The sequence below is a fragment of the Miscanthus floridulus genome, chromosome 17, assembly GCF_019320115.1.
Source record: "Miscanthus floridulus cultivar M001 chromosome 17, ASM1932011v1, whole genome shotgun sequence".
Lineage (NCBI taxonomy): Eukaryota > Viridiplantae > Streptophyta > Magnoliopsida > Poales > Poaceae > Miscanthus > Miscanthus floridulus.
The window spans coordinates 80,285,857-80,356,738 of NC_089596.1; the positions used below are offsets into that span (position 1 = coordinate 80,285,857).

At 47.5% G+C, this 70,882-nt stretch overlaps 3 protein-coding genes across 5 annotated transcripts; 1 reads left to right on the forward strand and 2 right to left on the reverse strand.

Moving 5' to 3' along the window:
• Positions 1 to 18,714: 18,714 nt before the first annotated feature.
• LOC136517615 (MLO-like protein 1) lies at positions 18,715 to 29,391 on the forward strand. 3 transcript variants are annotated; one of them, XM_066511238.1, is made up of 14 exons: positions 18,722 to 18,951; positions 19,087 to 19,144; positions 19,257 to 19,501; positions 19,699 to 19,815; positions 19,934 to 19,988; positions 20,201 to 20,292; positions 20,449 to 20,523; positions 20,603 to 20,691; positions 20,773 to 20,822; positions 28,217 to 28,257; positions 28,344 to 28,553; positions 28,659 to 28,726; positions 28,845 to 28,905; positions 29,009 to 29,391. In XM_066511238.1, the coding sequence occupies exons 1-14, from the start codon at positions 18,829 to 18,831 to the stop codon at positions 29,153 to 29,155; spliced, it is 1,431 nt and encodes a 476-aa protein (XP_066367335.1). In that variant the 5' UTR covers positions 18,722 to 18,828; the 3' UTR covers positions 29,156 to 29,391. The 3 variants fall into 3 exon arrangements, 2 of the variants coding, with proteins under 2 accessions (XP_066367334.1, XP_066367335.1); XM_066511237.1 differs by lacking the exons at positions 28,217 to 28,257; positions 28,344 to 28,553; positions 28,659 to 28,726; positions 28,845 to 28,905; positions 29,009 to 29,391 and adding exons at positions 23,368 to 23,651; positions 23,748 to 24,187 and having other exon boundaries at positions 18,715 to 18,951; XR_010774314.1 differs by lacking the exons at positions 18,722 to 18,951; positions 19,087 to 19,144; positions 19,257 to 19,501; ... (9 more) ...; positions 28,845 to 28,905; positions 29,009 to 29,391 and adding exons at positions 20,835 to 23,184; positions 23,368 to 23,503.
• A 2,237-nt stretch (positions 29,392 to 31,628) lies between these two features.
• On the reverse strand, positions 31,629 to 37,822 carry LOC136517617 (guanosine nucleotide diphosphate dissociation inhibitor 2-like). Its single transcript, XM_066511243.1, has 13 exons — positions 37,210 to 37,822; positions 35,243 to 35,305; positions 35,021 to 35,104; positions 34,548 to 34,655; positions 34,268 to 34,440; positions 33,741 to 33,852; positions 33,563 to 33,643; positions 33,411 to 33,473; positions 33,228 to 33,329; positions 32,901 to 33,025; positions 32,564 to 32,774; positions 32,399 to 32,473; positions 31,629 to 32,002 (listed from the first exon to the last, which is right to left on the reverse strand). The coding sequence occupies exons 1-13, from the start codon at positions 37,294 to 37,296 to the stop codon at positions 31,949 to 31,951; spliced, it is 1,338 nt and encodes a 445-aa protein (XP_066367340.1). The 5' UTR covers positions 37,297 to 37,822; the 3' UTR covers positions 31,629 to 31,948.
• Positions 37,823 to 58,965: 21,143 nt separating this feature from the next.
• Positions 58,966 to 69,184, reverse strand: LOC136516226 (guanosine nucleotide diphosphate dissociation inhibitor 2-like). The gene is made up of 13 exons (XM_066509585.1): positions 68,691 to 69,184; positions 67,975 to 68,037; positions 67,705 to 67,788; positions 67,245 to 67,352; positions 66,953 to 67,125; positions 66,285 to 66,396; positions 66,040 to 66,120; positions 65,877 to 65,939; positions 65,675 to 65,776; positions 60,150 to 60,274; positions 59,838 to 60,048; positions 59,682 to 59,756; positions 58,966 to 59,366 (listed from the first exon to the last, which is right to left on the reverse strand). Exons 1-13 carry the CDS (start codon positions 68,775 to 68,777, stop codon positions 59,313 to 59,315), a joined length of 1,338 nt encoding a protein of 445 aa, XP_066365682.1. The 5' UTR covers positions 68,778 to 69,184; the 3' UTR covers positions 58,966 to 59,312.
• Between the last annotated feature and the right edge of the window lie 1,698 nt (positions 69,185 to 70,882).

Consider the following 70,882-nt stretch of genomic DNA (forward strand, 5'->3'; position numbering starts at 1 on the left):
CTACTGGGCTACAGTCTCTGGCACCTCAGGACATCGATGCGTCTGACTGGGTGCTGTAGGTGTACTGTGCCTGATCATCTATGTCATGTTATAGGCAGGAAACTCTGTGGTGGCACCACTGTACTCAGCAAGCATCTCTGGTGGCTTCACTATGACTGCCCTATGGATAAGCCATGTGATCTAGTGAGCATAAGGTAGCTGCCTATGTCCTCTGAAGCCCTCAGCTATAGTGTGCTCCATCTCTGATAGAATAAGATCCCAAATATCAAAGACTGTCTGCTGCATCAGAGAGTTGATCAGCCACAACTATATACGTGTCAAGCCCTCTCTGTATCCCATCCTAGGAAGCAGTGTCCTCCTCATAATAGCCTCAAGTATGCGAGCAGTGGGATTTAGGTCACTGGGGTTCCTGCGTGATCCCTCTCCAAAGGGCTCAGTGAAGTAGTGGCGAACCAAGTCCGTAGGGGGCACATTGCCACCATGAGGGTGTATGGGGGGTGCTGTCTGGCCATAGCACACCTTGTGAAGTCTGACTGGCTGCTCTTGAAGCCTCAGTATCTCCCTGACCCTATGGCTTGTCAGGCGGTAGTCTCTTCCTCCGAATGCGAAGTGAATATATCTATGCTGTGGGTCAATCCAGAGGGAAGCATAGAACTACCGAACCCAAGATGGAACATATAGTCTGGTTCATCCAATCAAACCTGATAGCCCTGGCAGATATGTAAGGTAGGGGCGAATGTGCTCTCCAGCTGCTGCAACTATAGAATCAATGTGGCACACCCTCTGAGATATGAAAACTGCCCCACTGTTGAGATAGGCATTGTAGAAATCCTCTTGTAGTGGAGTGTAGAAGCCCTCTGAAGCTCTCTCATCCCTCCTGGGCACTGTTCGCCTAAACAGCAGTTTAACCCGTTTAAACACCGTGTAAACGCTACACGGTTGTGCGCCGTTTCCGTTTAATCACCCGTTTACTCCGTTTAATTGGTCGTTTAGCCCGTTTAATGGGACATTTTGTCTGAATAATGGCTAAACGGTAGGTGACCGACTGTTTACCGTTTAGCGTTTAGAAAAACACTGCTCCTGGGTGGAAACCATACCTCAATATCAACAAATCTCAGCTGTTGAACCTGCTTGGCCGTGGCGACCCTCAAGTCAAGATGGGTCACTAGAGGCGGACCCTGTGGTCTAGGCGATGGACGAGAACCCCTCCGCTGTGTGTCAGGCCTCAGTGAAACTGGGACACGAGTATGACCAGAGCGGCGTAACTATGGCTGTGGTGCTGCCTCTGTCTCCTCGGCCTACTAGCCCTCCTGAGTCTGCTCTGTCGGCTCTGCTGGTGGGGGCTGCTGCTGTGGCTCCTGCTGTGACTCCCCCTAAGGCTGAGGCTCCTCAATAGCAAGACGTCGTCCTTGCATCATGATAGTCCTAGGTGGACCACCATGAAGACGCTCAATACGCTCAAGTCTACCCTGTGCTTCTGGTGACAGATGATCTGCAATAACAACTCCACTGCGAGTACCTCCTCTCTCGGCATGCTCTGCGGCCTCTACAACTGCAGCTACTCTGGCTGTCTCTGCATCAGGGTACTTCCGCTTCATTGATGCAACCTTCTTCGTTACCTTGCCTTTAGGATCTACAGGCAAGCGAGGTGGACGCCTTGAATCCTCATCTCCTGGACCACCTCTGACATTCTTCGTGCGAGCCATCTGATAAATGTGAAGAGAATCAACTACCACTAACAAGAAACAAATGCCTCTGACACTCGTGAGCTTGGCCCCGAGTTAACTGACAACTGCCACACGATCTCAATGGCATCGACTCGCTGCACGATGGAATAGATAGGATATACAAATAAACATAATTTATCTAATAGATGCGAAACCCTAGGAAGCAAGCAATTTAGATGCGAAATTGAAACGATGGGCTTTCTACCTGACAAACTAGCAACCCGAGGAGATAAGGGACGACGCGTGGGGAATCACCGAATCACGAGGCTAGGGTTGCAGTGGTGGATCGGTGGCACTGGCGATTGAAATCACCGGCAAGGCTCCAATGTAGGGCACTGCAGGCTTGCTTGGTGGTGGAGCTAGGGCACTGCTTCGCTGGAAGCTCATCGACGGCGGTGGCTATGCTGCGGTGGTGCTCGGGAGCGCAAAGCATGGCTTGGCAGGGAGGCGCGTAGGAGAGGTGGCTAGGGCACAGGCGAGCTCGCGGCGACGTGTTGAGCAGTGGTGTCACACGAGGCAGCGGTGGCGCGCGGACTACAGCGGCGCGCGGGCGAGCGGCGGCGGCGCCCGTGCTAGTGGTGGCAGCGTGCGTGCAAGCGACAGTGGCGCGTGGATCTAGCAATTTTGGTGTGGCTGCGGCATGACTTCGGAGGCGGCGATGTCAGCGCTGGAGGCAAGCTCGGCAGGTTGGAAGCAATGGGTGAGCGGCTAATGAAGATTAGGTTAATGGCGGTGATCAGCATATAAGGTGCCCCCCCCCGTCGTAACAGAAAAGGAAACAGGACAGAGACAGAATCACGCACATTTCCTATTGACCGGACGCTCTGGTGGTAGCGACCGGACGCTACCACCCAGCGTTCGGTCGATTCCAGAGAGGTCCAAATCCTCTGGAATCATGACCGGACGCGTCCGGTGGACACCGACCGGACGTGGCTAGAGTCTGGTCACCTAACCTTGACATCTTCATCATCGACCGGACGCTGAAGCTCCTTCTAACCGGACACTGGAAAAACACTATTTCAGCGTCCGGTCACTCCTTCGGCAGTAGGTTCACCTCCTGTGAACTGACCGGACGCTGGACATCAGAGTCCGGTGTAGCGTCCGGTCACTCCTTCTTCAGCAAATCTTCAAAGTCATTCACGCTGCCTGTTCCCAATCAAGTCCCAACTCCAATAAGATCCAAATAAACACCAATTGGGACTGATGTGAGTGACCTCTCTCAAACCCTCAAGTTTTTCAAAATATTTTGCCTTAGGCTATAATTCTTTTTAAGAAATTAGGCAATAAGAGGGCAATGTAAGATAAACGACAAAACAACATTCATGCATATGCAATACTTGAATGTAAATCTAGTTGCTTGTCAAGTTTGATCCAAGGTTAAGCTTCTTCACACGCTTTTTGGCGGTTATCTTGACCATGTTAGACAAGCCCTATATGCATTATAAAGCATTAAACATGTTGTATAATACAATGCAATGCAAGGGACAACACTAGCTCAATTTTTAGTGAAGTTGATAAAATCAAGCACATTGAGTTCATTTCACAATCTACAAAATGTTGCCTCATCTAGCGGTTTAGTGAAGATATCCGCCAATTGATCCTCGGTCCTTACACCTTCTAGTGATATATCATTTTTAGCAACATGATCTCTAAGAAAGTGATGGCGGATATCTATGTGCTTGGTGCGAGAGTGTTGTACTGGATTATTTGCAAGTTTCACCACACTTTCATTATCGCACAAAAGAGGTACTTTATCTAGAACTACACCATAGTCTAGCAAAGTTTGTTTCATGTAAAGTATTTGTGCACAACAAGCACCCACGGCAATGTATTCCACTTCGGTGGTGGACAAAGCCACACTATTTTGTTTCTTGGAGGACCAAGACACAAGTGATCTACCAAGAAAATGGCACCCTCCGGATGTGCTTTTTCTATCAACTTTGCACCCGGCATAATCTGAATCGGAATAGCCAATTAATTCAAATCTAGCTCCTTTGGGATACCAAAGGTCAATGCTTGGTGTGTGCTTAAGATACCTAAGGATTCTTTTTACGGCAATTAAATGAGTTTCCTTAGGATTAGCTTGAAACCTAGCACACATACACACACTAAACATGATGTCGGGCCTAGATGCGGTCAAATATAACAAGCTACCAATCATAGAGCGGTAGAGAGTTTGATCAACCGGGTTACCTCCCTCATCTAGGTCGAGATGTCCATTGGTTGGTATTGGAGTCTTGATTGGCTTACATTCATCCATCTTGAATCTCTTGAGAAGATCATTAGTATATTTCTCTTGGGAGATGAAAATCCCTTCTCTCATTTACTTGACTTGAAGACTAAGAAAGAATGTAAGCTCTCCAATCATTGACATCTCAAACTCCTTCGACATCAATTCACCAAATTTTTTGCATGAATCTTCATTTGATGATTCAAAGATAATATCATCAACATACACTTGACAAATAAAGATATGCCCATCAAGCTTCTTGGTAAATAGTGTGGTGTCGACCTTCCCAATGCTAGAGCCCTTCTCAATGAGGAAGTCCCGAAGGCGCTCATACCAAGCTCTTGGGGCTTGCCTAAGCCCATATAGTGCCTTGGACAACCTATAAACATGATTAGGATATCTAGGGTCTTCAAACCCGGGAGGTTGATCAACATAGACTAGTTCATTTATAAAGCCATTTAAAAATGCACTTTTCACATCCATTTGATAAAGTTTTATTTTATGATGTGATGCATATGCAAGAAGGATACGGATGGCTTCTAATCTTGCAACCGGTGCAAAGGTCTCTCCAAAATCCAAACCTTCAACTTGAGAGAACCCCTTTGCAACAAGTCTTGCCTTGTTCCTCACAACAACACCTTGATCATCTTGCTTGTTTTGGAACACCCACTTTGTTCCAATGACTCTTGCACCTTTTGGCCGCTCTTCAAGAGTCCAAACTTCATTGCGAGTGAAGTTGTTCAACTCTTCATGCATGGCATTTATCCAATCCGGATGTTGAAGAGCTTCTTCTACCTTAGTAGGCTCAAAGCAAGAGACAAAAGAGTGATGAGCAATAAATGAAGTGAGTTTTTGAGATCGAGTCATTACACCCTTTGATGGACTCCCTATGATGAGATCTTGTGGATGATCTTGAAGTAGGGGTGTATTTCTTCTATTGACCACTTGAGGGGGAGGTTGTGGAGCATCAACATCTTGTGCTTGTACCACCATTTGTTCATGGGAGATATGAGTATCTTCATTTTCTACTCTCCCATCTTTTTCATCATCTTGTGGCACACTTGATGAAGAAAGTGGATCAATCACTTGTACATCATCATCATCATCTTTAGGCTTGATGTCTCCAACTAGAATGTTCTTCATAGCCTCCCTCAATGGTTCATCACCTACATCATCAAGATTCTCATGTGCTCCTTGGGAGCCGTTAGATTCATCAAATTCCACATCATATGTTTCTTCAACCAAGCCGGTGGCATGATTAAATACTCTATATGCTTTGGACTTTGATGAGTAACCAACAAGAAAACCAATATCACAACGTCTTTGGAACTTCCCTAGGTGTTGCCGCTTCTTGTAGATGTAGCGTTTGCAACCAAACACCCTAAAGAAGGAGACATCCGGCTTCTTCCCATTGAGCAACTCATAAGGTGTCTTGCCAAGGAACCTTTGAAGGAATAGGCGGTTTGATGCATAGCATGCGGTGTTGATTGCTTCCGCCCATAGAGCTTTGGGGGTGTTGTACTCATCAAGCATTGTTCTTGCAAGAGTGATCAATGTCCGGTTCTTCCTCTCAACTACACCATTTTGTTGAGGAGTATATGTTGCGGAGACTTCATGTTTGATTCCAACTTCATCACAATAAGCTTCTATGTTTGTGTTGTCAAACTCTTTCCCATTGTCACTTCTTATCTTCTTGAGCTTCACTTCAAATTCATTTTGTGCTCTCTTGGCAAACTTCTTGAAGCAAGATGCAACTTCGGATTTGTCATGAAGAAAGAATACCCATGTATACCTTGAATAATCATCAACAATCATAAGACAATAAAGATTTCCTCCCAAACTCTTGTATGTTGTTGGTCCAAATAAATCCATGTGAAGGAGTTCTAGCACTCTTGTGGTTGACATGAAAGCTTTTATTGGATGGGTATTTGCAACTTGCTTGCCGGCTTGACATGCACTACAAAGCTTGTCCTTCTCAAACTTCACATCCTTCAACCCTCTCACCAAATCATTCTTCATAAGCTTCTTGAGTGAGCTTATTCCAACATGAGCAAGTCTTCTATGCCATAGCCACCCAAGTGTTGTTTTGGTGAATAGGCATGTCTTCAAGTTTGCATCTTCGGAGGTGAAGTCCACTAGATATAGATTGTTGTATCTAAATCCTTTGACTATCACATGATCATCATCCATCTTGGATACAACAACCTCCTTCTCGGTAAACAAGCATTGGAAACCAAGATCACACAATTGTCCAACGGATAGCAAGTTAAAACTCAATGAAGCAACATATAGCACATTGGAGATGGAATGATCATTTGATATTGCCACTTTGCCCAATCCTTTGACCTTGCCCTTTGAGTTATCTCCAAATGTGATTCTTTCTTGCCCATCTACTTCTTCATCAAGTGAGGTGAACATACGAGGATCATCGGTCATATGTTGTGTGCAACCACTATCAATAACCCAATGACTTCCACCAGTCTTATAGTTCACCTACACATAAGAGATCAAGCTTTAGGAACCCAAACTTGTTGAGGGCCCTTCACCTTCTCAATAAGTGACTTTGCAACCCAAATTTTCTTAGGCCTATTCTTATTTGGAGGTCCTAGGAACATCACTTTCATCTTTCCACTAGAATCCTTTCTAAGCATGTAGTGAGCATTGAAAACAAAGGGTCTAGCATGCTTGGGCAAGGGTTGTGGTGGTGGAGTTTGGCACTCATGAGCAAAGTGGCCTTCTTGTCCACACTCAAAGCATCTCTTTGGCTTTGGCTTTGGCTTTGATTGTTGTGGTTGAGCTTGAGCCTTCTTCTCTTTGTTTGCCATGTACCCAATGCCACTTCTATCCATCTTCATGCTGGTGTTCATTAGGAGCTCACTTTGAAGATATTTGCCTCTAGTGAACTTGCTCAATCCAATCTTGAGATGCTCTTTTTCCAACTTGAGTTTCTTGTTCTCTTCCTTGAGTGCATCACTACTTTTATCTTCCTTGAGTGCAACCTTGTTTCTTTCTTCCTTGAGTTTCTTGTTTTCTTCTTTTAGCTTCTCATTCTCAAGAATCAAGTTGCCATCATGATCAAGAGTTTCTAGCACAATAGTGTTATGGGTTTTGAACTCTTCAAACTCTTTCTTTAGCTTTTCATTCTCATGCTTGAGCTTGACATACTCATCATAGTCATTGCACTCAACCACTTGCTTGCCTTTGCCACTAGATCCTTGCTCAATGCTCTCATCAATTAGATCATCACATGATGTAGCTATATCAATCTTAACAACATCATTAGTGGCATCATGTGGCTCATTGGGTAAAAATTCTTGAGCAATAACAAGGGTATCATGATTAACCTTAAGAGTAGTGTATTCATCTTTTAGCTTGTTATGGCTAGTGATGAGCTCTTTGTGCACCCACTCAAGTTTATCATGTTTATCTTTGAGCTCTTTCTTAGAAGATTTGAGCTCCTTGAGTTTGGATGACATAGCATCGTTTGCTTCTCTAAGCTCAACACTAGTCTTTTCGGCTATCTCATATTTAGCTAAAAGAGAATCATTCTTAATCTCAAGCTTTTCATTTTTAGCTCTAGTCTTTATAATGATCTTAGTGTATTTCTTTAGTAATTTAGCAAGATCGTCATAAGTAGGTGACTCATATTCATCATCGCTATCACTATCACTATCATTATTATGAGCATGATCATCACCACTACTATCATCATCATGTGATACCTTTTGTTCACCCTTGGCCATAAGCATAGGTGTGTAGAGGATGATGGCGGTGGTGGTGGTGAAGATGATAAGTCAATAGCAATGGCGGCCACCTTCTCGTTTGTAAGGAAAATGGACCCTTGGCCCATTTACTTTGGATTTTGGTGTTTGATGACCAACACAACCAAATTGGACTAATGAATTTGCAAGTGTTTGTTTTGTAGTCCAACAGGGTGTAAGACGTGACTTGGATGAAGGCAACGTGATGATCCGATGATCAACACCTTAAGCAAGACCTTAGGAGCACAAGAAAAGACCCAAGATATCAAGCAAAGTCCAAGCATGAAGATAGGAACCAAGCCGTACACAAGATCACAAAGAAACAAGCTCGCAGAGGCGACCGGATGCAAGGACCGAACGCTGGAAGCGCGACCGGACGCTGGACCGATGGCTCGACAGACAGGCGATCGGACACGAGGACCGGACGCTGGCGGCAACCGACCGAACGCAGGAACGCAGCGTCCGATCGAGTACAGAAAGGTTCTAGAGCGGCATATCTACGACCGGACGCATCCGGTGGCAGGCGACCGGATGCTGGCCAACGTCCAATTAGTGTATTGCCGGCTCAACGGTCGGGACAACCGGACGCGTTCGGTCAGGACGATTCAGCGTCCGGTCAGTAGCAGTTTCGCGGGAATCCGACCCCAACGGCTACTTTCTCAGTGGGGCTTATAAATACAACCCCTAACCGGCCATTTGAGAGGTGTGGAGCTGAGGAAACATACCAAGGGTGTTGATACACTATTTTAGTGATCTCCTCATGCATAGTGCTTAGTGTTTTATTAGGTGATTAGCATAAGTGCTTTGCGAAGTGCTTAGGTTGATTAGACCACCGCTTATACGCTTGCTCTAGGTTTATGCCTAGTGTTTAGTGAGGTTTGCATGCCTCTTGCCACCCCATGCTTGCGAGCACAAGTATTGTACATCAGAGGGGCTTGAAGTCTTGCGAGATCACACCAACCGCATTTGTGATGTGGCCGCCACCGTGTACCGGAGGGAACAAGGCCCACGGCGTTTCGACCGGAAGCTTGATAGTGAAGACGGCGGGGAGCATCCAGGAGAGGCTTGCCGAGAGGCACATCAGAGACCCACTTGCATGTGGGGAAGGCCCAAGGCTATCCATGGAGTTACCCGACCAGGAGCTTGGCCCTTGCGAGGGATTCCTTGCGAGGGGCTCCAACGAGGACTAGGGGGAAGCTTGCGCGCTTCTCGATACCTCGGTAAAAATACCAAAGTCGTCGACGGGAGTTTGCATATCTCTACCTTGCTTTTTAGCTTCCGCATTTACTTTAATTGTATTACTCCTTTTTGCGGTAGAGATAGCAACACACTAGCAAAACCATAGTTGCACATTTAGATAGTTTATCTTTTGCATAGGTTTTGCTAAGGCTAGAAAAAGAGGCCATAGTTTTAGAGTTAGAATTTTTAAGTTGCCTAATTCACCCCCCCTCTTAGGCGTTACGGTCCCTTCAATTGGTATCAGAGCCAGTTGGCTCATATTTGGACCCTTGGCTTAACCACCGTTGAGCCGACGCGATTGTAGAGTGGTTGGGATGGATACCGCTAGGCCTCCACAATTTGACGGCACTAACTTCCCATACTATAAAGCTAGAATGGCTTGTCACCTTGAGGCAGTTGATTTTGGTGTATGGAGAGTCACTCGTGACGGGATGAAACCCATCAAGAATCCCGAAAAACCCACAAAGAGTGATGAAAAAGAAATGCACTTCAATGCTAGAGCTAAAAATTGCTTATTTGAATCACTTAGTATGGATGTTTTTAACCAAGTATTCACTTTAAATATGGCACATGAAATTTGGTTAAAACTCCAAGAGCTCCATGATGGCACAAGCAATGTCCGTGAGCAAAAACATTATCTAGCAAAGCAAAACTATGATTCCTTTACTATGAATGATGATGAGCTTGTTCGTGATATGTATTATCATTTGAATCTAATTATTAATGAGCTCCATTCTATAGGATTATTAAAGCTAGATGATGCAGACATCGTGAGGAAGATCATCTCCGTTCTACCACAAAAGAAATATACAAGCATCATCACCATCCTTCACAACATGGAGAACTTGAGCACCATGACCCCGGGCATTGTCATTGGCAAGCTAGTGGCATTTGAAATGTCACGTAAGATGGGTCAAGGAGAAGCATCTTCATCAAGCAAAGGCAAAGCTCTCGCTTGTAGCGAGAAGAAAAAGATGAAGGGCAAGAAAGTTGAGTCAAGCTCAAGCTCAAGCTCCTCAAGTGAAGAAGAAGAAGATGAGGATGATGATGATGATGAACAAGAATCAAGTGATGATGATCAATCTTCCTCGTCCACCTCCGACCTTGATGAAGAATCAATCAAACTTATCAAAAAGGTGGAGAAGATGATCATAAGGCTCAATGTCAAGGGTGTGCCCAACCGGCCATTTGAGAGGTGTGGAGCTGAGGAAACATACCAAGAGTGTTGATACACTATTTTAGTGATCTCCACATGCATAGTGCTTAGTGTTTTATTAGGTGATTAGCATAAGTGCTTTGCGAAGTGCTTAGGTTGATTAGACCACCGCTTATGCGCTTGCTCTAGGTTTATGCCTAGTGTTTAGTGAGGTTTGCATACCTCTTGCCACCCCGTGCTTGCGAGCACAAGTGTTGTACATCAAAGGGGCTTGAAGTCTTGCGAGATCACACCAACCGCGTTTGTGGTGTGGCCACCACCGTGTACCAGAGGGAACAAGGCCCGCGGCGTTTTGGCCGGAAGCTTGATAGTGAAGACAGCGGGGAGCATCCGGGAGAGGCTTGCCAAGAGGCACATCGGAGACCCACTTGCACGTGGGGAAGGCCCGAGGCTATCCACGGAGTTACCCGACCAGGAGCTTGGTCCTTGCGAGGGGCTCCAATGAGGACTAGGGGGAAGCTTGCGCGCTTCTCGATACCTCGGTAAAAATACCGAAGTCATCGATGGGAGTTTGCATATCTCTACCTTGCTTTTTAGCTTCTGCATTTACTTTAATTGTATTACTCCTTTTTGTGGTAGAGATAGCAACACACTAGCAAAACCATAGTTGCACATTTAGATAGTTTATCTTTTGCATAGGTTTTGCTAAGGCTAGAAAAAGAGGCCATAGTTTTAGAGTTAGAATTTTTAAGTTGCCTAATTCACCCCCCCCCCCCTCTTAGGCGTCACGGTCCCTTCATCGTTGTCACTTTCATCATCGAATGATCCACTAGATGAATCAATGTCCGTGAGCCAATCACCGACGATGTAAGCCTTTCCACTCTTCTTCTTCTTGTGGAAATCCTTCTTCTTGCCATCTCTCTTCTTGTATGGCTTGTTCTTTTTCTTCTCATCTTCATCTTCATTGCTTGAGTCATCTTTCTTGCCCTTGTTCTTGTTCTTGAACTTGTCTTTCTTGGGCTTTGTGCATTGGTGAGCTAGATGACCAAGTTCTCCACAATTGTAGCAATCCATCTCGGAGATTGGCTTCCTTCTAGAGCTTGTGAAGAACTTCTTCTTCTTGCCATCAAACTTGATGCCACTCTTGTTGAGCTTATTTAGCATCTTGGCGGTCTTCTTCACCATGAGAGCAAGACTTTCATCATCAACTTCATCTTCACTTGAGCTCTCATACTCAAGTCTTGCTTTGCCCTTCTCTTGGCTAGCCTTGAATGCTAAATCTTTTTCTTTCTTCTTTGTAGAGGATGAGCCATCTTGAGGTGTGATGTGCATATACATCTCATGAGCATTGATCTTCCCTAAGATTTGTGTCGGTGTAGCGGTGGAAAGATCACCTTGGTGTAGCACGGTCACAATATGCCCATATTTGTCAATGGGGAGGACACTCAAGATTTTTCTTACAACATCGGATGGTTGCATTTGAGTAAGTCCAAGCCCATTGACTTCATCTACAAGAACATTCAAACATGAATACATTTCATCAGCACATTCTTTAGGAAGCATTTCAAAAGAGTTGAGCTTTTTCATGACAAGATGATAGCGTTCCTCATGCTCACTCTTAGTTCCCTCATGGAGCGCACAAACGTCCAACCATAGTGCATGGGCGTCTTTGTGGTTCCTCACCCGATTAAACACATCTTTGCAAAGGCCTCTAAAGATGGTGTTTCGAGCCTTTGCATTCAACTTCTCATAATTAACCTCATCGCCTTGTAGGTTAGTAGCATCCCGAGGTTTTGGGAAGCCTTGTGAGGCGACTCTAAGTATACCAACATCTAGAGCCTCTAGATACGCCTCCATGCGGATTTTCCAATAAGGAAAGTCATCTCCCTCAAAGATAGGAGAAGGTCCATCCCCGTGAGACATCTTGCTCTAGGCGGTTAAGCCTAAATACGTGAGCACGAGGCTCTGATACCAATTGAAAGGATCAAGATGCCCAAGAGGGGGGTGAATTGGGACCTATGGTTAGCCCAATTAACCCCTTGTGCCTAGAAAGTGTTCCTAATTGTTCTACCGCATAAAAGACTTGCAACCTAAGTTCCAATCCTACTCTAGCATGGCAATTCTAAGAATGTAAGGACATGAATTGAATTGCTCAAAGTAAATGCTCAAAGTAAATGCTCAAAGTAAATAGAGAGGAAGGAACACGGCGATGTTTTGCCGAGGTATCGGAGAGTCGCCACTCCCCACTAGTCCTCGTTGGAGCACCCACTCAAGGGTGTATCACCGGCAGTTTGCTTACCGTCGGCCATGGTTTTTGAAAAAGGGGGGACGGTTTAGATCTGGAGAGGAAGAAGATGCACAGTGACAAAAGCGGAGGTAGGAACAGATGTGATCCCTCGGTTATCCTTCAAGGATGTATTTATAGCCGGAGTGGGATGCTAATGGATCTTTTGAACCGGGAAAAAAATAAATTCATTTTGTGGAAGACGGAAGGCCATCTAGAACATCGAGGAAGCCACGTGTGGTCTAACGAAAGGGCAACGGTTGCAGAAGCAGCGGATGTGAAAGTTTTATTCATCAAGATTATTTACAACTTCATTCAAATCCGAGACGCGGACGTGAAATGTTATCCACTGCAATTCTATGTTTTTACGTGCATCCAGAAATAGGCACTAGAATTGATTGACTAAACTTCAATTGGTTAGCTGATAGACCAAGATCAATCAAAGGAGAACCAATCACTGGTGCAACAGTCAACAACAATAGGAATTTTGTGCATAGCAAGGTATAATATCAACCAGACCAAGGGAATGACAGGAGATCGGCTATGAGCACGAGTTGGAAGGGGAAGGTGGATCAAAAGGTTAAAGGGATGATCGCCATCAAGTGACCAAACATCATGATCTTCGGTATGCCCTTGGTCAAGAAAGGCCAACGGAATAGGTTTACAAGGAGGCCAAAGAAGTTAGCATGGGATCAGAACGGATGGTTGGAAGTACGACGCATGCAACGATCATGAGAAGTAATTTTGGAATAAAATCATTTTATCCCAAAATTAAGGGGCATGTGTTGACACCAAAATTTGGTTCGAAATGAAGGGACCCCGAGGTCTAAATTCGTCAAGCGAAAGCCGAGATATTTAGCAAGGATCGGCTAACCAAGTTGCCATCAAATGAATAAGATGACATCATCATTCCAAGGGAATGGGCCCCATTTGCAAGGACGGCAAGGCATAAAGCAAGAAGATATGTCGGACTTCATAGAAGGGAAAGATTGAGGTCCAAGTTATCGTAATTGAGGAAGCTTTATTTTCTTTTCCAAGTTTGAGGTTAGTCTTGTTTGACCAGGACTCATAGTCAACCCTCGGGTATAAATATTGAACCCTGACTATTATAATAGACATCTTTCATCGATCAACCAAACAAGTACCTTTTACTTTTTGGCTTATGCCACCCCTTAGGAGTAGGAGTAGAGTAGATTTCGACGAGTTCTTTGGGCAAGTAGGGCTGCATCGGACGACCTGACCTCCGGCTTGTTTGTGAGTATCCATCACGACTTGTATTGTTACTTGTAAGCAGACAACTGATCTCTTGTAAGTCGTGGTATAAGTTAGTTATCGATCTATATTGTTGTTTGTAAGGCTGCAACAGATGACTGATCTCTTACAAATCACGGTATAGATTAGTTATCGATTTGTATCAACTTTTACAAGGCTGCAACAGAGGACTGATCTCTTGTAAACGTTGGCATTAATCAAAGTTATCGATATTGTGTTAAATAGTTTACTGTTTAATATAATATCACCAATTGTTCGATCTAGATTGAGATTTATTAGTCCTATTATTTTGATCTATCGTATGCTAGACACCTTTATGGTTGAATTCGATTCTTGACGTTAGATCCTGTTTTGATGACTAATCTATCTCAATCCTGATCGTGCATGGCGAGTGTTTGAGGTCATGTTCTATTAAGAGATAGATTCATTGATCACCAGTATCCGGTATGACTCCGCTATCAATGCTGCATCTGCCGACTTGATCTGTTGATAGCGTGTCAGATTGGACATTGTCGGTTAATAGATCTATCTAATAAGAAGAGCATGGCGTCAACCACCTGCTATGTCTCCATCGGCTATTTAGCCAATGGCCTGAGCTTCCACACGTATAATATGCTCTCACAACTCCTTTGTGCTATAAGTAGATCTATCGACTGCTAGTCTCTGATCTAGGATCCTACTATCAATGCTGCATCAGACGACTTGACCTATTGATGGTACAATAGATTGAATCTAGTTGTTTGTAGATTTATTTATATCCGACGGATGAGTGATCGTATGCTATACGATAAGATCACTGAAATCGGTTGTTTTAGCCGATAACCTGTTTTGTTGAGGATGTACTGGCTATTTACATGCTTTTATTCATTTTTATCTCGGTTAAAAGCTAGTATGTTTCTCACATGAATGCTTACACGCTTATCCTTATATCTTTCGCATGTTTTCATGATCATCGACTAGTTAAGATCAATATTCTTGAGTAACTGATAATTACCGATATGCTTATTTTGCTTACCATGCATCGTGAACATGCTGGATATCGACTCTCTAGTCGATAGCCTTATTTCATCGGCTACTTAGCCGCATATTTGGAACTGTCTGGATAAACACCGGTATGTTCCACCTTAAATTACTGATTAATTTTCTCTCCTTATCAATTACAGGGTCCAATTGACTGGCATGCCCTCAGTCATGACCATCTGGTCCGGTGTCCTCCTAAGTCCGGGGAGAGCTTGGGATCTACTCCACGCGGTTTCTCTCGGCTTGCTGTGTGTCCCGGCGGCTGTCACTTTTCGCCGTCGACATTAGAATATCTAGTGATGCTCCGACATGGTGGGGTTCAGACCCAAACCAAGTTGGACCTACCGGCGAGGACCTTGAGGTTGAAAACTCTAGTTTGGTTTTGGCTAATTGATGAAACCTATTGGACTAACTCTATGTCTAAGTGTGATTATGAGATAGGTTGGTCCAAGTCCAAGTGATGGAGCTAGATGACACTCAAGTGATGGAGATGCCAAAAGATTAGATTAAGTGCTCAAACTTGGAAAAGAAGAAAGAGGAAAACAAAAAACGTATGGAGATCAAGACAAAGGTATAAATAGGGATTTTATTTTGCCGGTCAAGACACAATACAATGCGCGATCGGATTTAGGATAGATGACCGTACTATTAAGAGGGGAGCTCTTATCGGACAATTCGGTCATCTAGTACCACTAGGTGTTGGATAACTATGCATTGCATTTAGGCCTAATGCACAACGGAGAGCAAGTGAAAATGTTTATGAAAAAACTATTTGGAAATGCTAACTTGGCTGTAAATATGTTTGTGAGATATTTAAGAGTTAGCATCGCTTGCAACGGCATGTTCGGGCTCTTGGTGCTGCCCCTAGGTGGCACCGGACTGCCTGTCTAGTGGGTCTGAACAGGGTCCATGAGACGCCACGGCACGCGCCCGCGTCTACTTAGCACCTTGATGTAAGGTGCACACCGGATAGGGCATCGGACAGGCTATCTGGTGCACCGCCCTATTTTTCTAGAGAGTACTAGTAGCATTTTGTGAACTCGGCGAAAATGGTCACCGGACAGGACACCGGATAGGTTGTCCGATGCACCGTCGTATTTTCCAGAGAGAGAGAAAAACGTGATCGTCGCGTCTGTGGGTCACCGGACAGGCTGTCCGTTGCACCGAACATGGTGTCCGGTGCCACTGACACCGACAACAGTCGACTTTTCAACCGTTGAAACTAGTCATTGGAGGGCACCGGACAGGCTGTCCGGTGCCACCGCTGTTGTCCGGTGCCCGCGTAGTTTTCAATTCCAAGGGGTAACGACTCTATTTCATGGTGGGGGTTATAAATACCCCCTTGGCCAGCCATGGCCACTCTCTTGGACCCCCAAACTATTGAGAAAACCTATTGTGGGCAAAAGAACACAATCCACTCCATTGCATCACTTGAGATCACAGTGTAGAGTGAGATTGAGAGCCTCTAGTGCATTGCATTGAGTTCTTGCATCATGTGGCACTAGGAAGGGCGAGTTGAGCTAGTGGTGCTCTTGTTACTCTTGGTGATTGCCGTCACCTAGCCAGCCCGGAGCTTGGAGGATCATTGAGCGGCAGTGGTGATTGTTTCTGGCTCCGATCGATCGATTGTGAGGGGTTCTTGCGCCTATTCCCCGCGAGAGCCGCGAAAGGCAACTCTAGTGGATTGCTCGTGACTTGTGTACCCTCACATTGTGTTGTTGGTTCTTATGGCGCCCAAGTGTTGGGTTAGGTGTGTGAAGCCTATTAGCGCGTGAGCCACCAAGTGAGTATGTCGTCACAATGTGGACTAAGTTGTTGGCAAGCAATAGAACCATGGGATAAATCATTGTGTCATCTTGGTATTCATTTGATTGGTTTATCTCTTGCCCGGTTCGGTATATCACCCTCCACTTCATTTGTATTACATTCATTGATACACATCTCTTGTGTAGTAGTAGCTTATCTTACTAGTTCAGTAGCTAGAAGTAATTTATTGTATCTTGTTTCTTGTTAGCTCACTAGTGGTAGAAGCAGTGACATAGCAAGTTTGTTCGTGTGATTGACATAGAGATCATATACACGCATTTGGTAGGTGGCTTGCATAGCACTTTGTAGAGCTAGAGCAAAACTGCTTTATCGCCTTATTGTTGTCTAACAATTTGCTCTACTGTTTTTATAGAATTTTTATTAGACTATTCTCCTCCCCTCTAGCCATTTTTCAGAGGTCCACTCCAAGGAGCCCCGGTGGGGGACACGACGCCTTAGACTCGTTGTCTACCGGCGCGGTCTCCATGAGGGGGGTGGAGTTCGCTGTAGCAATCGACGATGTAGGCCAAGCTCCCAAAGTTAAGAACTTGGCCCGGATGAAGGCACCAGCGGCGACGATGACCTCGCCGGAGAAGCGTACGTCGCCTTCTGGGGCAGCACTGTCTGCTGTGGCGACGAGACGGGTGGCTCTGACCACCGTAGAGTTGTAATCACACTCGACGCACTCCCCTACCAGGCGCGCCAGCTGTCACGGGTTTGTTGCCGTGGCACTCATCGTGGTTGTTCGTCGGATGTCAGAAGTGTGGGTCTTTGGTGGCTTGGGTACTCAAAAACATAAGGGAGACACAATGGTTTATCCTGGTTCGGGCTATCGAGGCCCTACATCCAGCAGTGAGGTTTTCTTCGTGTTCAGGAGCACCCAAATCGGGGGGTTACAATGGAGGAGAATGGGGATTTGGTAGAGGATCGCTCGGTGCTATCCTACAGCTCATCAGCGATGAGGTTTCTTCCCGGCGAGTGAGGAACCGGCCTCTCTCTAGCCGGGTGGTCACGGGAAACACTCTATTGTTCCTCTGAGATGGGATCTCTCTCTAGTGTCCAATCGGGTTCTTAGCTTTGTTCTGTTGCCCTCTCGGCCTCCTTCCCTCTCTATGGGAGCCGGCCCTCTCTTTATATTCTCAGGAAGGTCGGGTACAAGTCAGTTTGGGATTTCGACTATGGTCTTCATGCACCGGGTGCAGGAGGTGCTGCCGTGGCGTGGATGGACCTCGGCTTCGTCGTGTAGGGAGGAGCTGCTGGCGCCACCTGACCCTGCTGCCATCGCCCGGAACTTGATCGTCAGGGGCTGTGTGCCACAGTCCTGTAGGAGTGAAGTTTATGTTAGGGAGGGACATATGTTTGAGTTTTTGTTTTCTCTTATTTTGGTTTTCCAAGAAATCGGAAACCTCCTAACTAACGGCTTCGGTATTTTAAGTTGTAAATTTTAAATTCGTCTAGTTCATCTTCGCTCTAGGCAACATTTGTGGCCCTTTCAGTTCTGATCTTCCAAATTACGCACACTAAGCCCCATCAACACCTTTAGAAAGGCACACCTGATCCCATGAAACAAGACATTGAGGCTTCTGGCATTTGTCAGTGCATGTCCAAAGAAAGGAACGACGCTTACCGTCAATGATCTCTCTAACATCTTGCGAAGAAACATGGAGAGCATATATGGCGAATCGGTAGACTTCCCAGGGCAGCATTAACAAGCACAACTTGACCACCATAGCTGAGAAGACGGGATTTCCAGCCAGAGAGTTACCGATCAAAAGAGCAAATGAGAGGTTGAAAATCAGAGGACCCAAATAAAGTCGAGGAAAAGAGGAAATAGAACAGCCCAGGAACCAGGCCATGGCACTGGCATTGACATCAATGTTTCAAGGGGATGAAAGTGGATTTATGAAAGTTGATGGAGAGGTCCATGACCCATCTGTTTTTATTAGTAAAAAGATAAACAAATCTAATTATATTTTTAGTTTTGGATAGAATTTTGTTTCTCGAGTTATGTGGCCATGCTACGAAGCTGCATCCACCACCGTTTAAAGCTCCGAGACAACGGCTCCCCAACAGTGAGCTGCCGTCCACCGGCCTCATATTCCCGGGGCCTACCTGAAAGCTCTTCGCTCCTGGGGCAGTGGGCCCCACTGTCGCCTCGCCACGGCAGACGGCACCACGTGCGCCCGGTGGCGTTTCGACGGCATAAAACGAAACCAAGGAAACGGCAGAAGCGCCGAGCGCGCGCTCCTGGAGACCTGGACTGTCAACCAATCAGCCAGTCTGAGAAGGAGATAGGGAGCAGGGTCGAGAACAAGTGGACGGGCGGACGGACAATGGCGGTGGCCGACGAGGCGGCGGCGCTGCAGTTCACACCGACGTGGATCGTGGCGGCGGTCTGCACCATCCTCGTGCTCATCTCCCTCGCCGCCGAGCGGGGCCTCCATCACCTCGGCAAGGTACGTAGCCACGTAGGCGGAGCTGGAGCTGTTGCTTGCTTTTCAGCTGCTAGCTGCTACGAGCTATGACGGTGATGCTGATGATCTGATGAGAGCTTCACTAACTCTGGTGTTCTTGGGCCGGCATGCATGCAGACGCTCATGAAGAACCATCAGTGGCCGCTCTACGAGGCGCTCCTCAAGGTCAAAGAAGGTAACTAACTACTACTAGAAAAAAAAAGTTTTTTATTTGTTCTTCTACTCAGAGACGTACGTGCGTCTTCAGTGATTTCAGCTCTTCTGTGTGTTGGTGTGTATTGTTGCAGAGCTGATGCTTCTGGGGTTCATCTCCCTGCTGCTCACGGTGTTGCAGGGGACGATCCAGAGGACATGCATTCCTCCCAGCTGGACAGACTACATGCTGCCGTGCCAAAGACCGGGACACGACGACGAGGCTCCTGCGGCGGCCGCCATGGCGGCGCGTCTTGTCGCCGCCGATATCCTCGGTAGGATCAGTAGGGCACGGACGCTCAGCGAGGCTGGAGCCGAGGCCGGGCTGTGCGAAATGGAGGTGAACTGACTGAATAATCATGCGACTCGGATATATAACAGTCGCTGTTCATAGATTTTATAATCTGTGAAAAACATTGGTTGTCAATGTCTTATTCATAATATACATAGATATTATATAGAATCAAACCAACAACATGGCGTCTTGATGTTTCCTTCTTTTTGAATATATCTTATGGTATGCGTTTGTCTTGACAGGGGAAAGTTCCACTGCTGTCCGGAGAAGCCTTGCATCAGCTGCACATCTTCATATTTGTTCTGGCTGTCTCGCATGTATTTTTCTGTGCTACAACTATGTTTTTAGGAGGTGCAAAGGTAATTAATTAAGCTGCTTATGACATAAGCCTGCAGAGTTGCATGCAGTTAATAAACTGTGGAACTCTTGTTGCTTCTTCTGCCGGCTGCTTCTTACTGTTCTTTTTTTTTTACTCAGATACACAAATGGAAAAAGTGGGAGGAGGAAATTCAGAAAAACGCTGCAGGAAACGGTATCACGACCCAGCTTTGCTGTTGTTGCTCATATTTTAGTGCAATGAGACACATTTGTTTGAACATCTTTTTTTTTATTCTGAGGAAACTGGAAACATGTAAATCTTTGTGAAAACAAAAGCTATATATGTTTATGATCTGGTTATTTTCTTCACAACAAAAAGCTATGTTTGTTGATAGGATTGATAAAATCCGATATGTGAAACTGCAGGATGTAAGAAGGTGTTACCTATGCATCAAGTTTCATTTATCAGAGAACATTACGAGGTTATTGGCACAGATTCTAAGATGTTGTGTTGGCTGGTAAGGTGTACTACATTCATGTGTTCTACTGTCATATATTACCTGTATATTGAAAAATAATATTTACTCCCTCCAAAGAAAAAACTGACGTTTTAACCCTCACATAATAGTCTATTGGTGAATTAATAGCCTTTCCTCTTGCTTTTTCCCATTCAGCTATCATTTCGTAAGCAGTTTTATGGTTCAGTAGCTAAATCAGACTACGCTGCAATGCGTCTTGGTTTTATCATGGTAAGCACCATTGGATGTCAAGACAATGTTCTGTTATATTCTTTATACGTAAACATGCATGCATTCTTTTGGATTGCAGACTCACTGTCGCGGAAACCCGAAATTTGATTTCCACAAGTACATGGTGAGGGTTTTAGAGTCTGATTTTAAAAAAATAGTCGGTACAAGGTAATAATTCAATTTCAAATTTTGAGGGAAATTTGCTTCATGAATAATAAACTTAACCATGCTGTTTTTGTCGCCTTTTAGCTGGTGCTTGTGGATCTTCGTGGTGATATTTCTGTTGCTCAATGTCAATGGTAAGCCATTATTTCAACCTTTGTAAAAAAAATACTTTCATAGTTTTTCTCTGTTAGTGTAAATTCTTCCCCGGAACTAGTTTGTCCTTTGAAGATGGAACCGTTACGCTCCTCTCCTCCACCCCCACCCCCGCCCCCGCCCCCGTACGCCGCCCACCAGCCCAGATCCGCCGCCGCCGGCCGCGGCCCCCGGTCCCCGTGTGTTCCTACGCGCTCCCCTCCCCGCGGCCGTCCTCCACATCCCGCTAGCGCCGCCCGCGGTGGCTCATGGCCACAGATCGAACAACCCTACTGCCGCTGCTCGTCCCGTACGCCGTCTCCCCACCATCCGGGCCCCGGGGCGTCCGCCGCTACTTCCGCTGCGGCGCACGGGGAGTCCTCTGCCCCCTTTCCGAGGCAACTTCTCCGCCTCGGCGCCACCTCCGCCGGGTCCGCTGCTGCTGCGGCCGGGTCGGAAAGGACGGAAGGCACGTCGTCCCGACGCGTTAGGTTCGCCGCTACCCTCTTCTGCCGTCCGGGGAGGCGTTACTACCCCACCAACGATGCGCCTGCAAGATCCTGCCTCAGATCCGCGTCGGGGAGGCGCGGCCCTCTTTCCGCCGACCTGTCATCTCCAACTATCCTGTCTCCGCCCGGCTTTGGGGGTGCTTCGCCTTCCCGAGGGGGGAGACCCAGACCCGTCTCCGGGGCGTGGCAGGGGGCCGGTGCGGCGCATTCAAGCGAAGGTGAGGACGGCTGGTCTATGGTGCGCCCGAGATACTGGTGGCGTCTCCCCGGGTTCAAGACCAAGGCGCATTCAACACCCTCAACCACCCAGGTCATTTCAGCGCGTCATCATCTCAGTGGGGAGCTGCTGCGGCGCTTGCGAGGTAAATGCTTCCGCTGCCTCGTCCCTGGCCATGCCGCGGCGACCTGCAGGGACCCGGTGCGCTGTTTCTCGTGCGGCCGCTGGGGACATAAAAGCAAGGTGTGCGCTACAAGATCTTCAATCGCCAGGCAGCAACCAACACCGCCCAAGGCTACTCCTCCTCCCGTCGACGAAACAAACTTCCCACCTCTGCTTGCGAGCGGCATGGCCAGGCCCGGGGACCCCTCCGTCCGTCCCCTGGACACTTGTGCAGTGGCTCTCTCCGTGGACTCAATGGACCAGGAGCTCGACCGCCTCTCCATGCATGGCATGGTGGCCTGGCTGGGGGGGAGCCGCCCGGTGGTTGAGCCGGAGATCATCAAGCGGGCCATCTGCCACCAGTTCCCGGTTCGTCCGGAAGATGTCTCCGTCGTCAGGCACGCGCCCGAGGACTTCTTCGTCGACTTCAAGCACCGGCACCACCGCGACAAGGCGGTGTCGCGGGGGACCTTCCCCTATCGCAACCTCGACATCCACACAAGACCATGGCAGCTGGTGACACACGGAGAAATCTGCGACCTCAAGTTCCGCGTCCGCCTATGCCTCGAGGGCATCCCCCTCCACGCCTGGAGCGAGAGCATTGCCAAGAGGGCGGTCGCCAGAGCTTGCGACATCGACTACGTTGAGAAGACCTCGCTGGACCGTGCCGACACCAGGGCACTCTGCGTCTAGGCGTGGACGCACAACCCGTCCGACATCCCAAAGGTAACCTGGCTGACTTTGTCATGCAGAAAGACGAAGGCCCACTGTTCGCAGGATACCCGCAGCCGCCGGGGACTCACCTTCAGGGTGCTGGTGCACCTTGACTTGGTGGAGGACCCTCCGGGCAGAGACGGCCAGGCCGCTGCCCCCCGAGTCTTCACGTGGGACTACGGGGTCGTGGATGGAGAAAGGATGCCGCGCGACCGCCACGACCCTCCACCGGCTGACACCCGGGGCGGCAACCGCGACGACGACAGCGACCATCGTGGGCGCCGTGAACGCCATGGGGACAGGTGGTACTCGCGGCTCACCCACAGCCTGTCAAGGGCACCAAAGGACCGCGAGCGGGAGCGCTCCGCGTCCAGGCACGGTGGCCGCCGACACCAAAGTCCGGAACATGGGGGTCGCCAACGACCACTGCACAGCGACGCGGACGACCGCGGGGATCGCCAGACGTCCACAGGCGGTGACGCGGCTCGCAAGGGTGCACGACAACCGACCCAAGGCGACGCTGCAAATGCTGGCACGGGGGCTCGGCACCACCTCGTCATCCACCCGGCTGATGCCCTCCGCAGAGCCAGGGGACGAAGCAGGGAAAGGGCGACCCACCGTAGGCCGCACAGGCGCGCGCGCTCGGAGCCGAGGAACACGACGTCGTGCTCAAAATCACCATCGCCGCGCCTGCGCTGCAAGTCACCGGACTTCAACGGAGGCAACGGCAACAACCACCACCCGTCGCCGAGCCCTCCCAAGGTGCGTGTAGAACAGAGTCAATGCGACGACTCGCCCGTCATCCTTTTGGTCTCTGCCCCTCCAACCTGCGAACCGAACGACCCTCCAGTTGCCGCTGCACACGGCACATACGAACCAACTAACGACTCCTCTTCGGGGCACCTAACCAGAAACGTATCTCCTACTTGTATGAATGAACTGCAGGTTCCCCCGCCGACGACCGCGACGTCGTGACAGAGCAGCGTGCACGCCTCGCGGCTGACCGACGCTTCCGCATGGGCCAGGTCTACGCCAGGAGGCCAGGCCCTCTCCGCACGCCCCGCGCCCACACACAGCAGGCCAGAAACGCCCAAGTGGTGCGTTTCCGCCCTGGCGCGGTCTACTCCAGGCGCCGTGTCCGCGGGTTGTCCGGCAACAGCACCAGCCGCACACACATGGCAAATGAACCTCAACAACTGCGGCCGGAACAGAATGCCAACGCCGAGGAGGTAAACAATGCCGGCCAAACGACGAACGCCAATGATGCTCTGGTATCTGATTTCCTACAGGGAATTTCACAATCCCTGCCTCCACCCATCTTGCAGGTCCAGCCGCGTCAGCACAGCATGCCAAGTCGACGCAAGAAGCCCACGCTACCGGCGCAAAGAAGCGTCCGCATAGCCGCCATGAATTGGCCAAGGGGTGACACCCAAGCGAGGGCCAGGCTTGTGCTGATGAAAAGACTGGGCATCCTCGATAGGGAAGGACTCAGCCATGACGACGCGTTGCTGCGCTACTTCGGCTTGTACAAGGGACCACTTAATGACGACGCCGTGAAGGCAATGACGGCTCTGTGTGGCCTCGACGCCGACGAGGCGCTGCCGCATGCCTAGATGACTGCTGTCGCAAAGGGGTCGCCCGTTGTAATAATGGTAGTAATCGTTTGCCACTGCGGAAGCTCTTCGAGCTCCACATCTTTTGTGTACCGCTTGGGTTCGGCGACAGCCAGAGGCCTACAGTCGCCATCCCACCCAACTGCAACAAACCGTCACCTGGTAGCGTGCAGGGAGCAAGTGCTCTGTATCGTCGTGCCGACAGCCAGCGGCTTTCAGTTGTATCGGCCACTACGTGTTGATGCTTTCGTAATCTGGGTGTGCTTTCGCCACTGTGGCCTTACCTTGTTGCCTATTGACTATACTGAACCAACAAATGGCTTCCGACTTGCCTACTCCCGAAGAATTATTGTACGTAGGGTAACATTAGTTCACATATGGCACAGCTGAATTGCCAGGTTCTTAATTGGAACGTCAGGGGGCTAAATGATGGCGCCCGACAGGACTCGGTTAGTGAGCTCGTGAGAACCACCGGCGCCACCATTGTATGTTTACAAGAAACAAAGATGCAAGCTATGGAACGTAATGTAGTTCGCCGAACAGTCGGAGCGAAATTTGAAAACTCCTATAGTGTGCTCCCGGCGGAACAAACACGTGGAGGCATCTTCCTGGCGGTCAACGAAGACTTCTTCGACCTTTCCGACATTGCACTTACCGCGAACACTATAACCGCGCAAATCAAGATGAGGGCTGATGCAAAAACGTGGCAAATTACTGTGGTATATGGGCCGCAAGGGGAGGACGCCAAACTTCAATTCCTCCAAGAACTGAAAAACATTCCGCCGCTGGAGAATGATAGATGGCTCATCCTCGGAGATTTCAACCTCATCTACCAGGCGGAAGATAAAAACAACGCCAATCTCAACCAACGTCTCATGGGGGCATTTAGAGCGACGATCGATCATTTGGGACTCAAAGAAATCAAGCTAAATGGCCGTAGATTTACCTGGATCAATCAACAACAAAACCCCACGCTCACTAGAATCGACAGACTACTATGTACCCCCCAGTGGGAGCTGTCCTTCCCATCATGTTTCTTGCACTCCCTACCTTCGCTCATGTCGGACCATACACCGCTGCTGCTCCAGGGACAACTTGACCACAATCACACCGCTTCCTTCCGCTTTGAAAATTACTGGACTAAGATGGACGGCTTCCAAGATCTTGTTCACGACATTTGGAATAGACCGGTCGCCACCGCTCTCCCGATCAAACGCTTACACATCAAAATGGCACGTGTGGCAAAAGGCATCAGTCGTTGGAAGAAAGAGAAGATAGGGGATACAAGGATGCAACTCGCCATAGTGAAAGAAGTGCTACTACAATTAGAAGCAGCCCAAGAGCATAGGTTGCTCACGGCCATAGAACTTCACCTATGTCGCCGCCTCAAAGCCCGCAGCACTGGACTCGCGGCCATCGAAAAATCAAGAATCAGACAGAGAGCAAGACTAACGTACATTCGCTGTGGGGATGCTAACACAAAGTTCTTCCACACTCGAGCAAATGCACGCCGGAGAAAGAATTACATACATTGTCTACATACGGATGGGGGGGTCGCGGTGGCTCATCAAGAGAAAGAAAAGGTCATTCGAGAGTATTTTAAAAATCACATTGGTGCCACGACGCAGCGAGTTTCCACACTAAATTGGCAATCCCTTGGATACAACCAACACGATCTCTCCGATCTAGAGTTGCCTTTCTCCCAGGAAGAGATAAAATACAATATTTTTTCCATGTCTTCAGACAAAGCACCAGGACCAGATGGTTTCACGGGGGCCTTCTTCAAAGCGTGTTGGGAAATCATTAAGGATGATATAATGGCGGCACTGAACAGCCTATTCAACTTGAACGCCCAGGGCTTCGAATGGCTAAATTCGGCGTGCATCATCCTCCTACCCAAAAAGGCAGATGCAACAAGAGTTACTGATTTCAGACCCATCAGCCTCGTCCACAGCATTGCGAAGATCTTCTCTAAGGTGTTAGCAAACAGACTTGCCCCCCGACTCAACCAACTTGTCTCCAATTGCCAGAGCGCTTTCATAAAAAAGAGAAGCATCCATGATAACTTTCTATACGTCCAGGGCGCGGTTCAAAGGTTGCACAAGCAAAAGATACCGGCTTTATTCATGAAACTAGACATCCACAAGGCTTTTGATACGGTCCATTGGGGGTACCTGCTTGAGATTCTGCAAGCCCTAGGATTCGGACAACGATGGCGAGAATGGATCTCTATCCTCCTGCGTACATCCACTTCCACACCCTTGATTAATGGGCGTCAGGGGACCCCTTTTAGCCATGCAAGAGGCGTCCGTCAAGGAGACCCGCTATCACCCATGTTGTTCATCCTTGCTATGGACCCGCTTCAACGACTGCTTGACCGGGCAACCGAACAAGGGGTACTCACCCCTCTTCCAATAGCGGCGGCAAAATGGAGAACCTCCATGTATGCGGATGATGCCGCCATTTTCATCAGCCCAACGAATGATGATGTTCAATCCGTCAAAGCCATCCTGAACGCTTTTGGTTCATTCTCGGGGCTACATATCAATCTACAAAAGAGCTCGGTACACCCAATCAGCTGTGCAGACGTCGATCTAGACCAAGCCCTCTCACCCTTCAACGGTCACAGAGGGACCTTCCCTTGCAAGTACTTGGGCCTGCAGCTACACATCAGAGCATTGCAAAAAATACACGTGCAACCTCTCATAGACCGTATTGGGCAAAGGTTACCCAAATGGAAAGGAAGATGGCTTAACAAAGCGGGACGTCTCACTCTCGTAACATCTGTCCTCTCCTCCATGCCAACCTACCACCTCACTGTGTTTCCTCTAGCTGCTTGGGCTAAGAAAAAGATTGACAAAATCAGAAGATCGTTCCTATGGAAGGGGGAGGAGAACGCCAATGGTGGACACTGCCTTGTTAACTGGCCAACTGTTACCAGGCCAAAAGATCTGGGTGGTTTAGGCGTCATCGACCTTGATAGATTTGGGAGAGCCCTCCGGTTACGATGGCTTTGGCAGGAATGGATGGACGACCACAAGCCTTGGAACGGCTACGAGCTTCCATGCTCTGATGATGACCGTCTCCTCTTCAACTCCTCAATCGTTATAACTTTGGGGGATGGTGCAAAGACGAGTTTTTGGCACCAAAACTGGCTCGATGGACACGCGCCTAGGTACTTAGCACCAAACTTGTTTTGCCTAGTTTCAAGGAAAAACCGAACGGTGAAACAAGAGCTCCGGAACAACAATTGGATACGCAAGCTACAGAGGAAAATCACCTCCGCTGTCCACATTGAGGAGTTCGTGTCCCTTTGGATACGAATACAAGATGTGCACTTGCAGCAAGGCGCCCAGGACACCATCACCTGGCGGTGGACCGGTGACGGGAAATACTCCACCCGCTCGGCCTACAGGATACAGTTCAGAGGCTCGCTCGCCTCATTCAGTACAGAGTTGATCTGGAGTGCGCATGTGGAGAACAAATGCAAGATTTTTGCCTGGATCTTAGTGCAAGATAAAATTCTAACGGCACAAAACCTACAGAGGAGAGGGTGGCCACACCATCAACAATGTGTGCTCTGCAATGGCCCTTTAGAGACCGGCCTCCACCTATGCTTATGTTGCCCCTTCGCGAAGAGGGTTTGGAATCATATCCTATCGTGGGAGAACTTCCCTCAGATCCAGCAGCAACCCCAGGTGCAACCCACCGATATCAGATCATGGTGGGAAGAGGTGACGACGAAAGTGCCAAGATCAGAACGTAGGAGGCTGAACGGGGCACTAATCTACACCTTCTGGAACGTTTGGAAAGAAAGAAATAGGAGAATCTTCGACAACAAGATACATACAGTGCTGCAGGTGGCATCAAAGATAAAGGATGATATAGAACAAAGGAAGAGAGCAATCGATTATGGGTAGCAGATGACCCCTCTCCGGCGGGCCGGGTGTTTTACACGCTTGAGGGGGGGGGGGGGAGGGGAGGTTCTTTTCCTTTCCTCGACTAAATTAGGTTGTACATAAACTATCTTTTCCCACTTAATTGAAAGGCAGAGCTCCTGCCATTGCGTTCAAAAAAAAAAACTAGTTTGTCCTTTTTAACAGGCAGCTAGGTCCTGTAGCAATATTTCAGTATTTATTAAGCTTCTCAAACTACTCCCACTTCACTTTGTTAATCTGCAGGTTGGCACACATACTTTTGGATGGCTTTCCTTCCTCTTGTTGTAAGTGCAGACTTTGAAGCAAGTTCTGAATTATAAGCATTCAGGGACTAGGTACTTAATGAAGGGCGTCTAATTACTTCCTGCAGTTTCTGTTAGCCGTTGGCACAAAGCTGGAGCACGTGATAGCTCAGTTAGCCTACGACGTAGCCGAGAAGCAGACGGCGATCGAGGGCGATTTGGTTGTGACGCCATCGGACCAGCACTTCTGGTTCGGGCGGCCGCGGATCATCCTGCACCTCATCCACTTCATCCTCTTTCAGAACGCGTTTGAGCTCGCCTTCTTCTTCTGGATACTGGTAACACTACTAAGCATTACTAGGACATCGTTTCTGATTCTTAATTGTGCTCCCTCCGATGCCCATGACTGAACGCAACGACACTGTGTAACTTTCCTTTTGAAGATGACCTATGGATTCGAGTCCTGCTTCATGGACAACATCGGTTTCCTTGTTCCCAGGCTCGTCCTCGGGTAATTCGCATGGCCTCCCTCCAGTACATCTCACAGGAATTCAAATGGCAGCTGTGCATGTACATGAGCATGTTCTTCATTCTGACTCTTGCATCCATCTCCTTGTATGTACCTGCAGGGTCGTCATTCAGCTTCTCTGCAGCTACAGCACACTGCCTCTTTATGCAATTGTAACCCAGGTGCGTGCGTTGGCAGTTTTCTTTGTCTCAATATTCGTTTGTCGTCGGTGCACTTGTTATATACAGTATCCTTCAAACACTGATTGATGGCCTGTGCTCAAAGATGGGGAGCTACTACAAGATGGAGATCTTCAACGAGCATGTGCAGCACGGCGTCTTGGGCTGGGCAGAGAAAGCCAAGAAAAGATCGGGGAAGGAGGGCGGCAGCTCCCCGACCGCCGAATCCATGCACGGCGAAGATGCGGCCTAGGATTGGAATGGCGAAGCTAACGGGTAGCTGTGGGGGAGGACGATGAGGCAGCAGTTGCAAACTTGCAAACAGAGAGAGCGATAGCATGTTTCGTTTGCTCTACAGCAATGGCTTTGTATGTTGTGTGGTTTTTCTGCTGTAAAGCACACAGACGAGACGAGCTGTAATTTTTGCAGATAGCTTCACTCGCAGCAGCCGTAAAACACTGCTGGTATTATGGTATATTTGTGATCTCATCTGCGCCGAAAATTCCTCAGAAGATCCTGAACTCGATGACGCCGCAGTGTTACCGTACATTTTGCAATCTGACAATGACCACACAGCAGTACGATAAGAATGCGTCACTCTAGCCTCTGGGACTAGCACGACGGCGCTCAGATTTTCACCACGAGGCAGACAGCAATAGCAACAAGCCAACAACGCCTCTGGTTAAGATGAGAGCAAGCTCGGACAAGGTAGAAACGAAATTCATTAATTCAACAAGAGCCGAATCTTCCAACATCATGCCACTGTTGCCACAGAAATTCAGCAAGAACCAAAACTCTCAACGTCATTTCATTACTGCCACAAAATTAATTCTGCCACAATACTTCATCCTGCCAAAACATGTGTACTCTACGACAGTGGCTTGTAACCAGCATAGAATGTGAGCCTAGCTCATCTAATTGGGCGAGAAATGAAGTTATACATCCGAACCATTCAGTTTCGAGTTCTCATCAATTCAGAATTCGGATGTCTATTTTTTTCTTCTTCTAAATGATTAATTAAAAGAACGTCTAGTTCTTCCTAGGTTCCTTAATTAATTTTTCTTTTAATAACGTACTCGCACTTTTGAAGGTAGCATAACTCATGGCAGCCAGAAAAGACAGTTGATATATTTATAATATCGTTAATGCTCTGTGCAGGGCGTCCGTTTGCCCGGACGCACCTTGCTGGGCCTGTGGACCGATCCAATAAGCCTGGTCCCCTCACGGCTTCTCCTTCTAAAAAAAGTGGACATATTCGGCATTCCTCTTCCTCCTCGCCCATTGCGGCCTTCGTTCTTATCCATTCGCGTCGATGACTTCGATGCGGAACTACGGGACAGAGGTTGCGACGGCCGTGCCGGCGAGCTTTGCACACGCTACCAACCACCGGTGCACCGTCGAGCTCCACGCATGCGTCACCGAGCCGGCGAGCCTCCACGACGGATGCTACAGCAAGCCGACGAGGGGAGGAGCTTCGTGTGACGCCGCCCCGCCGGCGAGTTGCCGCCGACCTCCGCGCCGCCGTCAAACTCCACAACGACGAGTATTCACCCGCCTAAGCAGCAAAGTGACATTGCGTTGCAAGTGTATGTTACAGGTGTTTCAACTGTTTCAGACGAATGTTTCAAGTTGTTTATCTAGATGTTGCATATGTTGTAATATATATATATATATATGTTTCTCTGTTTTTAACGTATGTTGCAAGTGTTTTATCTGCATGTTGCAAGTGTATGTTCCAAATGTTTCATTTGTTTCAAACGTATGTTGCATCAAGAGTTTCTTGTTTCAAAGGTATGTTCGAAGAGTCACGGGGCACGGTGAGTGATGGGGGCACGGCCCGGGCACCGGGGGATAGGGTGCGGCGAGCCGAGAGCCCGCGGAGGAGCACACTAGAAGGCAGGGAGAGCCGCGCGCTGTGGGAAGGCGGGGCAAGTCACTCGCATCGGATGGTTATTGTGCCTCGTATCGAACGGCTAAGAGCTGCGTCCATACACGTCTGCCAGATGTCCAAGCGCTAGCCTCTCCGTTATAATATCTAGCCATTACAGTGACTCCGCAAAACCTATGGTGGAAATGCTGCGTGATAACTTTCATGATACTTCGTTGGTCTTTCCCAATCTAACCATGGAGACAAGGCAAGACAAGAATCAATCATTATCTACGCAGCTGCAGCTCTCATCCCCTTGCTTGACACAACAAAATGGCCTTTTGCTTGCGATGACACTGACACCACCAGCAACAGCAACAGCAGAACTTTTAGTCTCAACTAAACTGGTGTAAAATAGAAATGAAATTCAACAAGACCCAAACCTTTCAACACCATATCATGTGCCTCAAAATTCAGTCGCCAGACTACACCTGCCAAAAAAAAATCGCATAATTCGGCAAACAATACCTCCATCACAGGAGCCAAAGGTCATGTTCTGACACATCAGACCAAAAAGATATTTGGCATTCGTCCCTAAAAAAAATCTTTGAAGAACCCGATGGGTGACAAACTTCGGTCATTCACAGTAGAACTAGACAGTAAAGAACCCAAATTTACTGAACAGTTATGATACATCACACAGCCATGATGGTCACTGTATAACGTTTTACACCATTCGATCAAGTAGTAAATAATAGAACCACCACCGTCAATCAACTTGGGTCAATATTGTGCAAAGTTCTGCCAGCAACAAGTACCCAGTAAACACAGTAGGACAAGCAGACCAGGCAGCGCTCAATAGCATCAAGCAGAACTCGATGGTAAAGAACCCAAATTTACTGAACAGTTATGATACATCACAAAACCATGATGGTTACTGTATAACGTTTTACACCATTCGATCAACTAGTAAATAATAGAACCATCATCGTCCATCAACTTGAGTCAATATTGTGCATAGTTCTGCCAGCAACAAGTACCTAGTAGACATTTCACAGAACAGTAGAAGGGGCATGATATAATCTGGACCGGAATAAACTCATACCAGCCATTCATTAAAGTTTCCATGTGCTGTCCCCGACGATGTGATCTTTGATAAACACGACAGTATGACTGAAATCAGTATTCTTCAGCAGCACTAGCAGCACTCAGATCCACACTAAGATCCACAGTCTGCAATGAGATCAGAGTTAGGATGCACATGTTTGATCCATATTTGCAGCATAAAGTAGTAGATCGAGGAACTAGATTCATTAAATCTTAAAATTACAGCATAGGCGACTTTTTTTGTTAGCTGGAAGTGTGGAACACACACAGTTCCAACTCTAGGTATCTAGCTCCGCTCAAAATAAGGTGTGCATCAAGTCATGATTAAACAATGCTCAGTTAGTTGTAACTACTCGATAAAAATATCACAGATTCACAAGTTTTCGTTTAATTGGACTTAAGTTAAAACTCTAAAAAAAATTGGACTTAAGTTTGACCAACATTTTAGCACAGTACACTAACCAAAGACTACTGCAGGCTACATCACTCCAATCATAAAAATAAAGATGAAGTCCATGTTACCTTTCCAGTGATCATTGTATACATGTTCAGAACATCTGTTACAGTTGTTTCAAAATGTGTGGTGGCATCATAGCTCTGCACGGTGAAACAGCCACAAAGATTTAGTAGAATGTTTAAACAGTGAAGTTAAATGTTCATTCTATTAACATATACTGCACATCTTACCGTCGAGACAAAGCAATTGTCAAGAGATGGTTCGTTCACTGGTTCATATCTGTCATAAATATCATAGAATATCTCATCTACAGAACCAAGTAGATCAATTCCAGGCTTTAGCTCAGACTGGGGATTATCAGTCTCTGCTTCTGCAGACACAAATGCAATGAACTTCCCTCTGGGCGCAACATTGTGCGTGTATGAGCAACAGAAAACATACCTAAAAGAGGATATGGACAGAAATATCATAATTGCGTCAAGCGTAGTGATCCACTTGATAAAAGTGTTTAAGTAAATCTAGTGATTAATGAAATGAAAACTATTTCAGCATGAGAGAAGGCCTCACATGTCTGATCTGCGTCCAAGTTGTTTCTGAGGCAAAATAATTTGAACCGAGTGGGACTCATTTGTATTAGGGATTGGGTGGCTCATGATAGCAATCGCTCGTACAACTCTACCGATCTTCCTAACCTGTTGAGAAACATTAGGGTGGCAGAAAAAATGAGAAAAAAAAAAGTTTAGCAAAAACACCAGAAGGCCATATAATAACAAATACCTTCTCAAGATGGGGGAAAAAAGAAGTTCAGTAAATTAGCTTGTTATCTAGCAAAGTATAAGTATTTGGCACTGAAATGACCGAGTCCTTTAAAATCTGGATATAGAGAGTATTCACCTTGTTTGGTAAATATGAAGGATCACAGACCACCTTCTTGCACTTTGCAGTTTCACCTTCAGATGTGACACCGCACACTTTCCCCTCCATATCGAATTCAACCTACAAAATGAAGCAACACAGGTAAAAAGGAGAGCACTTTCTTGTCATCTAAATTATGTGAAGAGAGGTGAAAAAGAAGACCTTGCACTCTGGCTTGTTTAACATGTAAGTACCACCATAAACAGCACTCAATCGCGCAAAACCCTGTAGCCCAAAACAAGCACTGTATCATCAACAAGGAACATGATGCCCACTCGAGAAGTATTACATTAACAGATTCGATTTTGACTGACCTGCGGTAGCTCACCCAGCCCATATAGTGGATAGATATATGGCGAGCCTCCTTGAAAGCGTGCAAGAGACTCTGCATATAGCTAAAAGCACACAATAGGTGAGGAAACATATTCAAACCATTAGGAAGCACACAAGTTTATCTATAGCAACTAGGAAGCAGCTTTGGCCAAGACTTACTTTCATCCTTTTCACTGTATCAAGTGCCGGTTCATCAAGGTAATGATCATCTCTATGAAGAGCAAGTGCATGTCCGACGAAATCCACTGTATCATCACTTAAACCATATTTACTGAAATACACATGGAACATGGAGTTACCTTTGTGCAGAAAGAGGTTAGTTATTTGCCATTGCAAAATTTGCAATCCCAAAATGTGTCACTGACATGTGGATCATAAACCCACATGTCATGAACACAATAAGGGGATTGGAACATGCATAGGTTGAATTTTACACAAGAACATAAGAGCAACATGCAAAAGAAATATCTTTGCACGACATATGGAATAAAATGCTATCCATGTATAATCTGCGAGGCAGCAATGTTCACAATGGATCTTGTAGGAGCACAACCCTGAATGTAGCAAGAGTGCCACTAGGAAAAATCTAGATGCTAACTACAACGAATTTAGTTCACAGGTAAGATGCAAGGCCAAGCAATGTCTACAAGGAATGAGTATAATGCAACAAGCAGAGAGGTACTAACGCTATAAGTTCTCTAGTTGTCACCCTAGTAAGGTCCAATCCTTGATGTGTCCTTGGATCAGCTTCATTGTAATCTTGGACATAAATGAAGAAGTTCCTTGCTCTGCGCTTCTCGAACAGGCCCATCAAAGGGGACTTCAGAGCCTCCATATCAGTGGCAGGGACCTTGTAAATCTGTGAAAATAATAACAGAGATACGGCATGTTACCCTACTAGATCTAAGAAAATTTAGGAAACGTAATGTTGATGAAAACAGGACGAGAACATAGACTGATGACTACCTTCCCTTTGCTGAAAACATAGCTCCCATCAACAGCTTTGAATGACAAGTACTTTGTCACGTCAGTGTGGATGAGGGTTCGAACCAATGTCCCATTTGCCATCATAAACTGATAACAGAAACAGACTTTTTTTTTAACAATGAATCAACAAAAACATAATTATGGTACACGGTAATATAGATAGTAAAAAAAAGAAAACTATTAACAAAAAAGTCATAAATATAGCAGGAGTACTTCGCAGACTTCTTTTTACAAACAGTTCTGCAAGGGATTTTCATAACTTTCTGAAGCGAAAATCAACACATAAATCACATTAAAAGAATACAAATGTTTCCTGTCAAGTCAAAACAATGCATGATCACAGGGTTGGTGTTACATTTATCATCCCGCAGGTATTTCCACAAATATTAGCTGTGCTGATAAAGGTGCTAGAAAGACATGTTTGCATAGGATAAAGGCTGTTGGTGTTGCACCTTTGGCACCATGTCCACATTGTAGTCTCTGCTTGCACCTAGATGTGCTGGGGGCTTGTCTTCCCCTCTAAACCTCTTCCAGAGCTATTCCAAAAGGTAGAGTGGAAAGCATGTCAGTCTAAAAGATCCAGCAAAATCAATCAAAAGCTTTGTTATGACAAGAAATCGATGCACAAATCTAGAACCCTCCGTACTTAAACAGAAGTTGTAGGAGTTGCTTACCTGATTAAGGTTGAGGGAGGTGGAATCTCCTCCATAGTAGTCATTTCTGTCCATATGCAAAACCTACAATATCATCGAAACCACGTCCTCAAAAGTGAATTTCCTAAACTTAAATGTAGACTTAAAATACCACAACCTTAAGGTTCTAAAAATGGCATAGGGATCAAAAGCAATTACAGACCAGGTGGCATAGAATAATTCGACTCATGCATACATGCATAATGCACTGAGAAAAGAGAGAGGTGTTTGCAAGGGGTTGTGGCAACTTCTGGATATCGTATGTACTCTTAAATTGACTCCTCATACGGCACTCTCATTATACATCCACTTAAAAGCTCTCTAATACAAGGCCCCATTCCCTGGTGGCACAACTCTAGCTCCAAGATCCAAGATTCACCTCAGATCTGGAGTTTGTATACTAAAATCAAGAATCTCAAGACTATAATTTGTCTAGAACTGAAAGAAAAACTCATCCGAACAACTTAAATGTACCCACAGCTCCAGATTCACAGATTTATGGACCTAGGAATACCTAGCTCCGAAAAGTCCACAGATTTATTGGAGCTGGAGCCCTGCTAAAAGGGGTCAAAGCATCTCTACGGCATAAGGGTTCACTGTTTCATGAAAGAGGCTTTTAATTCCATCCTACTTGGTTTGGACTCTTGGTAGCTCGCTTATTAGCGGAGACTAGGCGTGTTTGCATGGCGTCCGAAGGTTGCCATGCTGGCATGCTGCAAGATCAGCGCGTGGCACTCGATTAGGCTGTTGTTTGTTTCATGACTGAACATTTGGCTGCTGCACCTTGCTTGGCTGTTTTTTAGTGCATTTGGCTGAAAAAGCTCGCCAAGAGTGTGGCGGACATTTTGTCCGCCAAACTTCTAGCATGGCCACACTTGCAGCTTGGTGTTGTTGGGAAGCAAAACAAACCACCCTTAATCTCCAGTGTTCCATTGCCAGCCCCATGTTCTAGATGACCTCCCACAACCCATCTACCATGCCCCTAGCTGGTACCAGCTGCAGGTGGCTACTGTAACCGGCTCCACTGCTACCGTCAGCAGTTGAAGGCAACCTGGCATGCCCTACAACTCTGCTACGTTACCACCACCGCCGCTTCCTCACCTTACCCATTAACAGCCAAGCTGCTACCAGGAAGCACTCAGTCTACCAGCTTCCCCATAGTCGCTCAGCAGCAAACCTATGGTTACCAACACCCTTGCTGCCCCTGCCACAGCAGCACCAATACCAACCGCAGTCCAGCTTCCTCCTTGAAGCTGAGGCCAAAGGTCAGGGTGGCTTGGGAAACCCAGAATCCTAACCCTAACTTCTATCATCAACGCCGTATTGCAAGCTACATGCTGCCACCTGTGTATGTGCAACAAATAGGGAAGCCTACTTATTAGGCTAATATGGAAATTGAAAAACATTGGTTTATGAAAAGCAACAAGTGTGGGCAAGCAACACAACAAAGAACAATTAGTTTGGGCAAGAATGGCCACCCTTCTCCCTCTCCTTAATCCTCACTTTAATTCGTACTACATGTTCTTCCACCGAATTGCTGGTAAACAGTACGATTGAGTGCCATTTCCCGATTAAGCACGGCTGCTCGCAGTCCTGATCTAGAGAACCACTCCTTGCTAAGCTCAGACTATACTCAATTGCATCAATGGCTGGCCCGCCCCTATGGATTCACCAAGCGCTTAAGGGGCTCGTAGGTAGACGAACACTATAGATCAGCATACGACAGCAAAGCGAAGCATGCATCTAATCGCAGCGCGCAACGTCCAGATCAAAGGGGCTGGGGCACCCGATCTAGGAGCTCGTGTGCTCCAGCGACCCAGTCCACTCCAAGTGATGCAAGCGACCTTGAAGCACCGGACTTGTACGCGGACCCGAAATCCGAGCACGGCAGCTACGGATCATACTAGCGGCGGCTGTAGGGGAAGCGAGTGAGCGAGCGGCGGGCTCACCTTGAGGCCGTCGACGGAGAGGAGACCGCTGAGGATGCACTCCTTGAGCCCCGTGCCTAGCACGATCACGTCGTACTCCTCATCCATGGCTGGCTGCCCGGTGACGCGGCGGCGACGGCGGCGAAGAGGAGATGACGCGGCGGAGAAGAGAAGTGGAGTTGACGAAAGGAAGCGAACGGTGCGGTGCGTGGGGGGTGGGAATGGGATTTTGGCGTTTGGGAATCCGAGAGGGAGGAGCCGGATGCCGGATGCGGATGGGGATGCAGCTGGTCGCTTTCGCGCGCAGGTCCTCGGCTTACGAAATAATTGCGGCCGTCTTTTATTTTTGTTTATTATAAGCAAACATGCTAGTGTGTTACAACCGGAGAAGAAAAATGCCGTTTGGTTCAGTGTTACGTGAGGGAATGGCAATGGAATCAGCTGCTGACGTTAATGGATACAGGGGAATGAAAAACGCTTCTTGTTTGGTTCGCGAGTCCCACCGCTCTGCGACTGAAGGAGGGAGGGTAGCGTATTTGTATTGGGCTGGACCCGTTCGCAGAGCCACCTGAAGCAAACACGGAATAACGTGATCTCTTGACGCTGTGAGCGGTTGACGGGACGAAAACACCGAACCAAACACTATAGTGGGAACCCGAACTCCAGTTAAACAAATCATCTATTATATTTTGAATTGCAATATTTCCTTTTCGCTCAATCTACTTGGTTGTATATGTTTTGTAAAGTGTAAATTACACGGTCGGTCCTTAAAGTATTGAGTGGTTTTCATCTGGGTCACCAAACTATGAAATCGTACGTTTGGCTGCCTAATGTATTTAAGTGATCTCATTCAGGTCTAGAATAGACACGACAAGGGTTAGAAGCTGACGTGGTGGTCACGTGGACATGATTTGAACATAAAAACCCGAGCCGAGGGTCCACGGTACCCAGTGTCCACTTCCTCCTCCGCCGTCGACGGGGACGCCGCCATCCCGCTCGAGCGTGGAGGCTCTGAGCAGCCTCTCCGCCATCCCGCTCGAGGACGTCCGCCCGGCTGACGAGCGAGCCGGCCTCGGGGACGCCTTCGACCTGGCGCGCACCCATGCCAACGACCACACCGTGTCGTGGATCCCCATCGTCGACATCTCCCCTTCCTGGATGCCACCAGCAGCCAGCAGCAGCGAGACGCGTGCGTGGAGGCCGTGCGCGCCGCCGACGACGACTGGGGCGTCATGCACATCGCCGGCCACGGCATCCCCGCTGAGCTCATGGACCGCCTCCGCGCCGCCGGAGCCGTCTTCTTCGCCCTCCCCATCCAGGACAAGGAGGCCTACGCCAACGACCCCGCCGTCGGCCGCCTGCAGGGCTACAGTAGCCGCCTCGCCACCAACACCTCCCAGGCAGAGGCAGGAGACGAACATGAACAGAAGCAGCAGGACCTCGACCTCCTCCTGCAGTTCAAGATTGTGGGGGTATTAACCCCTATACCCTTACGGCTAGGCTTGGGCCGGCCCGGATCAGTGGGTCCGGTCCACCAAAAGACGACGCGCGGCCCGGCCAACCTGATCGGAGTCCCGCGCAAGGAGTCAAGGCAGATTTGGCGATCAAGCAAGATCCTGGTCGGTTAGAATAGGAATCCTTATCCGGCCACATATGGTAATTGTAACTGGCTAGGATTAGTTTCCAGATCTGTAACCCTGCCCCCCGGACTATATAAGGCGGGCAGGGGACCCCTTTAAAAAACATCTCTCATTGGTATACAGCAATACAAATCAGACGCAGGACGTAGGTATTACGCCTTCTTGGCGGCCAAACCTGGATAAAACCTCGTGTCTGTCTTGCGTCACCGTCTTGTTTGTGGCTTGCGCATCTGTCTGCCGACAATCTACTACCTTGGGCATACCCCTAGGTAGACTGCCGACCATATTTCGTCGACAAAGATCAACTACTACCCGAGGTGCCCACAGCTAGAGCTGGCCATCGACGTCGAGGCCCACACGGACGTCAAATAGCTTGCGCTCGTAGCTCATCCACATCCTTGCGCTTCTCCCTGACCCGATCGCGTCGTCTCTGGCCACCGAAATCGACCGCACGTCGGAGTTTCGCCGCTGCTGTCTGTCATCGCCACCACAAGCATCTCCGCCGTGGCCAGCCCGCTACGAAGAGGTTGGTGGCGATGGACAGCGAGGGCAGCCACGGCACAAGCGGGCACCAGCAGCTGGATGCCTAGCATGCCGGCCGCCCACGCCGGCACCAGCACCACGTAGCCCTGCCACCGCTCCGGCGACGTGCCCCAGTATGCGGCGATGCCGATGGACGACACAATGATGAGCAGCAGCAGCGCTGTGAACCGCAGCGCGTGCATCCGGGTCATCACGCCTCGCACGTAGTACCGCCGAACGAGCAGCGCTGTGGCCATCATCATGAAGATGAAGAGCGTGCTGACGGAGAGCAGGCTGGAGAGGACGTCGAGGCTGGAGAAGAGGGCGATGTAGGTGCTGCAGACGGCGATGAGCGCGGTGGCGTGCACGGGGGTGCCAGTCCTCGGGTGCACCAGCGCGAACACGGGCGGGATGATGTGGCTTCGCGCGATGTGGGTGGTGTAGCGCGCTTGCCACTATGGTCATCCCCTTGAGCGCGCCCAGCGCCACCACATTGAAAGGTCCTAATATGGCTAGATGGGGAGTGAATAGCCTATTTAAAAATCTACAAATCAACTAGAGCAATTTGATTAGTATGACAAATAGCGAAATGCAAACTTACTCTAACTCTACAAGGGTTGCAAGCCACCTATCCAACAATTCTAGTTGCAATGATTACTAGGCACACAACTTGTAATGTTACTACTCACTAAGATCTCTCAATCTTGCTACTCTGAAGAGCTCCACTAGATGAACTTAAAATAACAAAGCAAGCTCTCAATTCTAATTACACTAAAGAGCTTGCTACAACTAATTTGCAAGAATATAAATGAGTGAGTGGGGTGATTATACCGCCGTGTAGAGGAATGAACCAATCACAAGATGAAGATTATGCCAATCACCAGAAGAATACAAATGACAAGAGACAACCGATTTTCTCCCGAGGTTCACGTGCTTGCCAACACGCTAGTCCCTGTTGTGTCAACCAATACTTGATGATTCGGTGGCTAAGAGGTGTTTCACAAACCTCGTCCACATAATTGGACACCGCAATAACCTACCCACAAGTGAGGTAACTCAATGACACAAGTAATTTACTAGAGTTATCTTTCGGCACTCCGCCGGGGAAGGTACAACTCCCCTCACAATCACCGGAGGCAGCCACAAACAATCACCAACTCATGCCGATCCTCCACTGCTGCACCAAGCCGTCTAGGTGGTGGCAACCACCAAGAGTAACAAGCTAAATCCGCAACGCAACGCGAATACCAAGTGCCTCTAGATACAATCACTCAAGCAATGCACTTGGATTCTCTTCCAATCTCACAAAGATGATGGATCAATGATGGAGATGAGTGGGAGTACTTTGGCTAAGCTCACAAGGTTGCTATGTCAATGAAAATGTGCAAGGGAGTGAGCTTGAGCTGGCCATGGGGCTTAAATAGAAGCCCCCATGAAATAGAGCTGTTGTACCCCCTTCACTGGGCACTGATCAGGGTGACTGGACACTCTGATCATATTGACCGGACACTGAACCCAGCGTCCGGTCGCCCGATGCCAGCCACGTGTCAATCTTCATTTAACTGTGACCACCAGATCTCAACGGTCGACAGTTGATCGGACGCTCCGGCACAAGTGACCGGACGCTGAACCCCCAGCATCCAGTCGTTTACAGTAAGGTTCCAAAAATAGTTTTCTTCGACCGGACACAGCCAACGTCCGGTCAGTTACCCTAATTTTTGTGCAGCTACGTCTGCTCTGACCGGACGCTGCCTTCCAACGTCCGGTCAGTCAGAGGCCCAATATCCGGTCACATGACCGACACCAGGTTATTACTGCCACGCCTGACCGGACACGCCGGTCCCCCTGAGACCAGCGTCCGGTCAGTTGTAAAATAGCGAGACTGACCCTCTTTCATTTCTATCTCCTTCACCCTTGCTCAAATGTGCCAACCACCAAGTGTATCACCTTGTGCACAAGTGTTAGCATATTTTCACAAATATTTTTAAGGGTGTTAGCACTCCACTAGATCCTAAATGCATGTGCAATGAATTACAGCATCTAGTGGCACTTTGATAACCGCATTTCAGTACGAGTTTCACTCCTCTTAATAGTACGGCTATCTATCCTAAATGTGATCACACTCACTAAGTGTCTTGATCACTAAAACAAAATGGCTCCTACATTTTATACCTTTGCCTTGAGCCTTTTGTTTTTCTCTTTCTTCTTTTCCAAGTTCAAGCCTTTGATCATAACCATGCCATCACCATTGTTATGATCTTCGTCATTGCTTCATCACTTGGAGTAGTGCTACCTATCTCATGATTACTTTGATACACTAGGTTAGCACTTAGGGTTTCATCAATTAACCAAAATCAAACTAGAGCTTTCAATATTCCCCTTTTTGGTAATTGATGACAACCCTTATACAAAGATATGAATTAAAGTTCATTTGAATCCATGTTGCTTGCCCAAGCATATTTACCATGTGTAAAGGATATAGACAAGTTACATGAACTCCATATGGTAGCAATTGCTCCCCCTATATATGTGCTAAGAGTTTGGATTGTAGCTTTGCACATATGCTTAGATAGGAAATATAGGAGACAATTTCTACCAAATGATGCTAAGGTGTAAGAGATGGACCTTTGAAGCGTGATACCAATCGGAGTGCACCATTATACCATCCTTAGCACCATTAGTAACTAGACATATATAAAAACTAAAAAACCCCATGAGATCAATATTACAAGCAAGGGTCTAGTTTTCATGAAATGAACATAAGTCTAGTTACTTTTAGATAGATACCACTTGATAGCTAAATACCACTTGTAAATACATAGGAATTAAATCATTAGATTACCTATGCATGCTAGATTTTTTATTTCATCATTCAAATCTACAACTAGCATACACCACACAAACATAGATATTGAAATTAAGAATTTGTACCATGCAAGCAAATATATGTAATGCACATTCAAATACACCATACAATTTCATGAGCTTGCTCCCCCTATTTGTATGCTCAAAACTTTAATTGATCCTCTTCCTTTGTCATATTTTATCTCACCCTTATCTTTTCACTATCTTTGTACACTATTTCTCCCTCTTTGTCATCAATGACCATAAAGGTTTAAAGTAGATAGGTTGGGGTGAAACCATGGGAAATGAGCATCATTTTCCCAATTTGGTTCAATCTAGATTACTTGCAAAAGATATTTAACTTGGTTTGATCCAAGGACAAGCTTCTTTACACCTCCAAATAAGAGTTATCTTGTACCATATTGAGTTAAACACTTATAGCTCATTTTATAGATCAAGCACTAGGTTTACAAGCCCACAAATATATCATATGCTACCACTAGATCATTTCAAACATACAAGCAATAGTGGTACCATACAAGCATCAAATTCATTTGATTTTCATGAATGAGCCTATTCAAATGTGAAATATGTCTAGATGCACTAATCATGTCCTTAGCAAGGATGTATGCCATGCCAATCAACTTTTACCTTGGATTGCTCGAAGGAGATGCATGTCATATAAATTTGGGGGTGCATCAACACATATTGGAGAAGTTAAGTATGTTCAATTCATTCCTTAGCTTGCAAAACCTCTTTTCATCAAGTGGCTTGGTGAAGATATCGGCAAGTTGATCTTCGGTGCCCACACTCTCAATGCAAATGTTCCCTTTTTGTTGGTGATCTCTGTAACACCCCAGGTGTTTGCCACCAGTTAAGCAATGGGTTTGAGCTCGAACATGGCATATTAAGTGATGATGAAGATGTCAAGGTCCAACCTATAGAAACGAGCCCCAACCTAAACTTAGATATTGCACCCTTGCTTTACATATAGGCCCTTTTCAAGATATATGCTTGGCTGGTGTTATTGTAATATTTCATGTGTCTCACATCAATACCCATCTATATTGATCCATGAAAAAGTTTCGTGAAGTCTGGAATCAAAAAGTCACATGAAATGATAAGTTATATCCTTGTTGGAATGATTTTACTAAGTGCTTGAATTGCACTATTAAGTAAATGAGAACATGAGATGTCAACGAAACCTTGCAACCTTGCCAAAATGACTCTAGATGAACTCTACAACAAAAGTCATGAAAGGTTCATGTTGGGCAAATGCCAAGAAAATGCTCCAATGGATCAAAAAGGATAATTTAAGCTTCATCGTGATCCTACTTTGGTCAAAGTAGAACAGCAGGATCTATACCAGTTTTGAGGTTGGACATTAAATGAAAGTTGTAGTCCATATCATGTAGAACAAACTTTGTTTTTGGACGAAGAGCTAGATCATCTTGGAAGTAAGTCAAATCGAGGTCACAAGATCGAATTTGCTGCTTATTTCAGCACTTGGAAATATTCTAAGTCTAGAAATTCATCGCCATCGGCATTGACGTCTCGCGTTCTCCAAATTTCGTTAAGTAACTTGACTTGACCCCAAAATGGAAGTTGGAGCTAAGTTCATGGAGAAGGGCATGTAAAAAGATGGCACCAGTTTGACCTCGTTTTCACCATCAATTTGAACGTTTGCTTGCCGCTGTCAATACGCTGACACTAGCAGTTTGTGGCTTAATTAACTGCTGTTGAAGAGCTCTAATGACCATGCAGCCTTAATAAAAGTTGGAGGGTAATCAGAGTTGAGCAAACTTCATTTTTGGCCCACTGTCTGATTCGGCTCGGAAGCGGCCCAAATCAGCTCCCCACGCCGCCCTCACCGATGCCCGCCACGTGCTCGAGGAATTGCCCGAACGGCGACGCGTGCTGTGGACGTGGCCACCATGCGCCCCTACTCACTGCCGCGTGGTTTGCCTTCACCTGCCGTACCCTGAGCCTGCTCGTCAATGTTGGAGCATCAGAGCGCTCGCCAAGCTTCTCTCCAGTCATAATCTCTCCCTCTCTCGCGCTGTGACGTCGCACGCAGCCGCGTCCACCATGGCCGGCCGGCCGAGCTCTGTCGCCACCACGTTCTGCCGCTCCACCCTTCCTCGGCTAGAGCCATGAGCCTCAGTGCCCTCGCCTTTACCTGTCGTGCACGTCGAACCCCTTAGCCACCTCCCTCCCTCGCCGTGCTGCTCGTCCTCGGAGCCGCTGCCGTCGCCGCCGTTGGCTGCCGTGGCCGCACCACCACAAGCTGCCTCGGGCCGAGCTGGGTAGCCCTATGGATGCGCGCTAGGCTCCTGGTGCTCCTCCTCCACTCCCCCGCCGCCGACGAGTCTCCTCCGGCCGACATCGACAAGCTCTAGTGCCTCCTCTGCTTTGATTCACGTGGAGGGCTTCGCGCAACAATTAGGAGAAAGGGAGGATCCTATCTGCAATGTTAGACTCATATGAATAGTGCAGTAAAGGATCTGTTCGTTCGGGTTTTATTTGTGGAAACTTCAGGGACCCCAGTGCAAGATTTAGATTCCTTTTCTTTTGATTTTGGCAGATTCGAATGCTCCATTTTGAAAATTCGTAGTAATTTGTAGAAAAATTGTAAAATAGTAAATGAGGACTTTTTGAACTCCTTGTGAAATTCTCTATGCACTAGATCTATAATAGGGCATGTTTTAGTTTAAATATTTTGCTGTAAAAATAGATCTATGCAGCTAGGTTCCTGTTACTTGCCATGTCTTGTCTTTTTCATAACTGCAGTTTTTATGCTCAAATAAATGTGAAATTTTTTGTGGAGTGCTACTAAGGTGATTGTTGTTGTCTGGTAAAAATTTCAGGAGTTTAGGATTTATAGTTTAAGAGTTATAAAAATAACAAATGCCCTGTATTGCTTTGCTTCTACTCTGAACAGTTCTGCATGTTTGAATTAATTGGCTCAGTTAAGTTATGAATCATGACTTGGTGAAAATACATGAGTTGTGGTACTTTTCTTAAGCTTTCCAAAAACTTAAATATCATGATTTTTGGCTAAGTAGATCTTGAGTTATACTTGCTTAAATCTCTGTGGCTGTTTCTGCCCAAAACCAGAGAGGGTTTCCTTGTTCTTACTGTGGGGCCTTCTTAATAGTATAATTAGCTTTAGGTGTTTACAACAAAGTTGTTTAGAATTTGCTAAGCTTTCTAAAAAGTCTAGAATCACATTTATAGTACATGTATAACTCCATTTATAGCGGTTTAAAGTGGTATGTCAGTTTCTGTCTATGTTTTGGACAGAGATGCAATTATTGGATTAGTTGACCCTTCTAACTGTAAAATCATCTTAATACGAGAATAACAAAGTTGTAGATAATTCATGTATCTAGCTTCTCTTAAAAGTTGGTGGTATTTGGCCTTGTGGTTTGTGAGTTATGCCTGTTTAAAGTTGGGTTTCAGAAATGGCTGCTTTCTGTCAATTGTGGACCAGTTTCTGTAAATGGGTATATTTGACTTAGTTAACTTAAGAATCATGCTAAGATGATTAAAGATGAATTGTAGAAAATTCCATAAGCTTTCTAGATTGTCTTGTTGCATGTCTTTTGGATTAGTACAACTCCTGTTATGAGTAAAATTAGCTTCTACTATTGCAGCCTTGACTCTGTGATTGCCGTGAATAACTGGTTTGTCTTGAATGCTTATGTGATGCATCTTATGTTACCATTCATCACATTCATACACATGCATCTTGCATCTCATCTAGGTGCACTAGATGAACCATGTGAAGAACATGATGTTGGAGCCGAACCCGAAGACGGTGTATGGAGGATCTATCCCGAAGATGGAAGGACTAAGCGAGTGCTAGGACCTGAGACGTCACCAGGACGGTGCAAGCTAACTGAACTGACTTATGTCGGATCCTAGGCAAGCCCCAGAGCATTCTAAGTCTCCTACTTTATAAAAGCAATTATTCCTATATATGAGTTTATATATTGTTGCATTAAGTTATAGGAGTTGATTGAAACCGTTGATGCATTTATTACTATCCTTGCCTACCTTATTACCTTTTACCCTGTTAGGTCAGGATCGAATAACTGCTTAGCCTTGCTTAGACCGGTAGCGATCGATGATATCCGGTCATCTACATTATAGGTGGTTACTGGAAGAATTTAGCTATAGAAAGAATGATATCCTGGAAGTAACCATGTGTGATGGATAATTGGAGACCGGACGGAAAAGTTGGAGGCAACCAGACAGGGTTCTAGGGTGCTGTTAGTTTCCGTCTGTGTCGATTAAGGACCAACCATTGTTGGCCCTCGAGTTATGTTAAACGCATGCCTTACATTTAGCTGGCCGAATAAAGCACCTTTCGACTGCGAAGCTAGGAGATTATTCGGGCCGAGTAGATTGCCCGCAGTGCACTGTACCGGAGCAGGTGTGGTAGGATACGGGGGCGCGATGATAAGACCAAAGGGCAGTCGGTCAGCCCCCGGATACATGTGGTTCCTGGCAAACTCGAGATTCCTGGATAGTTGACTCGGTGACCGATACCTCATTTTAGCAGGTGAGTGAGGTTTGTGTAAGGAATAAATCACCAGCTGGTTAGGAATTGATTCGAATCGCCATCGCTCCTAGATAGTGAGCACTTGACTCGAGTTACGGCATCGTAGTAATTATTATGGAACAATGATGGTTATCTGGATGGTATGGGATATGCTAAATCTAAATTGGTAACTGGATGTTATTGGTTAATCAAGTGATTGCTATAGTACAGGTGCTTACCTAGATGGATAGGTCATAATAAAGATGATGCAAAGTACTTAAAATGGTTTCTTCATGATAGCTTATGCTTTTCGCAAACGAGTCAGCTAGCCCACTAAAGAAAGCCTTGCATAATCCTTGGTATCACTTTATTTCTGGTTTACGACGGGTAAGTCTGGCTGAGTACATTCGAGTACTCAGGGTTTATCCCACCTTGTTGTAGGTGAAGTTTTTGGCCTGCTGAAGATGGTGGCTAACCGCCGGTGGGCTCGGTGATTCTATATTTACTTCTCATCTATATGCTTTTGTCTGAGGATGTCACTTATGCTAGCAATGTATTTGGAACTTATATTAATGTAATCATTTGAAAGTTATGTTGTTTTCAATAATTAGTTTTGAAACCCAAACTTGTACTATTATTTGTGAACCCATTTGTAACATTATTTCTGCTGCAACTCTACGTATGTGACGTGTATTTGCTTAATCACATGATCTTGGTTGTGATGTTGATTTACCAAGGTCTTTTGGGACACTCGGCGGACTACCGGGTTTATATGAGTGAAAGTATGGGTGTGTCAACGTGTTAGCGGGGACAACCGTACTTGATCTTGTATAAATTGGGCGGTTCTGTCACAATCTCTTATGAAATGATGGCGGATATCAATGTGCTTTGTTCTTGAATGTTGAACTGAGTTGTTGGTGAGCTTTATGGCACTCTCATTGTCACATAGCAATGGCACTTGCTTGATCCTAATTCTAAAGTCACTTAAAGTAGCCTTCATCCAAAGTAATTGAGCACAACAACTACCAGCCGAAATGTACTCTGCTTCGATGGTTGAAAGTGCCATACTATTTTGCTTCTTTGATGACCAAGACACAAGTGATCGTCTCAATAGTTGACATATGCCCGATGTGCTCTTTCTCTCAACTTTGCATCCCTCATAATCGGAGTCCGAATATCCAATCAACTCAAACCTTGCTCCTTTGGGATACCACAATCCAACATTTTGTGTATGCTTCAAGTACCTCAATATCCTTTTTGTCGCTTTCAAGTGACTTTCTCTTGGTGAGGCTTGAAATCTAGCACACATGTATACACTAAACATCACATCCAGTCTTGATGCGGTCACAGAGTAGGCTTACAATCATAAATCGATACATCTTTTGATCCACCATGTTGCCACTTGCATCACTATCCAAACTTCCACTTGTCCACATTGGTGTACTAATGGCTTTACTATCAACCATTCTAAATTTCTTGAGCATGTCCTTGATATACTTGCCTTGACTCACAAATGTGCTATTCTTCATTTGCTTGATTTGAAGACCAAGGAAGTAGCTAAGCTACCCAATCATGGACATCTCAAACTCACTTGCCATCATCTTGCCAAACTCCTCACAAAAATCTTGATTTGTTGACCCATATATGATATCATCAACATAGATTTGCATTACAAACAAGTCATTTCCAAGCTTCTTCGTGAAGAGAGTGGTGTCAACCTTTTCCATCTTGAATCCCTTAGAGAGTAGGAAATCCCTTAATCTCTCATACCATGCTCTAGGTGCTTATTTTAATCCATACAAAGCCTTTCTCAACTTGTAAACATGGTTGGGTTTCTTTTCATCTTCAAAACCGGGAGGTTGCTCAACATACACAAGCTCATTGATGTACCCATTTAGAAATGCACTTTTCACATCCATTTGGTACAACTTGATATTGTGGGCACAAGCATAGGCTAGCAAGATCCTAATTGCTTCCAATCTTGCAACCGGGGCATATGTTTCTCTAAAGTCAAGATCTTCAACTTGAGTGTAATCTTGAGCCACTAATCTTACTTTGTTCCTTATTACTATCCCATCTTGATCTTGCTTGTTCCGAAAGACCCACTTGGTTCCAATCACATTATGATCCTTAGGCCTCTCAACTAACTCCTATACTTGGTTTCTTGTGAAGTTGTTTAGCTCTTCATGCATAGCATTAACCCAATCAACATCCTTCAAAGCTTTATCTATCTTCTTAGGTTCAATGGATGACACAAATGAGAAATGCTCACAAAATGAAGCCAATCTTGATCTAGTTTGCACACCTCTTGAAATATCATCAATGATAGTGTCCAAGGGATGATCTCTTGCAATATTGGTTGGTTGAAGCACTTGCATTTGATTGCTTGTATTTGATAGATCACTTGGTTGAGATGATGAACTAGCCACTTGTTATTAATCTTGCACATTGCCATCACTAGTGCTTGCTCAGATTTGATCATGAGAACCACTAGCTTGCACATTTGAGTTAGAGAGCACTTGATTCTTGTTATCTTCAATATCAATTACCTCTCTAGGCCTTAACTCACCAATGTCCATGTTTCTCATTGCCTTGACCAATTGAGTGCCTTTTACATCATCTAGATTCTCATCTTCCTCTTGGGAACCATTTGTTTCATCAAACTTCACATCATGAACCTCCTCAAGAGTACCACTAGCCAAATTCCAAACTCTATAAGCCTTGTTAGTAGTGGAGTAACCAAGCAAGAAACATTCATCACATTTCTTTTCAAACTTGCTCAATCTAGTGCCTTTCTTCAATATGTAACATTTACAACCAAAAACCCGAAAGTATGCTATGTTGGGCTTTCTTCCATTCAAAAGCTCATAAGGTGTCTTCTCCATCATGGGGTGATAATAGAGTCAGTTGCTATAATAGCAAGCCATGTTGATTGCTTTGGCCCAAAATGAATGACTCACATTGTACTCACTCAACATTGATCTTGCTATGTCAATCAAAGTTCTATTCTTCCTTTCAACTAAGCCATTTGATTGAGGAGTGTACTTAGCCAAGAATTGATGTCTAATTCCAAATTCATCACACAACTCATCAATTCTAGTGTTCTTGAATTCACTACCATTGTCACTTCTAACTTTCTTGATGGTTATTTCAAACTCATTGTGAATGCCCTTGACAAATGATTTGAATGTTGCAAACACATCACTCTTATCAACAAGAAAAAATACCCATGTGTATCTAGTGAAATCATCCACAATCACAAATCCATATTTGTTTCCACCAATGCTTGTATATGTGGTTGGTCCAAACAAGTCCATGTGCATTAACTCAAATGCCTTAGATGTGCTCATCATGCTCTTCTTAGGATGTGTGTTACCAACTTATTTTCTGGCTTGACATGCACTACATAGCTTATCCTTCTCAAAAGTGATATCTTTCAAGCCTCTAACTAAGTCATGCTTGATTAACTTGTTTAATTGTTTCATTCCAACATAACTAAGCCTTCTATGTCATAACCAACCCATGCTAGATTTTGTGATCAAACATGTTGACAATTGAGCTTCTCTAGTATTGAAATCAACCAAGTATAGATTCTCATATCTAAATCCTTTGAATATCAAGTTAGAGCCATCTACACTTATGATCTCTACATCATCCACACCAAATATGCACTTGAAACCAAGATCACACAATTGAGCTATCGATAAAAGGTTGAAGTTCAAGCTCTCTACTAGTAGCACATTAGAAATGCTCAAGTCATTAGATATTGCAATCTTACCAAAGCCTTTGACCTTGTCTTTGCCATTGTCACCAAATGTGATACTATCAAACCCATTGCTCTTGTTTTCATTGATTGAATTGAACATTCTTGATCACCGGTCATGTGTTGTGTGCACCCACTATCAAGCACCCAATGCCTTCCTCTGGCTTTATAATTGACCTATAAAAGAAGATCAATTCCTTTTAGGTACCCAAACTTGCTTGTGTCCTTAAAGATTAGTTACCAAGGTCTTTGGTACCCAAATGGCCTTCTTCTTTGGGCCCACAATTGGTGTACCAATGAACTTAGCCTTCACATCATTAGCACCCTTATAAAGCATGTAACAAGAATCAAATTTAATTGAGGATACATTAGGTGGCTTGTTCTTGTTAGTCTTGCAATTTTGCTCTATATGCCCAACTTGCTTGCATCTATAGCAAAACCGACCATTGTCCTTCACAAAGCTAGCTTTGGGAGTGACAAAGGCCGCCTTGACTTTCTTGGGGGTATAGCCTAATCCCTCTTTGTTGAGAGAAAACCTTTGGCTACCCAAGCACTTTAGCAAGCGGGTTTCTCCACCATAGGCATTGCCTAAGGCACGAGTGAGCTCATTCACCTCCTTCTTGAGGGTCTTATTTTCCACCATTAGTGAGGTTTCACAAGTGAGACCATCACTCAAAGGTGAAGTAGAAGTGGTAGTGCTACAAGAAGTGTTAGTAGGAGCAACAAAAATAGATTCATCAATAAGATCACATGTTAGTCCCACATCACATGATATGATCACTTGCTCCTTCTTGGCTTCCTCCACTTTGACTTGCTCAATGAGAGAGGAGTGAGCCTTTTCAAGCTTAGTGTGAGCTTTGCCAAGCTTCTCATGGGCTTCCATTAGCCTCTCATGAGTAGCATTGAGCTCATCAAAGGATTGCTCAAGAAATTTTACTTTCTTACACAATTCTTTGCACTCCTTTCTCTTCATCTCATTGCAAGCGTGCACTTGCTCACATATGTCCAAGAGCTCCTCTTTGGTGTACTCCTCATCATCATCATCATTATCATTCCTACAAGAGTCACTTTCACATTCATCATCATCACTCTCATCATATTTTACCTTGGTAGGCTTTGCCATGAGACATGTTGATGGAGTGTCAAAGATGGAGGGCTTGTTGTTGATGGCGATGCTTGCTAGTGCTTTCTTGATAGATTTTTTGCCATCATCACTAGAGTCATCACTATCTGATGAGCCATCACTATCCCAAGTGACTACATAGCCTCCTCCCTTCTTCTTCTTTTGGAAGGTCATTCTCTTCTCCTTCTTTTTATTTTTATCTTTCTTGTGCTTCTTCTTCTCATCTTCATCATTATCACTATTGTAGGGACAATTTGCTATAACATGATCAGGGCTCTTGCAATTGTAGCATCTTCTCACATACTCTTTGCTTTTGGTGTGATCTCTTCTCTTTCTTGCACCATAGCCCTTCTTCTTCATGAATTTGCCCATCTTGCGCACAAATAGAGCCATGGCTTCATCATCAATGTCACTAAGATCATCATCATCACTTGATTCTTTCTTTGACTTGCCCTTATTCTTGGATGATGACGAGCTAGCCTTAAATGCTACACTCTTCTTCTTCTTGTCCTCTTCTTCCTTCTTGTCCTCCTGTCATCCCCCTCCCTTTCCACACGGTATGTCTCTTGTGTCATGACATCACCTAGTACTTGGTTGAGGGTAATGTCCTCAGCATGGTAATCACCTAGTACCTTGTCATCCCCTCCCTTTCTAGCTCGTTGTACCCCTCGGTGAGCCTCGGCGCATGGATCCGTAGCGTGCTGGTGGGCTCGTTGGTGAGCGATGCGAGCTAGGACATCTAGGACCACGCCACGGCTGTCGTGCCGATGACTGTGGCAGAACCGCCTAATCTAATGCCTCACGGGAGTGCTTATCTTCCATTAGACACTAAGCACTCGAGGGAGAACACTAAATTACATAGTTTCGTCGAGCACACCCCAGGGGAGAACCCGAAAATCCACATTTTTGCCATCAGGATCACAAATGAGAGAATAAAGCTTACATCATTCTTAACCATTTCTTACATCACTTTTAGGACAACGTCAGAGTATAATATTTATTTACTATAACAATAGAATGTAATTATATTATCAGAGTTATGAATAACTTAATGTAACAGCGGAATATAAACATGTTAACAGAGTTATGACAATTTAAGTTAACAGCGGAAAGAAATATCTATTCATGACATTTTGAAGTATTGATATATAACAACTATGACAACGGATTATAAAATTTCAATTATAAAAACATTTGGTGAGAGTTATAAGTATCAACTACGATTGCAGCGTAAAGGAATCCTCGCTGAGCCCACCAGGAGGTATCCACACACAAGGGTCAGCTCTAGCATCCACCTTGTCACCTGCAACAGGGGGAATAAAACCCTGAGTACTCAATTGTACTCAGCAAGACTTACCCGACAGAAAGAAAGAAAAGACGCCAAGGATATGCAAGGCTATCTAGCTTGTGGGTTTATTGCATTTGCAGGAAGCATTACTAAGTGTGTGTCCTTATATTCGATTTTTATTAATAGCCACATTGGTTCATTAACTAACCATTCTATGTAAGCACCTGAACTACTTTCAAGCAGGTGGTAAGCAATCAGATTTCCTTTTTCCATCTTCCATCTTTCAGTTCTTACTACGGTGCTAGAGTTAAGACAAGTCGTACCGACTCGATGGCGGTTCATGAACCAAAGTGCCCAGCTGGGTGCCCCGAAACACACGCCCCGCTTGTACCCCAGGCACAAGCAGGACTAACCCATCACTCTCCTGTCCTAGGTGTCTAGGTCCTCGTCCAAACTTGGACTCCAAGCCCCCACTCCTGAGTCCTGGACTCCATGGTGCAAGGACCTCCACCATCCCCGTCTCCAATCAGTCGGTCTAGAAAGAGCCAGATCCGTAATAAGAGAGCAACAAGTCTTTCCTGTGCCCATACCCAAGTATGCGCTCGGGACAATAGATCTGTGACTTGCCTAGAGTCATATGCAATGATCGGTCCTTAACCGACTAGACAGGGAAAACAGTGTAACCAAGCCATGCCCCGCATCCATGGCAACACAACCTCTTACACCCACCAATACCCAAACCATATCCCTGCCCCGTCACCAGTTTCCCTTTCCACCATTTATAGTTTTCCAAGTGATAATAATACAATAATATATTTTATATCTCCCGCGAGTGACAGGCAATCGCTCGACTTCTACCAGAGTCCTGTAGCATAGCAATCTACACAATCATGCCATACTAGTAAGACTCATAGGATAAAGATATATATATGCAAGTGGGTTTTATTCAACTCCTTAAAACTTAATGCACAATTATAATTTAAACTGTAGAAAAGTTGGGGTCATGCACCGGGGCTTGCCTGGGTAAAATATAATCAGAAGTTAGCTTTCCATCATGGCGACATAATCTCCAAAAGCACCATTTTCCAGCAACTCCCGATGACTCCATGATCCATCAACGTCCCTATTATGATATGCAATGTAATGCAATGCAAAGATATAATTAACTGACTGCAATCGTGACTCTTATAAATACGCTTTACGCCTCTCAAGTTAACGAGCTAGTTCTAACGATGACCGTACTTAGGCTACATATTCATGTTGTCGGATAAGACGCTATCTCCCAACAATTATTTTAGTTATACAAACCCAAGTTGTTTCTTTATTCCATTCTATCGATTTAATCTTTATTCGAAATGGGACATCATTATTTATTTAGCGCACTAATTATCCTGGTGCTATAAACATTATTGTTCGTAATTTACTGTATGATTTTTAGATTCAACATAATTACCAATTTATCATGAAAATTCCTACAAGTTTATCTTTTCATACTATTAAGTACCTTAATTTAATTATATAGCTCCTAAGAATATTATCCAACTATGTAAACAAATTATACTAGCAGGTAGATCATGATTTTAGAAATCTAAAAAATTGGTTTCATAATTTTTGGACAACTACACAATTTTATCCTAACTCTACAATTTTCCTTGTAAGCTAAATTAGAACACGCTCTACAAATAGAAAAGAGCCGGCGGCTTGGCTCGGCCCGCAAACGCGCGCGGCCCAGCGGCGCGGTAATGTGCGTGGCGGCCCAGGCATAGGAGCGGCACATGGTCGGCTAGGCGCACGCAGCCCAGCAGCCAGGCTGGTGGCCCACCGGCGCGACGAGCGTGGCCCAGGTGCGGACGGTGCGCGCGCGCGGCGACAAGGGAGGCCGACGGCCCATGCGGACGGCGAGCACGGCCCGTAAGCCAGCCCAGTGCGACCGCAGCAGACCGGCCTAGCGTGGCCTGCCCAACTGACCTGGCAAAAATGCAAAAAGGACCCTACACTTCTACTAAATTCATCCGCAGTACCTAGCACTGTCCATGTGAGTCATGCATTTTACACCTAGCCCTCCGAACAATCACGTATTTGCATTTCTGTGTCCTCACCTTCCTCTAGAGAAGAGTACGCGCGGGGGTGGGGGCGGGGGGGGGGGGGAGAACCATCCGCCGGCCAAGGGTGACTCATCGACGGCGGTGCTGTCGTGGGGCGGCCCGCGGAAGCATCCACGGCTCTGGCCGCACCCGAGGACGGCAACCGCAGGGCCGGGCAGGACCGGTGGAGCGGGGAGGTGCTTTATGGCTCGGGCGAGCACGCACGCCGTGGGGGAAGCGGGGTGGAGACACGCGCGGCACGACGACTACGGGGCATGAGGCGTGTGGCCACAACAGTGGCGCGGCCACGACAGGACGTAGCAATGGCGAGGGCGCTGCGGTTGGGAGGCGCGGCGATGAAGGGATGGCCGGCTCCTGCACGGACGACGGCGGTGGCGCTGCGGCGCTAGTAGGGTGGCTCCGGGCAGGTGGCGTGACGCGCCAGGTGATGGCGTGCAGGTCACGACCATGGCGTGCTGCGGCTCGGACGCGCTGCGGCTTCAGTGACGGGAGCTCGAGGCGGCAGCGGACCGGCCCATGGCAGGGCGCTGTAGTGCTTCGGGCAGCGCGGTCCGCAGCGGGGCTCGTTGCGACTGTGCGTGCTGTGGCCAGGTGATGGTTGGCGTGGCCTAAGCTAGTGCTGCGGGGAGGAGGGCGCGGATCGGGATGGTGGCATCCATTGCCAGGCAATGACTACGGCGACGTCGAGGAGGGAGAGCAGAAGCTGGGACGTTGGCTTCCTCAAGAAGAAGTAGTGGAGTCAGAAAGGGGAAACAGATGGAGGCAATGAAGACAACGCTAGAGCAGGGAATCAGGCCAGCAGCGGGGGGAAGGGGGGGAAAGGAGGGACGACGCTGCAGCAGTTGACCTCAGCACAGAGACAGAAAGAGCAGAGAAGGACGAGGAGGATTTGGCCCTCACCCGAAGAGGAACACAGGACACTGTAGAGGTACAACATGCAGACTAGAACAACCCGAGGCAGGCACGACTAGACTCGGCCTGGAAAACACTCCAGACAGAGGCAGTATGGCACCACGCGGTCGGCAATGGTGTGCCTGAACGATCACGCCCGAGCACATGGTCCGGTCGGTGAGCACAGACAGCGCCAAAAAGATGCAGGCTCGCGGTCAAGTGCAACAGCACCACGATAGGCAACGTGACGATGTCGAGAACAGGGCGACGACATTTACACGGCTCGTCCACCTCTAGCCATGAACAGTGTCGAGCAGCGTAGGCAACAACGCGTTCAATCATCAACGGAGCTCGTTTCTGGCACTTTGCTTTAGAGTTATCGTCGTAACTTATATATATATAAATTGCAACGTCTAGGCACGGGAAAATTTCAGCAAAGCTCGAATTTAAATTTGATTCCAAAGCTATATATATGTATATCGTTCTATTTATTAATGGATTTTATTTTATTTATAAAGGTTGCTTTTTCTGCTTAATCTCATAGAACAACCGTTCACTATCGATTGGCCAGAATCGTCGTTCATCATTCCTAAATATTTCTACGCACTACGTAATTTAACTTGAGCATTTATCTGAGTCCACAAAACTAAGCCACACACGATTCCCTTATCTCGGCAAGTACATTTTAAATAAAAAACCCGAGAAACTCGTTTCGAAAAAATTTACTTAGGCCCAAACCGCGGTGCTAAACGAGCTCGTAACACTAGGGGTGTTACAATGACGCTCTTGAGGATGAGGTTGGCGGCGGCGATGAACGTCGCGGCGTCACCGAGCTCGACGCGGAGGTAGGCGAAGGAGCCGCCGGCCACGGGGATCTCGACGGTGAACTCGGTGTAGCAGAAGACGGAGAGCATGGCGGAGAGGCCCGAGGCGACGTAGGAGAGCACGATGGTGGGTCCAGCGTGGTCGTGCGCCTCCTGCCCCATGAGAACGAAGATGCCGGTGCCGATGATGGAGCCGAAGCCGAACCAGGTGAGGTCCCACCACGTGAGGCACCGCTGCATCTCGTGCTCGCTCTGGCGGCGCAGCGCGCCTAACTCCATGGCGTCGGTGGACCGCCCCTCGAGGCGGTCCCAGAGGCGGGCGGGGGTCTTGCCCAGCCCCTGACGGTACGCGCCCCAGCTCGCGAACGACGGCTCTGGGAAGAAGTCGTCCCTGTGCCATCGCCGGTAGCTCCTCGCTGGTACCATCGCCACGGCCTTGCCTGCGCCCTCATCGTACGCCGCCGGCGCGGACATCTCCACGGGCGCCATGTACCCGTGGCTGCTATGAGGACGCTTAGGGCCCGAGGCCGGCGCCCATGGCCATGCCCAAGTCGATGCCGAGGCCCAGCGATGGCGCGCCGCCCATGGCCGTGCAGGAGACAGTCGGCTTCGTGACGAGCGTAGGCATGGGGCGCGGCTTGCAGGAGCCGCCACCGATGGGGACGTTGCATGTCTCACGGGTTTTCTGTTCAAATCATGTCCACGTCAGCTTTGAACCCTCCTCGTGTCTATTTTGGACCCGGATGAGATCACTTAAATACATTAGGTAGCTAAACATGCGATTTCATAGTTTGGGGACCCAAATAAAAACCGCCGAATACTTTAAGGACCGACCGTGCAATTTACTCTTTTGTAAATGCATATACTTCTTGAACTTGTTATTGGACATCTCCAAACACATATATAAGTTTGATTTGTGTTTGAACTCTCTAGGCATAGTGAACTTCATATTATTCTGTTGTGTATATAGATGTCAACGGGGGCCTGTTTCCTGAATCACCATGGGGAATTCACCCATTAGGGGACGGGGATGGTATGAATTCTACCCCCACGGGGGATTAAATGGGATTGAAGTTATCCCCGTCGGGGATCAAGGGGGTGGGGACGGTATGCAGGCCTCCATTCCCGCTCCCCACGGGGACCTGTTTCCAAAGGCCCATATACTGGCAAGGCCCAATACCTATGATATATAAGAAATGTTGCAACCCTAGCTCCTCACTTCCTCAGTCCCCAACTCGCCCTCTCGCAGCCGCCAGCCACCGCTCACGCTTCCTCCACCCTCTCTGGTCAATCCGAGCGACCACGTCGCACGGAGACAGGGCGAGGCTAGCAGGCACATGCGGGGTGGCCGAGCGTGTGTGCAGATGCCTACGCTGCACTACTACAGCGAGCAACCAGGCGAGAGTGGCGGACTGTCGGGGCTATAGATCTGTAGAGCTAGGAGCAGCACTAGTAAGCATTCGGCGGCTACCCGTTGGCTGTGGATGTGCTTGATTTATAAATTTGTGATGTCTTTGTATCATGGATTTGTTTATATACCATTAACGTGAATTTGTGAATACATGCGCCCTGTTCGTTTGAGCTGGTTTGGCTTATAAGCTATGGCTGAAAAGTACTGTTGACTAGTTTGGTGTGAGAGAAAAATATTGTTCGTTGGCTGATAAGCCATGGCTTATAAGCCAAATACGACCAAGCAAACATGCTGATGAATGGTTGACATTAAGATGAACTATCATGAACTGACGCGTGTACAGGGATCCCCACGGGAACTAATTCCCTACACGGGGAGGAGGACGGGGAGAAAGTCTCCTCCCGTGACACTTGACGGGGATGGGGAGGCACTCCCCGACGGAAAATTTCCCGTTGACATCTAGAGTTGTGTGCAGAATTTTACAACATTGCGCGGAAATTCGTCACTATATTAACTGTTGCAAAATTTTATTTGTTGTTAATTTCAAAAACACCTATTTACCCCTATAGACGACATCAAGGTCTTTTCACGTACTTTTATTTCTTAGGTCGTTTTATCCACCTTTTGTACTAGCATTTTCTTCTCTTGATATATATAGGTATGAGACACTTCTTTGAGTGCCTTTATTAATAAAAAAGACCCACAACATTTAGGTGATACAAGGAGTCCCAAAATCATCTTGAATACATGAAGCGGAACTAGGGTGCTTTGGGTCTCCCCTCTCCCATTAACAACTACTGAGGCATTTAGCAGCGAGCAAGAAACGGAAATGCTGATATGCATATCTGAGAAGTGATCACGATACATCAGTGACAAGAACGAGCTGGTTCTAGCAAACGTGAACACAGTTTAAAGTTAACCGTCAGATCAATCATGTAAGGAACAAAGGAACCACCATCATCATCCACTGTTCGCATAAACGGTCTTCAGCCCGTTTAAACACAATATAAATGATATACGGTGGTATGCTGTTTCTGTCCGTTTAATCGGCTGCACCTGCAGCACAGTACTGTGGTAACCCTGGCAAGCCACCAGGCAGGGCCTGTCTTACGCTGTTCTTCTTTAAAGCATGGTATCTCGAGGATGCAATGTTTAATAGGAAAATCTCTAGTATTCTTCAGCAGCACTGGCAGCGCTCAGGTCGACACTGAGATCAACGGTCTGCGAGACGGACATGCTGAGAGTTAAAGATGTGCAATCTATCTTTGGACCAGTAAACGTAAAATAGTAATGTCAAACTGCCAATAATAAAGAGATAGATGTCTAGTTATGGATTAATTTTGTTTTGAGGCAAATCATCTATTGCTGACAGAAGGTTAACAAACAATTGACCATCCAGTGTAAAGATAGCAAAATTCACTAGTAGGTTTTGAACTCTCAGGCCCAATACAACATTGAAGAAATTAATATTTGATACATACATCTGCTTTGCTGACCACAAAAAAGAAGTAAAAAGAGATATGACATGAACCATACCTTTCCAGTAATCGCTGTGTACATACTAAGAACATCTGTCACAGTTGTCTCAAAGTGTGTAGTAGCATCATAACTCTGCAAAGAAGAAAGCTTCCATAAACATCTAAAATATCTGAGACTTGTAATCACTTTGTTATTACAGAATGCTGAACTTACCGTTGAAACAAAGCAATTATCAAGAGATGGTTCATTGACAGGTTCATATCTGTCATACATATCAAAAAACAGTTCATCTACTTGACCAAGTAGATCAATTCCAGGCTTTAGTTCGGACTGCGGGTTATCGGTCTCAGCTTCCGCAGACACAAATGCAATGAACTTCCCTTTTGGCGCAACATTATGTGTATATGAGCAACAGAACACATACCTAAGAAACATTTTCAGAATGCATGTCACAACCAAACGGTGCAAACTAAATTAAGGCACTCAGCCAATGAAAATTATTTGAAATATGAGTAAGAGACCCACATGTCTGACTTGCGCCCAAGTTGCTTCTGCGGCAAAATAATCTGAATCGAGTGGGACTCATTTGTGTTTGGAATTGGGTGGCTCATAATAGCGATTGCACGTGCAACTTTTCCAATCTTCCTTACCTATTCACAAACACAAAGTGAACCCCAAAGCAGGAGAGCACCATATAGTAAAGCAGTTGTCATGTTCAAACAAGTCTACACTAGGCGCCATAGGGCCCGAGATGTGCGCAGGGCCCAGGAACGCGCTGCTGTGCGCACGGCCAGCACCCAGGGGGCGTCCTCCAGCAGTGGCTAGGAGGGAAAGTAGGAAATCTATTAGCTATTTTGGTTAGTCCTTAATTAGTGGACTTTGTTACTCCTTTTGGTTGAGCCGGAGGCTATACATATCTTGTAACCAGACACTTGGCAATTAAGAAAGAATTACCATCTAATCTCTCTCCCTCTCTTCTATCTAAGCCGGCGGCTGGGGGCATAACCCACCGACGAGGAACGGCGGCAAGGGGGGTATAACCCGGCCGGCCACCACGGACAGCGGCTACGATCTACGTAGCCGAGGTCCTCCTACCCTTGGGCTCACTGCTCTTGACAACCTGGTATCCCAGAGCCGACGATCCTCTTCTTCCCACCACTCCCAGTCCTCCACAGCCGCCTCACCACCCTTCCAGCCACCACCACCACCATCCCCTTCATCTCCGTCTACAGCCACGTCCGCGCTGCTACACATGGGTGACGCCAATCCGCCCACCATGGCTGACATGATGAAGATGCTCCAGACCCTGACCACCAACATGTCCCAGATGCAATCCGACATGGCGGGCATGCAGGAGAAGCTCAGCTCGACGTCCGAGTCCAGCACCCACCACGACGGCCAGCATCACACGGATCGCCCCCCGCGGTTCCAGAAGATGGATTTCCCGCGCTTCGACGGTAAATCCGACCCACTGATTTTTATTAATCGGTGTGAGTCGTATTTTCGCCAGCAACGCACCATGCCGGAGGAGAAGGTGTGGATGGCGTCGTACAATCTGGAGGACGTGGCCCAACTGTGGTTCATCCAACTCCAGGAGGATGAGGGCACACCGCCATGGGGGCGCTTCAAGGAGCTCCTGAACCTTCGCTTTGGCCCGGTGCTGCGGTCCGCCCCGCTGTTCGAGCTCTCCGAGTGCCGCCGCATGGGGTCGGTCGAGGAGTACTCCAACCGCTTCCAGGCGCTCCTCCCTCGCGCGGGCCGCCTCGAGGAGGGCCAGCGGGTGCAGCTCTACACCGGCGGGTTGCTGCCACCGCTCAGCCACCAAGTGCGCATCCACGCGCCCGAAACACTGGCGGCGGCCATGAGTTTGGCGCGGGCCCTGGAACTCGTCGAACTGGACCGCCTCAACTCCACCCACGCCAAGACTGTGCCGCGCGCGCCTGGTCCACCGCCTGCACCGCGCCCAGGCGTCCTGGCGGCCCTGCCAGCGCCCGTCACCCCGACCCCGGCGCTCCAGACGCTGCCAGCTTCCCAGGCGCAACCCCTGGCCCTACCGGCGCCACCACCAAGGGCTGGGGGCAAGCGCCTCTCCATGGAGGAGCAGGCAGAACGGCGTAAACTCGGGCTCTGTTACAACTGCAATGAGCCCTACTCCCGCGGCCACAACAGAGTATGCCGCCGCATCTTCTACATCGACGGGGTCGTGCTGGATGAGGAGGTACCCGAGGAGGAGGCGCCGGTCTACTCTCTACACGCCGTCGCCGGCGTCCCTGTGTGCGGCACCCTCCAGCTTGAGGTGCAGGTGGGCGCGGCCACATTGCTCGCCCTTATCGACACGGGCTCCACCCACTGCTTCATCGGCGAAGCAGCCGCGCAGCGGGCTGGCCTGCCCGTCGAGCCTCGGCCTCGGCTCACGGCGACCGTGGCCAATGGCGAACGCATCTCCTGTCCGGGCGTTCTGCGCCAAGCGCCCGTTGTCATCGACAACCGGCCGTTCGCGGTCGACTTGTACATCATGCCCCTGGCCGGATATGACTTAGTGCTGGGCACCCAGTGGCTGGCGACTTTGGGCGATATTGTCTGGAATATGGCTGCAGGGACCATGGCGTTCAAGATGGCAGACCAGCAGGTCTGCTGGCGCAGCGTCGCTCCGCCAACACCACCGCGCCTCCACTCTACTTCGGTGGCCGAGCCCCTCCTGGAGGAGCTGCTCGCCGCGTTCGCCGACGTGTTCGCGGAGCCGCGGGGCCTCCCTCCAGTGCGTGGCCGCGCACACCGCATCCTCCTCAAGCCCGGCACCGAGCCGGTGGCAGTGCGGCCCTACAGGTATCCGGCCGCCCACAAGACGGAGCTGGAGCAGCAGTGCGCGACCATGATCGCGAACGGCATCGTCCGGCGCAGCGACTCCGCCTTCTCCTCGCCGGTCCTCCTCGTCAAGAAGCCGGACGGGTCCTGGCGATTCTGCGTCGACTACCGCGCACTCAACGCGGTCACGGTGAAGGATGCGTTCCCTATCCCCGTCGTCGACGAGCTCTTGGATGAGCTCCATGGCGCCAAGTACTTCACCAAGCTCGACTTGCGCTCGGGGTACCACCAAGTGCGCATGAGGCCGGAGGACGTACACAAGACGGCGTTCCGCACACACGACGGCCTATATGAGTTCCTGGTGATGCCGTTCGGCCTCTGCAATGCCCCGGCAACATTTCAGGCCCTCATGAACGACGTCTTGAGGCCGTTCCTCCGCCGGTTTGTCCTTGTTTTCTTTGATGACATTTTGATCTACAGCAAGTCCTGGGCCGACCACCTACGACACCTCCGCGCCGTCCTCAGCGAGCTTCGTCAGCACACCCTCTTCGTCAAACGCTCCAAGTGTGCTTTCGGGGTCGCCTCTGTCGCTTACCTCGGCCACACGATCTCGGTGGCAGGGGTGGCCATGGACTCCTCCAAGGTACAGGCCATTCACGACTAGCCGGTACCTCGCTCCGCACGGGCGGTGCGCGGCTTCCTTGGGCTTGCGGGCTACTACCGCAAGTTCATCCACAACTACGGCTCCATCGCCGCGCCGCTCACCGCGCTCCTCAAGAAGGAGGGCTTCACCTGGGGTCCTGAGGCTACTTCGGCTTTCCTCACCCTGAGGGAGGCAGTCACCTCGGCACCGGTGCTCGCTATGCCGGACTTCACCAAGACATTCGTCGTCGAGTGCGACGCATCGTCCCACGGGTTTGGTCCTGTCCTCATCCAGGAGGGACACCCCATCGCCTTCTTCAGCCGGCAGGTCGCACCTCGACATCACGCCCTGGCAGCATATGAGCGTGAGCTCATTGGCTTGGTCCAGGCGGTGCGTCACTGGCGTCCATACCTCTGGGGGCGCCGCTTCACCGTTCGGACAGATCACTACAGCTTGAAATACCTCCTGGACCAGCGCTTGGCCACCATTCCGCAACACCATTGGGTTGGCAAGCTGCTGGGATTCGACTTCTCCGTCGAATACAAGCCGGGTGCAACGAACGCGGTCGCCGACGCGCTGTCCAGGCGCGACACAGTGGAGGGCGAGCTGCTGGCCCTCTCCTCTCCGCGCTTCGATTTCATCGCCAAGCTCCGGCAAGCTCAGCTGGAACACCCGGCACTTGTTGCTCTCCAGGCTGAGTTCGCAGCAGGCACCAGACCAGCCCCCTGGGCGCTGGTGGACGGCATGGTGCAGTTTGCTGGGCAGCTGTACATCCCGGCTGACTCCCCGCTGCTCCAGGAGATCGTGGGGGCCATACATGAGGACGGCCATGAAGGCGTACAGCGGACACTCCACAGGCTGCGCCGCGATTTCCATTTTCCTAACATGAAGCAAGTTGTGCAGGACCGGGTGCGTACATGTGAAGTCTGTCAACGCTACAAGTCTGAGCACCAGCACCCTGCGGGCCTCCTCCTTCCTCTGCCGGTTCCCCAGGGTGTGTGGACTGATGTCGCGCTCGACTTTGTGGAGGCGCTGCCACGAGTCCGCGGCAAGTCGGTAATCCTCACCGTGGTGGATAGGTTCAGCAAGTACTGCCATTTCATCCCATTGGCACACCCGTACTCTGCTGAATCCGTCGCCCAGGCCTTCTTCAACGACATCGTCAGGCTCCATGGTGTCCCTCAGTCCATGGTCTCCGACCGGGACACGGTGTTCACGTCGTCGTTCTGGCAGGAGCTGATGCGGTTGATGGGCACCAAGCTACAGATGACCTCGGCATTTCACCCCCAGTCCAACGGGCAGTCCGAGTCGGCCAACCGCGTCATCATCATGTACCTCCGGTGTTTAGTGGGGGACCGGCCGCGCGAATGGCTTCGGTGGCTGCCATGGGCAGAGTACCTCTTCAACACGGCGTACCAGACGTCTTTGCGGGACACTCCCGCATTGTCTACGGGCGTGATCCTCCCTCCATCCGCTCCTATGAACCTGGGGACACCAGGGTGCCGGCCGTCGCCAAGACAATGGAGGAGCGTGCGACATTCCTAGCGGACATCCGCTATCGCCTGGAGCAGGCACAGGCATACCAGAAGCGCTTCTACGACCGCGCGCACCAAGAGGTCACCTATCAGGTGGGTGACTGGGCGCTGCTTCGACTCCGTCAGCGCACGGCGTCGTCTCTACCTCAAGCTGTGGGCGGCAAGCTGAAGCCGCGCTTCTTCGGCCCATACCGCGTCGTCGAACTCATCAACGAGGTTGCTGTCCGACTGGAACTACCCCCTCGCGCCCGCATCCACAACGTGTTCCATGTGGGGCTGCTCAAGAAGTACCAAGGGACACCGCCGACCGAGCCTCCACAGCTGCCGCTACTTCACCATGGTGCCATTGATCCTGAGCCGGAGCGCGCGGTGCGGTACAGGCTGGCCCGGGGTGTGCATCAAGCACTGGTTCAGTGGAAGGGAGCTTCCGCCGCGTCGGCCACCTGGGAAGACGTCGCCACACTCCGCTCCAAGTTTCCCCAATTCCAGCTCGAGGACGAGCTGGCTCTCGACGGGGAGGGAGATGTCATGTTCAAACAAGTCTACACTAGGCGCCATAGGGCCCGAGATGTGCGCAGGGCCCAGGAACGCGCTGCTGTGCGCACGGCCAGCACCCAGGGGGCGTCCTCCAGCAGTGGCTAGGAGGGAAAGTAGGAAATCTATTAGCTATTTTGGTTAGTCCTTAATTAGTGGACTTTGTTACTCCTTTTGGTTGAGCCGGAGGCTATACATATCTTGTAACCAGACACTTGGCAATTAAGAAAGAATTACCATCTAATCTCTCTCCCTCTCTTCTATCTAAGCCGGCGGCTGGGGGCATAACCCACCGACGAGGAACGGCGGCAAGGGGGGTATAACCCGGCCGGCCACCACGGACAGCGGCTACGATCTACGTAGCCGAGGTCCTCCTACCCTTGGGCTCACTGCTCTTGACAGCAGTCAACAGAGGTATTGTAGCAGGAAGGTTTAAAATTCCAGTAAATTTGGTTGACATATATCAAGGTTTCAGTGAATTCCTTCTACACATAAACAAAGTACTTCAATTTTCTATGGGTAGTGGCATTTACCTTGCTAGGCAAGTAAGAAGGATCACAGACAACTTTTTTGCATTTAGCCGTTTCACCTTCTGAAGTAACACCACACACTTTCCCTTCCATATCAAATTCAACCTGCAAACGTATTATATGGTGAAATCAGAAAAGAGCATATTTGATAAGTTGCTTTCACAGACTATGATAATTAGGAGTAAAATAAAGGTCAAGCCACTACCTTGCACTCTGGTTTATTTAACATATATGTACCACCATAAACAGCACTTAGACGTGCAAAAGCCTGAACCATAAGACATCAACTTAGCATGGAAGCTTCTTAGAAGCATCAAAGTGCAATAAAAGTGACTAAAGTCAGTGCAAGGAATTGAGAAACAACTGACCTGTGGCAGCTCACCCAACCCATATAATGGATAAATATAAGGCGAGCCTCCTTGAAAACGTGCAAGAGACTCAGCATAAAGCTAAGAGAAGACAGCCAATGAAATATTATCATGTTCCCATCCAAGAATACTTAGAAATCAGGAATATAATAAAAGGATACATATGCCAGGAAATAGATTTGACAAGATTACAGTATAATATGAAAAAGGAACAATAGTTTAACAAATCTTCACTCAAAACATACCTTCATCCTTTTTACAGTATCAAGGGCTGGTTCATTTAGGTAACGATCATCCCTGTGCAGAGCAAGTGCGTGGCCGATAAAATCCACAGTGTCATCACTCAATCCATGTTTCCTGAAAACAAAATGACAAATAAGGTTACTTATAATGCAGGACAGCAGCAGGAGGACATGCCAAGTATTATACATCCTCTTTAAAGTTCTAAGAAAAAGTGTAGCATTTAGAAGTTGAACGGCTATAGCAGTTTTGTTTAGCCGTTAATCAATATAACACTACAACATTTAACTTGTGTACATTATTAAAGGGCGTACCCAGTGCAGAAAGCTCCCGCTCTGTGCGGGGTTTGGGGAAGGGTGTTAGTGGCAAGCCTTACCCTCGCCTGTGCAATGCGAGGAGACCGCGACTCGAACCCGGGACCTTCCGGTCACAGGCGGTAAGACTCTACCGCTTGCACCAGGCCCGCCCTTCAACTTGTGTACATTATTGATGCACAAAACATCATCATACTGTATGAAAGCAGAAAGAGGCCAAAGTAGGTGAAGAATCATATAAGATCCATGCAGTAACATGAGGTGGAGTGATACAAGAATCATACAGCACATAATAACATGGCAACAAGGAGCAACAATGACAGCAAGTACTACGATGCCAGGATGGTCTAGATACTCACGAAATCAATTCTCTAGTTGTAATCCTTGTGAGGTCCAACCCCTGATGTGTTACTGGATCAGCTTCATTGTAATTTTGGACATAAACAAAAAAGTTCCTTGCTCTACGTTTCTCAAATAGACCCATCAAAGGAGATTTTAGAGCCTCCATGTCGGTGGCAGGAACCTTGTGAATCTGATGAAAATGAAATAAGGCAGCATGATTAGAATATAGAAACCACTTGTGAGAAACCCAGCAAAAGCTGAACTTACAAGATAGAACTAGGATGGATGAGTGTAAACTCAAGACATTACCTTCCCTTTGCTGAAGACAAAGCTTCCATCAACAGCTTTGAATGACAAATATTTTGTCACATCAGTGTGAATGAGAGTACGGACCAAAGTACCGTTCGCCATCATAAACTGGTCAGAGAGAAAGAGAGTTTGATATAGACATATTTTTATCATCAATAAATTAACGTAAGCATATATTGATTGTAGGTTTGAAGCATTCCATGGGCTGAATTCTAAATAAAGATATTGTTCTTTAACAACAATAAATACAAACGCTATCCGGACCAGGGTTTCAGTCATGACAAGACTAAGCAGTGCAAAGGAGGTATATGGTATTGTAACGAATATATAAAACAATTAAGGAACTAATTAGTGTGCAAGAATAAGAAAATATATGTTTTTAGTTAATATATTTGCCAAGTATGACGAGGCTGTTGCAAGAAATAATCACATAGGTACAATCCATGGGGGATTATCACACCTTTGGAACCATGTCTACATTGTAATCTCTGCTGGCACCTAGATGTGCCGGTGGCTTGTCTTCCCCTCTAAACCTCTTCCAGAGCTGTTCACAAAAAAGATATGGGTGATTAAAGGGAATACAATGAAAAATAAGGGAGTACTTCATCAGTTATTAACCATCCAAACCAACTGAATGAGTTGCTAGCACACACAAAAAATCGAAACATATTACTCCGTACATGCTCCAGTTTCAAAAAAGAACCAGAATCATAGATTTATAGCTTCTTGCCTGGTTCAGGTTTAGGGAGGTGGAATCTCCTCCATAGTAGTCATTTCTATCCATGTGTAGAACCTGCAAAAGCATCACACAAAACTCTTCAAAATCCATTAAAAATGAAACCACCATTGGCCAAGTTAGAGCAGTAAGCTGACTATTAAACTTAAGCATCTTTCTCCCTCCTTTCAATTACCCCCGTCTCATCGCACTGATATCAGAGGATAGATGCCATCTTATCGTCTTAAAGGATGGGAACAGCATTTTTAAGTCACAGAAACGAAGAAGTACGATAGATCAGAAATCAAATCAATGAATCTCACTTGAATCTAAATAGTTGTTCCTAGTAGATTAGTTGTCTCCTCATTTAAGAATCTAACCTTGCCCTGATCTTTCCAGTCTACAGAATTCAAGAAATTGTGGCAACACTCGCAGGATTTCACGATGTTCTGCATCAACTGGCTAACTCCCCAGACCAATGCCAGGAGCCAGATGGAGCCAGATGCGCAGATAACTTAGACAAGCACCCATCCGAGCGCACCAGTCCCGAATCAGACAGGGGTCAGACGAGCACACCGCCTGATCTACTACCACGACGCACTCTACCAGACCCCCACCGCGCAGGCCCCGAGCGGCGGCGTCCGGGTACGTGGGGGAGAGTGGCGGATCGGACTCGGGGACCGGATTGAGGTCCGAGTGTCGTTACCGGGAGGCGGGGGCTCAGTGCTCACCTTGAGGCCGTCGACGGAGAGGAGGCCGCTGAGGATGCACTCCTTGAGCCCCGTGCCCAGAACGATCACGTCGTACTCCTCGTCCATGGCGGCGGCTCGGCGGGTCCGGGTCTCCGGGAGCGAAAGCGAGCGGAGTGGCCGCGGCGCGGGCGCGGCGATGCGGAGACGAGGAGTGCTGGAGTCGAGCTGAAGCAACGGCGCCGCAGGCGGTGAGGGTAGTAAAGTAGGGCCGTGGGGTGCGGGAGTCCGGACTACGGAGGGACGGAGCGGTGCGTGTGCCGGTGTGCGTCACCGATTTGCCCGGAACACGGTGCGCAGTCTTGCAATTTTGTGCGATAATTGCACGCGAGGGCTTTGCCGAGATGCGCGCTGTCTCTCCCTCTCTATCTGCCTCTCTGGTGGGACTCGTGAGTGGTGACGATGTTTCGTGGCGCCTTTGCCGCTTTCGGCGACGCCGGCCGGCGTGCGCGAGTAGTGCTCGAGCACATGGCAATGGATCTGAGGACTGAGGTTGCCTTGTACATGGGCCGGCTCGGACCGGCGCCGTGTAAGGTCAAGGTCGGATACTCTGACTGTGCCGGCTTTGGGTTAAAAGGCCAGTCTGCTAGGCCAAATATTTCTTCTTCTTCAATAAATGACGGCGGCAAAGCAGACAACCCAGCAGCAAGTCTGACAGGCAAGCAACGAGGTAGTTCACTAATATCACTTGCAGCAGTCTTGTGCACTGGTAGTCATATGGTAGGAAACTAGGAACGTAGGATTGTACTAGCACATTGCATATTGTTGTGACAAACTAGGAACGCACATTGATAGCTATGTGGTATGAATGCAAATTTGTAAAATTCGTAAACAATTAGTAATTTGTAAAGATGCTTTCTTCGGTGTGAATGAAGATGATATAATGGAGACTTTTGTGGCTGTTAGGAAGCATAAGCCCAACATCGAGAATAGTATTGTTGTCTTATTTGAACTATCCTAGATTGTTAGTTCTATTCTCCTGATAATGTGCTATTACAGTTATTTAGTGATTTAGTGATGTAATTTAGTTAGCTAATTTAGGTAGATATTTATTTAGCTAATTTAGATAGATAGTTAGGTAGTTTAGTTATATAGGTAGTACTTGTAGTAGATGTAGTTAGATAGATAGGTGGTTTAGATTAGATACTTATTTATTTAGGTAGAGTCGGAAACTTTTTATATGTACGTAATTTAGTTAGCCCTTGTTTAGTTTTACCCTAACTTCCAAAAAGTTGCTACAGTATCTGTCACATCGAATGTTTGCGGTTCGTGCATGGAGCATTAAATGTAGACGAAAAGAAAAACTAATTGCATAGTTTGGTGGGAAATTGCGAGACGAACGTTTTGAGCCTAATTAGTCCATGTTTGAACACTATTTGCCAAATAAAAACGAACGTGCTACAGTAGCCCCAAAATCTAAATTCCTACAACTAAACAAGGGCTTATACCCATATTAGTTAAACTCGTAATAACTTTGGTGTTGTGCATACCAGCTAGATGGACAACGTAGTCACCCTGTATCATGGAGGAAGTGTGGAGGAAGATGAGTTTGGGGATGTTAGTTTTGTTGGAATGCAAAGGGTGCCAGTGATATTCGATGATCGACCATTGTTTTCTGAGTTGTTTGGTAGGGCTCGTGATAAGCTTAAATGCAATTCAAATGAAGATGCCATCTTAGTTGAGGGGGTACTTCACCATAGCAGGTCAGGGACAATTTTGAGGCGGTTGGTCCCAATTTCATCAGAGGCTGAATGGGACAAATATGTCAAAACTGTCATAAAGAATGAGTTTCAATGTTTGGATTTGGTTGTGCGGAAGTTGTCCAATGATCCCACCCCTCATGGGTATTCACCCCCTAATGGTCATTCACCCCTCATGGGTTGTCGCCAGCACCAAAGAATTCGCCCCCCTCTGAGCCTCTGTTACCCAACCGTGAGGTGGATGTGGAAGATGTGGTTGTGGTGCCTGATGCTCAATCCGCCCTGAAATGAGGTTGGTGTATATCCTGGTGTCCGTGTAGAATGTGGGACTGATGATGTTGGTGGTGCCCCTCAGGGATCCCTTTGACCCAGAATCATCCTAGTAAGTGATTTAGTAACACTTTTGCTTTCCTTATTCTTTGTTCATTCCATTTCTTTGTCTCAATGCTATCTATATTTGTGCTTTAAATGCAG

Excerpts from the sequence above, each read along its gene's own strand:
- LOC136517615 (XM_066511237.1), top strand. The coding sequence starts at position 18,829 with ATGGCGGTGGCCGACGAGGCGGCGGCGCTGCAGTTCACACCGACGTGG. Across the intron at positions 19,989-20,200 it reads GAAAAACGCTGCAGGAAACG|GATGTAAGAAGGTGTTACCT; the intron begins GTATCACGACCC and ends GTGAAACTGCAG. Across the intron at positions 20,524-20,602 it reads TGCGTCTTGGTTTTATCATG|ACTCACTGTCGCGGAAACCC; the intron begins GTAAGCACCATT and ends TTTGGATTGCAG.
- LOC136516226 (XM_066509585.1), bottom strand. The coding sequence starts at position 68,777 with ATGGACGAGGAGTACGACGTGATCGTTCTGGGCACGGGGCTCAAGGAG. Across the intron at positions 68,038-68,690 it reads TCTCCGTCGACGGCCTCAAG|GTTCTACACATGGATAGAAA; the intron begins GTGAGCACTGAG and ends ATGCTTTTGCAG. Across the intron at positions 60,049-60,149 it reads CTTGGGCGCAAGTCAGACAT|GTATGTGTTCTGTTGCTCAT; the intron begins GTGGGTCTCTTA and ends AATGTTTCTTAG.
- LOC136517617 (XM_066511243.1), bottom strand. The coding sequence starts at position 37,296 with ATGGATGAGGAGTACGACGTGATCGTGCTAGGCACGGGGCTCAAGGAG. Across the intron at positions 33,330-33,410 it reads TAAACAAGCCAGAGTGCAAG|GTTGAATTCGATATGGAGGG; the intron begins GTCTTCTTTTTC and ends TTCATTTTGTAG. Across the intron at positions 32,474-32,563 it reads ACAATTGCTTTGTCTCGACG|AGCTATGATGCCACCACACA; the intron begins GTAAGATGTGCA and ends TTCACCGTGCAG.